General features: G+C 40.2%; 1 protein-coding gene across 1 annotated transcript; it reads left to right on the forward strand.

Moving 5' to 3' along the window:
- The first annotated feature begins 16,134 nt into the window (after positions 1-16,134).
- Positions 16,135-36,100, forward strand: GMNC (geminin coiled-coil domain containing). The gene is made up of 10 exons (XM_056807752.1): positions 16,135-16,275; positions 22,218-22,355; positions 22,659-22,728; positions 23,339-23,565; positions 23,789-23,953; positions 24,062-24,187; positions 24,455-24,764; positions 27,369-27,457; positions 28,103-28,219; positions 30,737-36,100. The coding sequence occupies exons 1-10, from the start codon at positions 16,135-16,137 to the stop codon at positions 31,388-31,390; spliced, it is 2,037 nt and encodes a 678-aa protein (XP_056663730.1). The 3' UTR covers positions 31,391-36,100.
- The last annotated feature ends 35,989 nt before the right edge of the window (positions 36,101-72,089 follow it).

Consider the following 72,089-nt stretch of genomic DNA (forward strand, 5'->3'; position numbering starts at 1 on the left):
CTCAGAATTCTCTGCATATAATTGAAACAATTGCTGTGTTGGTGAGTTTTGCCATCATGAATCATTTTTTTCTATTCGGAAAATAATTTCTATTATACAACTCGTAAATTCTGATTTCATGATTTTTAGTTCTTTCTTGAACCTCAAAGGACAATTCTTTTGTGGTTTCATGTTTTCTTCAGATTCAACAGGGTCCTCAGACTCATTAGTTGCTGATAGAATTTATTTTGTTATACTTATTTATATATGTCAGGATTCACCAACATAAAGAAAAGAACTTGTCTTAGCTGGATGCCCATCTCCTTTGCTCCAGTCCTGACAGAATCTCACATATTTTGGCATCCTGTCCCAGTTCCCTCTGTTCCTCAATTACCTTTTTGAGTAATTTTGTGCTATAGAACACTGATATGTTAAAGTTACAGGCAAAACAATCTTTTGCCTTTTGTTTTGCCATGGTACAAAATTAGAATCAAAATTGAGTTATTTCACTAGTGTAGCCTTTCCAGTGCATATTGGCCAGTGAGGAAGAGAGTGATGAGTGAGTGTGTTAGGGGTTACAAATTGGATTTCTCTGCTTTTAGTTCATCTGATTATAACTGTACAAATAATCTCAGCATCTTAAGTAGTGAAGAGAGGTGAAAGTGCTTTGTCCATTAGGAATAATTCTTATTTTGGAGATGTCTGAAATATCATGAGAATCGAAAAACACTTCTAGTTCTTGATATCATTTATTACACTGTCTCTTGGTTATCAGGCACCATTGATGGGCATTCAGACAGGGCATACCCCAAACTGTGGGGGTGATCTAAAGTTCTGTCGTGTTCCCTTGGTGATTTCATCAGTCCCGTTAGGTTCAAGTATCATCCGTGTGCAAATGACTTCCAAATCTATAAATCTCAATGTTTCTATCTAACTCTGGTTCCATATCATCAACTACCTATTGACAATTTCATACTAGATGTCCCATAGGCATACCCTGAAAAACAATTTATTTCCTCATGCCCATGGCCACCTCTTCTCAAATTTCCTATTACTTTTGAGACCATCACCACCGTCCCAGTCATCACTTAAGCCCCCCCCCCCCCCGCCTTCATTTAAAGTCTGTACTTTCCTGGGCCCACATATTCAGTCAATTATTGAGTTTCTTTTATTTGTTCTCCCAATATCATAGCCCTATCTGTTTTTCTTTCTACTTACACACCCTACCATGATTGTTTCCCCACTGCAGTCCTTCACTACAGCTGTCATTGTGATTTCCCAAAGCATTGGGCTGACCATAGCATTCACCAAATCACAAAAGTACAATTTCCAAATTCCTAACAAAATCAAATGCCAGCTTCCATCACTGTACTTAAAGATCTTCCCAAGTTGGGAATTTTCCCAATTCTATTTTTCTATCCTTCTTACAGATTATTCCTCCTTTCCAAGAATTCTTGCTCTTGACACTTTGTGCTCCAGTCTCCTTCTCTATGGTCTCCTGAATCACCTTCAAGTTAGAATAAGTCTTGGTTTTCTTTAAGATATAGCTCAAGTACTTCCTCTTGAAGTTAGTCTTTCCCAGACCAACAGATGAAGGGAAGGGATATGGGGAGAATCTCCTCTCCGCCAGTAGGGTTGGGGCACTGATGTGGGAACATCGATCATCCCTGATGGTCAGAGCTGCTGTGAGGACAGATAGTACCATCACTTCTTTGGGTCTCAGAAAGCTCATTTAAATGAAGAAGGAGAATTAGACAAAGCAGTTCAATTCCTCCCACCTCTAAAAACTATGATTCTAAATTGGAACTTTCTGTGTCTCCCCTTATTGAAACAGAGTAACATTTGGTGCGTAGACTCTAAGTTACTATACCTTCAGTGCTGACTTAAATTGCCTTGAGGACTCAAGTGCTGTTGTGGGATGTACTGGGCTTGACCTGTCTCAGGCTAGTCTTTTGGTAGTTTAGATTCTCTATTGGAATATAGTGTGAGACACTCACAGATCAATGCATAACAAAAAGCCATTTCCTGATCAAGAAGGATAGTTGTAGAGAAACTCTGGAGTCAGTTCTGTCCTCTGACCTGAGGTGTCCATAATTTCCCACCAGCCAAGCATCAGAGAACATTTGATGCACCTCATGATTATATTAACTGACTGGCCATCAGGCTACCATTCTAAATTCAAGTCTATTAAGCCATCCAGTGTGAAAGAATCAGTGCTCAATACATTGGAATTGAAGGGGAAAAAAGTAATTTGCATGGAGATGATATGGGGCCCTTATATCTAACATTAGGGCTGTCCACAGAATATGCTCACCCTATACCAAGGGGTTTCAGTTGGCCAAATGGGCTCTAGGCTTTAATGGTGAAGGTAACCACCACCAAAATGACCACCATGACAACATCCAAAAAAACAACAAACATTATAATAAACAACCACAATTACCACCAAAGCACAACCACAATAACAATGATGGGATGAAAAAATAACAACCCCCATCTCAAAAACTATAATGACTATCATTTCTATAATTTTCAAAAATCATCATATATAACCACATTTTTCATTTGTTTCTCAAGACAGCCTTATGAGTTTGGTGCCATAGTTCTCTATTTTACACAGGATGAAACTAAATTGGTTTAAAATGAACTGTTGAAGCTATGTCTGTTCATAAGGTAGAGGCTGATAAAATTTTTGTGAACTAAAGAATTGTGGAGATACAAATATAAGAGGAAATAAATATTAACATTTCTATAAGAGTCATTGTTCTCTATGTCCACATAAATTTAGGCTTCTAATAATGAAAGTTGATCTTAGTTAATTCTACTCATTTGATTTCTTACAAGTTTTCTTTATTCTATTTTTTCTTCCTTTCTCTCTTCCTCCTTCTTTCCTTTGTCATTTTCCTTCTCCTCTTCCTACCTCCTCCTCCTCCATCATCATCATTTGTTATAATTATTGTTCTTGTTGTTTTTCTTCTCCTCTCTTTGTCTCTCTAGAACTCATCTATAAATTGTGGATTGGAGGATCTTTCAGTTCTAGATGACTTTTGGCCCCATGATCTAATGACCTTAGTTTTGCTCCAGTTTACAATGGTTGTCTTCTAACCCCATAATTAGTCTTGAGAAAGGAAGAATTGCTTATCTTGGAAAAAAGAAATAATAGATTTGGGTAGTGTTTATAAATAAGTTTCCCAAAAGAATGGAAACTTAATTTTGTAACAGGCCATTCAGGGGTTTGACCTTGCCACAGAGTGGTCTAGTTCTGGATGCCTGAGCTGACATGAAGAACTTTTAGAAGGCAAGAAGCCTGTGCTCATGCCCTCCAGGTCACTTCCAAAATTCTTCAAATTTTACCTCTGTTCCTAAGAAGAGAAAGGGATTAATTCCCCATAAGATTCTAAAATTGACATTCCTCTCTCGAATGCTCATATCAATCATCCGCCACATCCTCTTTGGACTCTAATTCTCATTCACCTTCTATTACATCTTCCCTTGCATTTAGTCTTAAATCTCCTTCTATGCATGCTGTTATTTTTGATAGTGGTCTTGGACTAATGGCCATGAAATGAAAATGAGTTTATTTTATGCTTGTGAGAACTTGGGGACAGAAAGTAAATATATCTTTTTAATCCCTCTCCCTTTCAAGGTCATTTCTTTAAATAACCATTTGCAATAACTAGAACAAAGAAGAAAGTTCCCCAGACCTCTGTTCTAAGGTATCGTGGCCTTGTAAATAGTGTTGGACTTGGAGTCAGGAAGTCAGATTTAATTCCTTCTTCTAACATCGTGTCACTCTTTGGCCCTAAATAATTCCCTTCTTGAACTCTCACTAGCAAAGAATGAGTGATAAAATCTTTAGTTCTTAGTATTCACTCTTAGTTATTTTGAAGCTTGAACACATGCAGACATACATGTAGAAACATATATGTGTATATCTTTTTGCGCCTTACCTTGGAAATTGTGTGCATATTATTTGCAGGTAGAGTAAAGGATAGTTGGGGTTCTGATCTCGCTATAGAGAATGAATTATTTGGCCAGTTTAACAAATTCACTGTGTGATAGACTGAGAACTTGATCCCAAGTCTTCCTGATTGTAAGGCCATTTGCTAAGTGACACATTAGATAGAGTGCTGGACCAAAATCTTGGCTCAATCATTAACTAGTTATGTGATCCAAGACAGGTTATTTCATCTCTGACTGCTTCATTTTCCTTTCCAGTAAAATGGGAGAAATTAAAGGACCTGTATTCTAGAGTTGTTGTCAGAGTAAGGTTGAGAAAATATTTGTAAAAATTTTATAAATTTCAAAGCAAAATGTACATTTATCATTATTATTGTTCTTGATGTTAATTACTCCAGTCTGCCTCTCAAAGGGAAATATGATTTTCTATTTTCATTTAATCATTTTATTGGATGTTCCTACTGTGACATGAAATTAATGATCAGTAATATAAACACTAAAGTAAGAAACTCGTATTGGTGGTTGAAGGTAATGTCACAGCCATAGAGCATGATGGGATTTAGAGATTCCTTGATCCAATCCTTAATTTTTCTAATGAGAAACTGTCTTTCCTTTGTTCAAAGCATCCCAGGCAGGAAATATCAGAGCTGAAACTCAAATCCAAATCCTTTGACTTCAAGCCTTAGCCTCACATAGGGAGTACATGTTAGAGCTACGAGCCAGAAACCTTAGAACTTGAAGGTAGCTTAGAGATCCCATTGCCACCATCCTCTTAAATTACAGTTGATGAAATTTTCTCTGAGAACTGAAAGAGGGAGAGGGTCTAGAGTCTCCCAATTAAAACAGGTATGATTTGAACCAAAGTGAAAGCCTCACACCTTTTGATTGGGAATTCCCCATCCCCAACCTCAAAAGATTTGTGATGCCTACTATGTACCATGAAAAAAACCAGGGATAATTATATAAAAGTTAAGAAAGCCCCATTTGCACTCAGAGCTCACATTCTACAACCCTAAACAGAACCCAGAAGAGTAGAGACCAGGGAGACATGAGTGAGGCCAAAGGAACATAAACTGACATACATGCCATATCTACAGAATACTGGAAAAATAATTTGAGTGCGATTAATGGTCCTACAACTCTGGGGAAGGGCAGGTTTGTGGGGTCATGGGGAGGAGTGAGTGAATTGAACTCAGATTTTCCTTGAAATGTGGCCTGGAAGACTCAGTGACCACCCACAACAAGACAGGATCCCAAGCCAGAAAGTCAGGAGTCAAAAAAAGGATAAAACCTCCAAGGCTTGAGGTGATCCCAGCTGCTAGCCAAATGGTGGAGGAGACAGAAAAGAACAAGAGGGAGTAAAGATTCACTGGGAAATCATTGATCCCAACAATCCACTAGGGCTTGATCTACACAAAAAATGCTTTCCTTTTGTTTCTTTAATACCATGTCAGTAATAGCTTCATTGTCGGAATGTGCAAGTGTGACATCATCATCCTCATAGACCAGCTTTTCCCTATTCTTTAATGTTTGCACATCATCTCATTTGATCTTTATCACCCCCCTTGGGAAGTTAAGTGCTCTCACTGACCCCATTTACAGATAAGTAAACTGAGGCATGTAGAAGTTAAATGATTTGTCCAGTATCCCAGCCATATGTAGAGAGAATTAGATTTGACCTCCTCATGAACAGAAATGATTAATCAAATCAGTAGGTGTGAATGCCAGACAGGTCAAATAATGAGAATGAATGACTCATGCAACAAGAACTGATTGGACTTTAATGGAAGAGCAGTGCTCCTCCATCTATCTGCTTAGTAGGATTTGATTTGACAGTTAGCACTGGAGGAATTGATCCTCAAAAGGTTTCTCCTCACCCCATCTCTCAGCTAGACTCTTCAGACTTTGTTGTTAGCACTTGATTGGCATAGAACACTGGATCAAGCTGGCAATGGGACAAAGGCTTAAAGAGACAAAGAGAGAGCCTCAAGGCATGGGTGGGCACTCATGGCTGCTCTGAGGTGAAGAGAAGTGACCTCCCCATGGGGGATGAGGAGCTCACCTTCAGTCAGGCACTGGAGAAATGTGAGCTGAAATGAGGACGCCAATGAGAGGTAAAAGTCATGGAGGAGTGGGAAATGTCCTTTAGCACCAGGCAGCTGGCCTTAGCACCAGGAAGATGGCCTCAGGAAGGGAGAGATCTGTCTGTTGGCCACTTTAAAAACTCAATTCAATTGGCAAATTCTGTATACTAGTGACAAACCTGAAAGGGTTGTTTCAGCACTCCCCACCTTCATGCCCTTTGTGCAGAATGATGGGATTCTTTCATAGATCTCTGATGCTACATCTTTATCTATGGATCTCTGAGCTAAAATACTTACCTGGATCTTTGATCACAGTGATTCCAATGTTTCCTCCAGGAAAGCAGATTGCCATCCATTACTACCTCCCCTCCCAACCAGGTTTCTTGTCTAAGTTCTTCTGAAAGGTCACCACAAGGGGACACCAGAGGGCTTTCTCATTTTCTATGACACTGTCTGTGTCTATGTCTGTGTCTATGTTTGTGAATTTGCATTTGATAATCATATAAATGTATGTATTTCTATTGAGCTCAGTTTTTATAGATCTACAACTATGCCTTTGTCTATATAGTATCTATCTAGACCTTGAACAGTACTCATTTATATAGATATAGACATATAGATATAGATATAGACATATAGATATAGATATAGATATAGATATAGATCTCCATGCAAATACAAACTTGATATAATCACTGGCAGTGTATGATGCCAGACAATTCATATCTATGAAGAATGAATACATGCAGAGCTATATATGTTCTTAGCCCACACATTGGGACATAAGTACATTTTATATGCATAAGCATACTCTCTATGTGCTTATGTGCCTGTGTACTATAATACATATAATATATGTAGATAGATATGCATGGTTACATGAGAATTACATTACCTACTCATTCCCAGGGTCACAGTGGATGTAGGATAGGGCCACATAAGAAGTGTCTCTATGTCTAGTACACTACCTACCATGTGTCTTAGCTTACTGTTCCCAGACCATAGTACACCTACAGAGAATATATGGATGATTCTCTCCTTGCCAGAAGAATATAAGGCTCTGAAGACAAAACATGCCTTATTTCTGTCTTACTATTATCCACAGCATCCACACCTGGTCTGACAAATAGGGGTTTAATCTATGGCATATGAATGAATGAATGAATGAATGAATGAATGAATGAATATCTGTACTTATAATTGACCCTGACTCCAACACGATGTTTGAAGCAGCCAACTGCATTTCTTTGGCCTGTCTAGGGTCTCTCACTTCTCACATGAAGACCAGTTTTACGATTTTCAAGCTTCTCATTTTCTTGTACATCCATATGCTGCCTTTATGAACTGCTTCTCTTCAGCTTTGAGTTATTATGGTCTGGTTGTAAATCACAGCCCCCAAACCATGCATGCTTCAAGGAGCTGAATATGACCCTGTGTTTAGAATTAAGGGATGTTTAAGGGACGTGAGTAGCTCCCTCTCAATGGTATCACTGCTTCTTCATTTACCAAACTGGATCCAGCACAGGGCAGAAGAATCTGCCTTTCAGAAGTTCAACAGGGACATTTTATTCTCCCTAGACATTTTGTTTAGACAAACAAAAAAGGATGTGGGTGCAGGATTGGAACAAAAAGAAAAGAGCTGAAATTCTCTTTTATTCCCCAAATTTGATGAATCCAGAAGGCTGGAGAAGCTGGGAAGCCCAGGGAATGGAGAGTGTACCCTGGAGGCAAGAAGAATAGCATTTACATCTAGTCTTTGACATTGGACTGGCCAAGACACTTCTCCATTAGCCTCAATTTGCTCATTTGTCAAATGGGAATAATAATTGCAAATACCTCTCAGGGTTGATGCCAGGATAAAATGAGATCATCTTTGTAAAGCACTGTCTAAATGATGGCATATATCAAAGGTATTCCTATGGAGAGAGCTCCCATGTGTAACAGTAGAGGGAGTGGAGGAGGGAACATGTAAGATGGGAATAAAGGAGAACCCCTGGCATGATGTTATGTTAGTTAGTGGGTATTGTTTCATCTCCACTATAGATTAACCTCTACTCTTACAGGAACTACATATGTAGAAAGACACATGCAGATAGAACAGGTTGTTCCAATGTGTTGGGCTTGAAGGGAGGCAGAACAGATATCTGTAGCCTCTTCTTATTCCACCATTTTTCAAAAAGATTTGTATCATGCCATGAAGGGGAGCAGAAGGTTAGGGCTGGAATCCACCACTTTGATCTCTTCTGAGAGAAGGAATACCAGACTGGAGTCACATCTATCTGCTCTCTTAAATAGTGTTAGTCAAGGGGCCATGACTGAAGTCAGTCTAATTTTGATTGCTTTCCCATTTTTCAGGGAAAGTCCCAAACTCTTTATCCAGGGCTTGATGTCTTTCCCACCTAATAGCAGTTTCACAGTGAACATGAGCAGCAAATACCAATGAAAGCCTTCAATCCAAATCACAGCAAAACAGAATTTAGGGGAAACGTAGACATAGGAGGACACATACCAGACAATATATAGCAAAGGGTTTCTCCTTTTGGGAATAAGGTAACTAACCTTAACCCAGAGAGAGAATCCTGGGTCAGAACCAAGGGGAAGTTCCCCAGAGTCTGCAGAGTAGCAATGTGGGGCTAGAGACATAGGGGAGAGTACTCACTTGTCTCCGGTCTTCCCAGAGTCTTTTCCTTCAGCAACCCAAAGTGGGGTGGGCTCCTCCATTTTCTATTTCAAATATGGAAGCGAAAGCCCCCCAATAATGAGTGCCCAAGGAGGGCTGGATGAGAACTAAACTCCTAATTCTTGTAATCTCCATCCCACCCTTTCTTCAGGTCAGGCCTTCATCTTCACCCATAAAGAGGGAGACCCATCCCATTGGGCTGGTCTCCTTTGCAATACCAAACATTGTATGGTATGTATTTTCAAATATCATTCTGGGAAGAGGTAAATCGGCTTCACCAAACTGCCAAAGGGGTCCAGGGCACTAAAAAGGATGAGGATTCCCATTCCAAATCCAACTCTACCCCATTTAGAAGATGAAGAAATGGAGCCTCAGAGAATTGTACAGGCTCAGAGGTATAAAACACTGTTTCCAGTCCCATACATATAAGTAGGAAATTGCAGCTTACTAGTTGAAATTCTATCCCACACCACATGGAATTTACAGTTCTGCAAAGATAAAATCCACAGGCCTTTTGCTTGTTTGTTCCCCCACATAAATTTGTGACTCTCCAACACTGTTTTAAACTTGCAAACATGAAATAAATCTTGATTCTATTTATGTCTAGGCTCCCAGCAATGGATGGTACCTTTAAATCACATTGATTCGAATTCGGAGGCAGCTTAATCTAACTTCCCAGTGCCAGGCTGGCGACTGGACTGACTCTCAAACTCAAGAATCATATTCACCTTGTCCTTAAGAAGCCCCTGCAGGTCAGAGGAGGAGAAAATACCCCCTTGTGATAGAAGAGCCTGAGGAAAAGAAGCCTCTCCCTCCAGGGCCCACAACTGACTCAAAGTCAAACAGAGGAGACTGAGGCTTTGTCCAGGGGAAAATGGGAGTCAAGACCCCAAGGCCCCTCTTCTTCTCAGAGCTTCAATTTCTCTATCTGGAAAGTGCAAGAGTAGGACTAGAAACTGAGCTTCCTTTCTGCTCCAGATTTCTAAGAACACTCAAAAAACCTTCAGAAGCCTATTTATAAGGGGATGGAGAGGGACAAGAACTTCTGCCCTTGAATACAAGCTGTTAAATTTAAGAAAGATTTGCATTATCTGGAGAGTGTCCAGAGGACACCTTCAAATATATACTTTCACTGTTTAGTTCTGTGTCCAACACATAGTAGGCACATAAATTCTAGCTGACATACTAATTAACTGGTGAAGGGTGTAGGGTACTACATATCATGAAGATGCCTTGCAGGAACTGGGCATGCTTAGCCTGGAGGAGAGAAGGTCCTGGGGCAGGGTAGGTTAGCTATATTCCAGTATTTGTTTCCAGTCTTCTAACTAGCCATGTGTTTTTTTTTTAAACTTGGCTAAAAGGCCACTTCCTGTAGAAGGCCTTCGTATATCCTTCCCTAGAATGGGAATTCCTTCAGGTGGACCCTGTTTTTGCATTTCTTTGTATGTACCTGGTCCATAGTAGGTGCCTCATAAATGATTTTTGATAGATTTGAGGAGAGATAAGTGCCCAAGATTTTAGACTTGGTCCATTTGGCCCCAGATGCTCAGATGAAGGGTTGGAAGCTGAAAAGTGGCTGATTTCTGGGAAAAGCTTCTTAACAAATATTTAAAGCTGGGTCAGAGTGGGATGGGGCTGGTGGGGCAGCAGAGGAGAGTAGGTCATATTGGCTCTATTCATTGGTGGTTTCATGGCCGGGTATATTGCAGTGGGGGTTGCTTTCCTTTCTTTGGAGCCAATAGCTGAGATCCATTTCAGCTTTCACATCTTGGCATTTCAAGACCAGAAATGTCATCTTTTGCCTCTCAGTACTTAGATGAGATTTATAGACCTTATTTTTCCAGTTTCAATGGCAAACCTTTTATTGATTCTAAGCAAAGCAATCATTGTTCTAATATATCATTCCAGTGTATTTGTTTTATAAAGGGAGAGACGCTTCCCCGTGCTCCTGTTTTTTCAAAAATCCACAGCAAGATGACTTAAGAAAGACAGGAGTGTGAACTCACATCCTCAGGGAGAAGCTGAGGGGCTAGACTGCTCACCAATGCTTTACCATTTGGGGGACCTGGATCCTTTTGACCATCAGTCTGGCAAAAACTGTGAAATACATAAGATCACAAAGAAAATTGGTCATAACATTAATAGTGGGCTCTAGCTCTCTAAGGATCCATCTGATTTGAGTTAGTATGAGTTCTGAATATCTCACAGGAGGCACAGAAGTTTGAGGATTCCACACAATAATGCTCTGTCCACCTTCCCCCATGTCAGACTTCGGAGCAAGAGGCCACTATTTTAACGGTGATTTTCCTTTTGTGGCAGCATCAGAAATTTAGAATTCAAAGGATAAAGGGGAGTTCTAGATAAAAGAAAACATCATTCTTAGCTCAGCCGTGCCCTTTGTGGGACCTTAGCATCCTTGGATCACATTAGCCCTCTAGGGCTGGGGTTCTTGTTTCCTGCCTTTGCCTGCATCCCTGTTCAAATTGTTTTAAAAGACTTTAAACGTCATGCCTTTCACAGAGTAGGTGCTTAATACATGTTTATAAAATGGGTTGAGTTGCATGGAAATGCAAAGGGAAAGTTGTGACTGGAACCAGGAACCCCAACTTCCTGAGCTGCCTCTCACCTGTGATCTATTCTACCCTGTCCCCTTTTTTCTATGCAGAGGAATGATTCCTCGGGTCTACTTAGGGACAGAGATCCTCACATATACTAGAGAAAGAGAAATCGTCTGGGACATAAGTATAGTATGCCCCAGCACCCACTTTAATTTGTATTCCCTGGGTGCCCTTACCTATACTAGGAGCATTTTTTTCCCAATTTGTTTTTTTTGGTTGCATTAAATTTCCCAAGTGTATCCCTCCCTCCCACTAGTGAAGACATTGCTTACTAAAACCTTATATCTATATATACATACATATGTTTATATAAACTATGTCTTTTATATTTCTGTTTATCAGTTCTTTCTCTGGAGGCAGACATTCAGAAGTTATTCTTCAAACATTTATTCTGTAGCTGTATGCAATATTCACTTGGTTCTACTCCTTTTGCTTTTCATAATTTCATGCAGGTCTTTCCATAGTTTTTTAAATTAACCCGTTCATCACTTCTTATGGCATAATAGTATTCCATAACAATCATATGCCACAACCTGTCCAGCAATTTTCCAGTTGATGGACATCCCCTCAATTTCCAGTTCTTTCCCTCCGCAAAGAGAAAGGCTATAAATATTCTAGAGCATAGAGGTTCTTTTTCTTTTGCCCTGGTCTGCTTGGGAAATAGACCCAACAGGGGTGTTGCTGGGACTAAGGATATACACAGTCTTATAATTCTCTGGGCGTAAGTCCAGGTTGCCAAATTGTTGGCTCATTTCACGTGTGTCTCCATTTTTCCACATCCCCTCTTTCATTTGTCATTTTGCCCTTTTATCTTTTCTCAACCTGTGAGCTGTGAGATGATGTATCAGAATTGTTTTGATTTTCATTCCTCTATGAATAACGATTTAGAGCACTTTTCCTATGACTAAGTGTGGTTTTGTTTTCTCTATCCAAAAACGAGCTGGCCATATCTTTTGAGCAGAGAAGTACTTTACTTAACTGAAAGATGGGAATGACACCTAATCCCTGAGGTCTGCAGGGAAATAGACAACAAAAAAAGCAGAATGCTGATCATATGGTTAAGGTGAGGGATGACAATGACACAGCCAGAGGGATCTGCTGATATGCTTGTTATATCAGAAGAAAGTAAGAAGGACAGTTGGATAGTTCAGTAGATTGAGTGTCAGTCCCAGAGATAAGGGAGGTCCTGGGTTTAAATGTGACCTAAGATACTTACCAGCTGTGTGACCCTGGACAAGTCACTTAACCCCCATTGCCTAGCTCTTACCACTCTTCTATATTGGAACCAACATACAGTATAGATTCTATGATGGAAAGTAAAGGAGGAAGAAGAAAGTCAGAACATACTCCAAGTAGGAAAATTGAACTTATTAGAGAGCCATAGAGGAGGGTCAGGAGTGAATGTCAATGACCTACATCACCAAGAAGTAGCTCCAATTCACTGAAAAGACCAAACCTTCTGACCATCTGCATCTAAACAATAACCATCCTGACTTTCTCACCAACACTGCAATGACTTAGAGACCTTGTAAAGCACTCTGACCTGATGACTAGACTCATTTACCATGGGCTGTGTGATTTTCTCATTTACTCTCTGTCCTAATATGAGCAGGTAAAACAGTCCACTAATGCCCTCTCCCCCCATGGAGCCTATCACAAAGCCAGTCTGGTTCCCGGCAGAATTTTGTCCCTTCCCACATTCTGGTCTCTCTCAGTCACATAAAGTTGGGAGAATTTTGAACACAACATATAAACCGGTGAGTGAGTAGAAGATTTAACTAGCATTCTAGTCTCATGACTTCTACTAATGTCCCCATCATGACCACCCGGCCTTTATGGCATCCTCCCAAAGAGAGTGGAAAAATGATACTGGCCTTCCCAGCCCCACCCCGGAAAGTGATGATACCAGAAATCTAAAGGGCCCAAATATCTAAATATTCACATATCTCCGAGACAGGAAATGTCCCACAGGATCTTGGAGCAGAACAATCAAGTTCTTCGGGAAACTGCTTTTTGATCACAGTGGAAAGTATTCTTTTTTCTTTCTATACTTCAGAGTAGGATACACAAAAACACAGAGCTATACATATACCTATGTGTATGTATACATGTGTATTATATGTGTGTCCACACATATATATGCTACATATTTATGCTTTTGATGTATTTTCTACCATTAAGAAAAAAAGTGTAGAAAATTGAAACTTGTACAATAAATCCATACACCATTTTGTGTCTAAAATTTTCTTGTTAGAAAAAATAGAGTAAATATATTATAGTGTGCCCATCAAATTTCCCTGTTAGAGAATTTATTTTAGGAGTTCCTCACCTCCCTGAGAGGGACACTGTCTCCATTTAAGCAATTCTCCATTTCATTCAAACTCCATCATCTTTGGCCATTCTTAATCTCATCAGTCTTTTTCAATTGACACCAACTTAATATAATGAGGATTTATTAAATATTAAGATGTTTAAAGCAGGCACTGTACCAGGTGCTGTAATAGCAAAAACAAAAGGAATCAGTCCTTGATCTCTAGAAGTTGTATTCTACACTTATATGAGGGCAGGAAGCACTAGAAGGATCCTGGTAAAGTCTTCATAATGGTCTCTCCCCAAAAAGATACAAAACACACCTTTAGGTTTTATTACAAACATTTTTACATCTCTTTGTTTTAAGTATAGAAAATCACTAAAACAATAAATGAAACTTGATTTGCATTGTTTACTTATTTGGGGGCCATTAATGTTCACATGGAAAATTTAGCAATTGGCTCTCTGGAGTCAATAGCCTGGTTCCAGCACCCTCCTGGTTGAATACATCAGGAATTACCAACACATATGCTAATTTCTCCAATTCAGAAACTCATCCCAAGAAGCTTGCTTTTAAAGGGAAGATATTCTTTAAAGGAAGGAGCTAGACTTTTGTGGATCATTTCCTTTAGCAGAAAGTATCTTTGTAGTCACACAGTTGACTGAGAGGAGTATGGCAGACAAAATCCTATTACATGTACTATTCATTGATTAAAAAACAATCATTAGAGTTAAAAGGAATGTTAAGGCTCCCCTGTACATTCTCAGTCACACAAATGAGACTCTTTGCTCTTTTCAAAACAGAAATAACTGTGTTCAATAATATTTATCTCTAATAAATAACACTGTAAATTATAGTTTATTATTTCCATACTGTAAATCCATTTCTCCTCCAGATTTCCACACTGGTGCCTCATGACAGCTTTGAGGTGAATATGGATTCTTAAATGCCCAAGTCCAGTGGAATATAAACTCCAGTAGGTTCAGCGAAGTTCCAGGCCTCAGAAATGGATCTGTTAGTCTATCTGGCTTCATTTGAAAGGGAGCCTTGGTACCTTCAGAGAGGCCCATTACCAGAACAATTGCATAAATTACCTCCTGAAGCATAATTAGAAGCATTTAGTAATGTATACTGACTAGAAGAAATCCCGGATCCTTGGAGGACTGTAGCTTCCAAAGTGTTTTATGGAATCAAGTCTCAAATGTGTTTTTATTTTTGTCCACATGGATTTATAAGACACTGATCCTTTAGGATCTCTCCATTTCTTCATTTTGGTGAATTTAGAAATGGCCGATAAAAATGGCCGTCAGATTATACCTTTCATGTAGAATCAGAGATTTGGAGAAGGAAGTGACCAGAGGCCAGCAAGTTCAACCTTCTCATTTTAGAGTGGAGAAAACTGAGATTAAGTGATTTCTCCAGGGTCGCACAGGTAGTGAATGTTTGAGGTGATATTTGAACTCAAGTTTTCCTGATTTTTAAGTCCAGGGCTCCATGCGCTATGGTGTCACCCATTTTTTTTTAAAGATTTTAATATGGACAGAGAAAGACAGAGACAGAGAGACAGATAGATAGAGACAAAGAAAGACAAAGAGCCTTTGCTTTGTGGGAAGTTAAAATTTGTGCAATAAATATGTAATCAATTACAATAAATATGTTTCTCCAAGAGAAACAAATCCTCACATTAGCTACTTCCAAAAATTCAATGTCATTCTTTTCCCAGATCCTTCCCCCTCCCCAAGAAGGCAGGTGATATGATAAAGACTGTACATATAGATTATTTGATACATATTTTTCTGTTCATCACGTAAAACAAGTCACATACTGTTTACAAAGGAAAAAAAATCAGAGAGGTTACATTTTAATAAAGGAAGACAGAATGAAGAGGGGCGTGGTAACCAGGGAAGGAATTTTAAAGATGGCAGCTTAACGTATACAGCAGTCAGTTGACACAACTTTCCTGAATTAAGGACACTTTTGATTTCATTACCATGCCCAGAGTAAGAGCCAGAAAATTTGGTTGGGGCCAGGGAGTGCTGGGTAGCAGACAGGTGACAGGCTGACCTGGGGAAACAATTGGCTGCCATGTGAAGGCAAGCTTTGATGCCTTGGGCCAACCAGCTAGCAGGTATCATGGGACAAGCGTGCTGGCTTGCAATTACTTATCGCACCCGTAAGTGCTATCTGGCTATCAATTGCCTGGCCTGGAGCCTAGGGCAGGAGCTCCAATGGGGAGTGGACTAATTTCCCCAGTACTGGAGCCCAGATGCAAGAGGTCCAGACCCAGGTGATCTGCCCCAGGATAGCGGATGGCAGCAAGGTAAGGAAACAGAGAGAAGTTCCCAGAAGGTAGCAAGAAGAGCTGACAAGTGACTGGATTTGGAATGTGGCCATGAAGAAAGGCTCAGTGTTGGGGGCAGTGAGCAGCCCGCTAGCAGGCTCTGTGTTCTAGGTGCACTTGCTCCATAAAATGTAATAAAGAGAAATCGTGCCCTCGGGGTCATGCTGCACAAATACATACTGGGTGAAGAGAGCCCCAAAACATTTTCTGGAGGCAAAACAAGTGATTTTGGTGCACTAAAATCTCAGCAACAGCCAGTGACATGCTCTGGCACCTTAGAAGCTAATGGCGGATGGGTTAGGGTGAGGTTGGGGGTGGAAGGCAGGTGAGTGTAATAGCCCAGAGGTATTCTGATCTGGATGAAGTCCATGTAAACCGCTCTGGCCAGGTCTTAGAGGGCCATTTAAAGAGGAATCTTCACCTGATTTGTGTTGGGCAAATGGGACTATGGGGCAGATTTTAAGGTGCAGGGAAGGATAATGACTTTCACTTACATATATTTGCAGGTATATTTACACATCAGGGACCAGTTTCCTTTTGCCAGATAAACCCTGTCACGTCATCATTGTAAGCCTTATGAGTCCCATTTTACAGATCAGGACACCTTGGCTTAGAGCACTGAAGTCCTTTGTCCAGGTTCATCCAGGTAGATGCTGCTGCAGCTGTGCCTCAATCTCTGGTGATATGGCTGCAAGACTAGTGCCCATTCCAATGCCCAAAGGCACTTGTAGTTCTAATCACAGGTAATGAGTTCCCCATTACTTGGGAACTTCAAACAGTGCCAAAGGTGTTATAAATGGCACTTTCAGAAGGAAGGAGGCCCGAAGTCCCTTCTGACTAGAATCCTAGATGAACTGAGGAGCAGAGAAGTTCTTCTCATCCTTGTCTGAAATGAAATGCTTCATAGAATCTGCCAGTGTAGCGCAGGACCTGGGACCAGAAGCTGTGGCCCATTTGATCTCATTGGAAAGGTCCTTTCTACCGTCCTGTATATGGATATAACAGTAAGGGGGTGGGGGTCGGGCAGCATTCCTCTAGTGGGCTCAGTACTCTAGTTTGCACACACTACAGAAATGAGGGCTCTAGTCTTGTCCAAAACAGGAATAACTGTCTGGTGAACCACTCAGAGGAAGGAGAAATGCTCCCACTGTGTTCAGCCCCATCCTTTCATCTCAGATCCCAGCAATTCAAAGCAGCAGGAATCAGCTGACAACAAAATTCTTCTCATTCCTTATTATGGCCCGACAGGTCGATCATTTTGCATTCTTCCTTCTCTTCTTTAAACCAATCTTCTAATACATGAAGTTTGCTGTTTACTCCACTTCCTTTTCCCTGGCAAGGGGAAACATAGTGAAGTGCTGAGATGTCTTCACTGTTCTAGTAGCCTCAGTCAGCAAAGTGAGATTCAGAAGTGGGTTACAGGGGGCTTCATCATCTGTAGAGAGACACGTTGTTGTTCAGATCTATCTATCTCCATGTTTGGGTTTTCTTGGCAAAGATACTGAAGTGGCTTGCCATTTCCTTCTCCATCTCATTTGACAGATGGGAAAACTGAGGCAAACAGGGTTTAGAGTTTTCTTGGCAAAGATACTGGAGTGGCTTGCCATTTCCTTCTCCAGCTCATTTGACAGATGAGGAAACTGAGGCAAACAGAGTTTAAATGATTTGCGTAGGGGGACACAGCTGGTAAATGTTTGAAGCCAGATTTGAATCCATGAATTGAGTTAGCCAAAGACACTGTCAGAACTCTAGGACTCACCTCACTGCTAAGGCTGAAACCATGATTTTGTCCCTAAATGTTTGATTTGGATAAATTTGTTTCTAATATAAATCTATTTTTAAAATATGTGACTGGACTGGAAATAGAATGAAATAACCCCTTGTTCACTGGGTGACTAAACTTTCTCAGTTTCACGGCACTTACTGAGTTTACTTGTTGGGTAAGAGATGCTTTCTTGCAGCTACCTTGTTGCTAGCAAGATTACAGGATGGGGTACAAATCCAACATTCTTCTTACTAGGAAATCTCTCAGCTTGCCCTGACTGCTTTGGTCCTGAGCCTTTTCAACAAACAGGGAAATTCCGTTCAACAAGCATTTATGACAGCATCTTCTAGAAACAATTCTGGCTGCTAGTGATGGGGAATATGGCAATCCCAACAAACCCTCCCACCCTCACTGAGGGCGAACTCCTGGAGGAGGTTCACGTTGGCCAACGTTTGCATTCCACCTTGGAAATTTGAGGCTCCTGCTAGAACAACCTCTTATCTGCTAAGCTATAGCCAACAACAAGCATGGTGGGGAGTTTTGTGGGATGAAGCTAAAGAACCGATATTTTCTTTAAGGAAAAACAAGCTGATAAAATAATACATCTCTCCAGGGATAGAGTACGGTTCTGCAGCTGTGGAAGGAAGGCCAAGTAAATGGTTCCCTTCTCTGTAGCATTGGGGCGGGCTTTTAGGTAAATGAAGAAAGTGTTCTCCAGGGGAGAAATGAAATCACATTCCATATGCCAGCCTATTTAGTGCTCCAGATCACCTTTGCTCACAACTATACTTCTGCCTGTCTACAGATTGGGTCTGCATGCAGGTCAAGTTACCAGCTATTTTATCTTTGCCCTGCTGGGAGACAGGACCTCGACTCAGCAACTCCTCTGTTATTAGCCCCTTTTCATACCATACTCTTTGCCACAATACAAAAGACAGTTTTGAAATGAACCTTTTGTTCCGAGAGGGAGAGAGCGGTGAATAGCATTCTTAATCAACAAAGAAAAATGTGTCAAGCCTCTCACTATGCCTAAATCTGGATTTTTATCATGAAGCAGGTATTGTAAATGTAGGGGGAATGGGAGGGCGTCCATGGACCTTTGCCCTTTCCCTTCTCCCCATGGATGAGACCACCAAATTGGGCAGGTAACCTAGAGATGAGACACTGATGCATTAAAAGATGTGTCTATCCCTGCCGTTCCTTTAATAATAGATTCCATCTTCCCTCTCCCACCATTGGCCAAGGTGTTTTGTAGCAAATATCTTATGTAGTAGAAGCCAAATTCAGCAGCAGGAGGAGAGAGGTCATGAGGACAGCAGATAGGTTCAAGAAGCACAGCTCTTAAAAGAAGGGAAAGAAATAGTGATGGATTCCAGAGATCTAGCAAGGCTGGGAGATAGTAGGGCTTCGAAGAGGAGTCAAAGCCAAGAGCATCATTGGAGTGACCTTCCCCAAGGAGATGCTGTTATACCAATAGAGTAACAGCATTATTTCATCATTAGAAAAGGAAGGACTTCAGGGCTCTGAAGTCCCAAATCTGTGAACTTCTTTGGCCTGGTCACGTGTGTTTCCTCCAAGTGAATGTCACTCCCAGTACAGTCTGTTCATGTCCACTCTTCTCTCGTGTTACTGTGGTCATTGTTAGAGAGGACCAGCAACATTTATGGTAGGAAGAGGATGCTTGGAAACCATCTTATTCCTAGTTCTGCTATCTTGACCAAGTCACTTTCTATTGTACCAATAAGGCTGTTTCTGCCTTCAAAGTGGAGGGAGGTTCTATTTAGAGAAATGTCCTCCTTCGGGTACCAGTGTTTTCATGTGGGAAAAGGCAGAAGGGAGAACAGAGAAGGCCTTGGATTTGATCTCCTCTGAGGTCCTTTCTAGTTCTTAATTTATGATTTTACAAAATGAATTTGGTTCACTTCTGGCCACTGACAACAGATCCTTCATGCCTTATTCTTAGTTCTGACTTTCCTTTCCTCCTCACTGATCTCAAAATGCTCAGCTTTAAGAGTATGCTTTGATGCCCATCCACTGGGATTCCACACTGTCCTCCTCCAAAATCCTTTTTTAAATACTTATGTGCTAGGAGGTACTTCAGACAATAGGGATTATTAGAAGTTTATCAACAAATGACTTTGAAAGCATTTACTTGTAAATTCCTATCCAAAAGGGAAGGACCAATATATTGGATTTATAGCCCAAAGACTTGAGTTCAAAGATGACTTTAGAAATTAAAACCTGTGAGATCTTAGACAAATTGATTAACCTCTCTGTTTCTGTTTCCTCAGATCTAAAGTAAGAGGGTTGGACTAAAGACCCTCTGAAGTCCTTTTGATCTCAAAATCCATAACCCAAATGAATAATAGTCAACATTTTTATATATGGGGGAGGCAGCTGGGTGGCTCAGCGAATTGAGAGTCAGGCTGAGAGATGGGAGGTCCTGGGTTCAAATTTGACCTCAGACACTTCCTACCTATGTGACCCTGGGCAAGTCACTTAACCCCCATTGCCTAGGCCTTACCTCTCTTCTGCCTTGGAACCAATACCCAGTATTGATTCTAAGACAGAAAGTAAGGGTTTAAAAGAAATTTACATAATGGACAGGGTGATTCACTTTAACCCCCATTTTATAGCTTAGGGAATTAAGGCTTGAGGAGAAAAGGTGACTTGTTCAGGGTCCTACAATTTCTATAACTATTGTACTAATATCAGTTTTTTTCAGACTCAGAGTCTCATACTCTATCCAGTCACAAACTACAACCTCCTCTCCTTTTATTTTTCCCGGGGGTGATGCAAATCTCTGATAGTGTGCTTCCCTATGAAGCTGTTTTTCCCTCCCTTAATCAAGATGCCTTAATGAAGAGCAAAGCAGCTCACTGATCCCCATATCATCCCTTCTGGGTATGATGCACTCTTCTCTTTTACTGATTAGAGTAAAATCAACTGTTGTCTGTGATCCCCAACCCCATTCCAAAGTAGACAAATAAGATCTTCAAGATGAGCCTGGATTCCATTCCTCCCTGCCCCTCCTTAGTACCAAGCTGTGTCTGAAATTTATTTCCCATTTAGCAAAGGAGTCTACGTGTGAATGATGCCCTTAAGGCTAAGGAACCAAGATCTGTCCTTAGACAAAGATTTCTTCCTGTTACCTCTATACTGCGGTCCCCCCACTCTGCTGGGGCCAGTCACCTTTCAGAGTACTGGGAACAGGGACCTCTTCCTGACTACCTGAATACTAAGGATTAAAGGGGATCTTTTCACCCTAAAACGCAGAAGCAAACACCTCAGAAAGGCTCTGGGTTCCTACATTTTGGGAGATTTTGTTTTCAGCTGGGCAGGACCACTGCTTCCTCTCTTCTTTCCATCCCTTCATTTTACTGCCCTTCTGGGCAGTAAATCTGGGCAGACCTGGAGAAGCATCTTGAGAAACTGGGAGGAGTTTCTCCTTCCTGTGTAGTCTGGATGATGGGTATGTCGATAGCCTCTTCAGAAAACAAGGAATTTGCTCCAATGAATGAATGGATGGATGGATGGATAGATGGATGGATGGATGGATAGATGGATGGATGGATGGATGAATGAATGAATGAATGAATGAATGAATGAATGAATGAATGAATGAATGAATGAATGAATGAATGAATGAATGACAAGCTCAGAATTCATTTAAGCTCAGCTAAGTCCTAAGGTCTAAAAGCAAAGGCAATAATTGGCCTTCCAGTGAGAGGGGAGAACTCCCAAACTGGTGAGAAGGACATTTTGACTGGAACATTTTGTGGCTGAGGCCAAGCAGGAGCAGATTAATGGTCCCTTCAGGGAATTTGCTTTTGCTTGGAAGTGAGGGCAGAGGAGACTGGGCAAGCCCGGCACCTAGAGGCCAGGTGAGGCTATGGAGGTGCCTGGGGCATGAGCAGTTTTTGTCCATAGAACCCGAACAAAAGCACGAAGTTTAATGCTGTGGGAAATGGGGAAGAGGAGGGAACTCGTCCTTTCCTTCTCTTTTCAGGCTCACTGCTAATGGGCTGAGTTCCCAGGGAGGATGCTTGATCCGACCAAGGTCGGATCCCATGGCTCAACTTCTCCTTATAGCCTAGACACGAGGGAACCCTGAATGTCCCTGCATCCATCTCTATACACCTAGCAGAAATCCGGGCTGGCTGACCTACTTACTTCTAACTAATGCCGGTGCCTTGGGGCATGAGCCTTCCCCATTCGGACCTCAGTTACCTTTTTATTTCCAGGAGGGGGAGGGATTGACCTCGGACAAAGGCTCTCCAGGCTTCAGGGAGCGACACCCTCTGAGCAGTTGCTGCTCAGTCTTCTCTGCGGACTCCCTCAGGTAGCTTGGCCTCCCCCAGGCACGCGTGGCGCTTTCTCCCCCTCCCCGCTCCCCGCTGCTGCTCTAGTTCTCCATGCCTCTAGCCCCTTTCCCCCATCGCTGTTCTTGACCTTTCCGTCGCGGGTTTTTCCAGCTAGGTTCCTTCGAACCCTCGAGACAGGGGCGCTCCCTTTCCAAACTCTTTGAAAGCCCCAGTTACCGCTCAGCGCTGTGCGCTCCGTCTGTGGGAATCCAGCCGCACAGAGCGTGGCGCGCTGACGCACCGCCGTGGCGGAGTCAGTGGCCTTTTTTGCAAAGGCTCTAGGCACCCCTGTTCCGCAGCTGGGCATCCGGAGTCCCGCTGCTAGCTTTGGCCTTGGCCCTATCCCTGCGCCCGGGGCCGCTCCCTTCCCCGTCTGCGCGCGGGCCACAGTGACCCTAGAGCAGCCGGCTGCCAGGCTGTGCCCTCACGTCACAAGTCTGACAGCTTCGCACCAAATCAGATCGCGGCGTTCCCAGAAAGCCAAGAAGCGTCACTAGGAGCTCCTGGGGATTAGAACTCGCCTCCTAGGCTCGCCCCCTCCCTGCCTTTTAAAAAGCTCCTCTGTGGGGCGGGACTGGAGAAAGTGCGCTCCGGCTGCGGCTCCTGCGGCCCCAGCCAGCAAGATGGTAAGTGGGGACTGGGAGGGCAGGCGCCTTCCTCCTTTGGGCTGGACTAGAAAGTGGAGCCGCTGAGCTAGGGCTTCTGCCAGCCGGGAAGCCAGACTTCCCTGGCACCTGCGAGGCCAACAGGTTCTCTCCCAGCGCTCGCTCCGCTTCTTGATCTCTGCACCTGCCTCCGGCTAGTTTTGCCAAGCTTCCTTGGAGGCTCTCCCTGCGCGCCCGCTCTCCTGCCCAGGGCTGCCTACCTGCTGCCAGGTTTTCTTCTCAGACCTCCGGTCCCTCCTCACTCCTCTCACCTTCCCCCGTCCCCCCACTCGGATTTGCAGATCACTGGCCAGCTGAGGAAAGAGCCTGGATTCCTGTTGCGGGCTTTTCTGCTGCCTGCCAGGTATTCCTTATGTAATGGGGCGGCTGTCCCGGAGCCCAAGACCTGCTCTTGTGTGTGGGGGGGGGGGGGGGGAGGGAATCCTTTACTTGATAAACTTGGCTCGAGTTGCTGCGTCTGTGGCCTCCGAGCTGGGCTGGCTTCAGAACAGCCCCCTTTCCTGCTAGTTACAGGGCAGCCGGGCTAGGCACTTCTCCTCCAGGTCCCCGACTCTCCTCCCCGCTTTCCAAGCACCTGGGATTGCATTTTGCCCAAGAAAAGCGGACTGTGGTGATGCTCCGAAGCTCCTTCCCAACCCTGCCGCTGCGGAAGTTGGGGACTTCGGGGAGCTGAAACTTTTATCAGTGCTAAGAACGCCCACAGGCTGCGTCCCTGTTAGCCTCCTCTTGCCTGCTTCTGGCGTCACCGTTGGAAGGGGCCGGGATGGAGAGAGAGGATTCCTTGGAGGAGGAGGCCAAGTATTGAGCGGTGGCTGCGCTGGAGGACTGACACCCTGGGGGGAGAGCGCTTAGGACTGGAAGCTTCCGGGTATCTTTTGTACATCCTATTCGAATTGCGATTCAAATTCGGGTGCGGATGGGGACTTCAGAGTCGTCCTGGACGTGCAAACCGAAGCGCACTACCCAGCTTAACGACTTAACTGGCTTTTTTTTATTTTCAATGCAATATGTGTGAATGAAGGCTTGGCAGGTGCAAAATGATCGACACCTCTTGCACGAGCTAGGCTTGGAGCGGGGCTTCGAGTGTGGCACCGTTTTCCTGGCTCGGATGAGCTGTCTGTGGGGAAACAAAAAGAAAACATCCTTTGATTTTTGTTTTAGTGTGGAGGCGGGGCTTCTATCTCAGGTGAATCAGGAAGTGAAACGCTACTTAGGGTCCCTCTCCCTCCTGTGGGAGCCCCTGACCAAAGCTTGATGGTTGGCCCCTGCCCCACTTTGCTGTGAGTGATGTCAGAACAATGGCAGTAAATGCGTCTCAGACTTTGCGGACGGGGTTGGCTTCCCAGGTTTTCTTTCCTTGCCTTTTTGGTTAGCAGGGAGTGGCGTCCTGGGCCAGCTTCAGGTGCAGGTGATCGATCAGGTGCAGTCAGTTTGGGTTTGAACAATGACTCAGTGAGGATATTGGGAATGCCAAGCACTCCTCTGGGTTTCTGTCCTGTCACAATCTTATCTCCCCACTAAAGAGCAAGAAATAAACTACAACAAAGTGAAGCGACTTATGGGAGATGGTTCAAGTAACTGAAAGGATTGGCTGCTGTATTTTAGTCCCTGGTCAAAGCAAGAAGTTAATAACAATAGTAATAATAATAATAATGATATTTTGTGCACTTTACCCACTCACAAATGAAACACAGGCCAACTTCTCATACCTTCAGAATTCCTTTCAAGTGTATCTAATGTCTCCTTCCTCCTCCTACCTTTTCTGTCTTGCTTGGCATCACCCCACATCCTTGGACCCCACCCCTTTTGTTTTATTGTACAGAGCACCAGGCTCTCCTGCCAAGACCAGCACTTTGCAGGGGGCCAGGAGGATAATTGCCCCCATTCCACCTCAACGTCAGCATCCAGTGTTGACGTTTCCAGGGAAACTTGGGTCTCTTTTTGGGCTGCTGGTCTCCTGGACAACAGAGAGCAGCAACAAGAGCCACAGGCACAGGGTAAGTCTTACTCTTCTGCTTTCCCCAGCACTGCTCTGGGAGCTTTCGGGCACCCAAACATACCCATTGCATCCAATGATGAAAATGTCAGGAAGGGGGAAGGAGTTCTGACTAGAAATAAGGGGGCTGCTAGTACATTTTCCCAGAAGCCCACATCCTCATGCATCCCAGAACAGAGTGAGCTGAGGGGGCCTTGGGAGGATGCCTTCTTAAGCAACAACACTTATGTATGAACTGGGGCACCATTTATATTTCTGGGAAAAGGCTGAGGGTCTTTGTTCTGACTAGGTGATCTTTAGGTGTGTGGGCATCAGGAACTGTCCAATTTCTTTGAGCTCTTTTGAAGTCAAAATGCCATTTGAAGCTAAACCTTTTTGGATTGGGGCTGGGGTCCTGCCTTATTGGTTTGAAAGAAGGAAAGGATGTTCTTGGAGATGTTATCTCCAGAGTCTTGGAAGTGATCAGTGGTCCTTCTGTATGACTAAAAGAAGTCTCATATCTTTGGGCAGTGGGCAGGGATGGAGCAAGAGCCCCTTCCCAAATGGCCAGGGTATAAAATTTATTTCTCACACCATGACCTCTTCTTCCTTGCAGGGATTGATATTAATGGCTGGTCTAAAAGGGCCTTCACTAATAATAATGGACGCAACTTCAAGTTTGTAGAATAGCTACAGAGAGACACCTCAGTTTCTAAGAAGGGAAACTTTTAGTTGTCCCACACAGTTCTTTCTTACATGTGGTGGAGAGCAGTTAGAAGACACCACGATTTTAGGAGTGAGAGGAAGGAGGCATTGGTTCATCTCTTTACTACCACATAATTTGAAACCAGACTAAACCAAACAACTGAGGCCCAAACCCGACTCCTCTTCCCAGACTTCAAAATGATCTCATTTAACAGAGTGTGTGCTTTTGAAAGACAGAATGTCTATTGAGAAGGAAGATGGAGATGGAGATTACATGCATGCATGACCCATGGGGTCATGCCAGAGGCATTATTTGTTTTTATCTCTTGTGTTAGTTTTCTTTGCTGCTTCCAATGTAATTCACACTTCTTTGGGACACAAGAAAAGGGAAGTAGAGATGACGGAAGCCCACTCAAATGATACTTTGGGGTAGGATGGAACATCCCAGGAAAGGCACCCAGGGAAAGCAATCTGAACACTTGACAGTAAGATCTTCCATAGAGGTGACCAATGCCACATCTGCCCAGGCAGATATACCCAGAAAGGAGAGCCATTTTCCTTGAGGGCACATTCCATTATCAACACAGATTGACTCCAGAGCCATTGAGACAAAATCTCTTTATTCTTTTGTAGTCCAAAGGTGGCAAAGACAGTTATGAATAGGCAATGTTATTAAATAGCAAACACATGCACATGTATCCATATATGGTATATATATATATATGCATGTGACATCTGTGTATCATGGTACATGTAAGCATAAACATAAGCAGACTCTATAACATGCACAAATATATGTTAAAAGACACGATTATAGCTTACTTTACTATTTCTTTTGAAAATATATACTGTGCATAGCAACTATTGATAGCATTTTAAAGTTAATATGTAGACAGTGACCAAATCACCTTTCTGACCACTAAAACCCAGCTTATCTGGATGTTTTCTTTTTTCCCTCATGGACTAACCCATTTGAAAGGCAGAGATTTTTTCCTACACACTCTTTTATTGGGGTGATTCAGATGCTGCTATATTCCCTGGTACCATTCCTTCCTTCCTTCCTTCCTTCCTTCCTTCCTTCCTTCCTTCCTTCCTTCCTTCCTTCCTTCTTTCTTTTTCTTTCTCTTTCTTTCTTTCTTTCTTTCTTTCTTTCTTTCTTTCTTTCTTTCTTTCTTTCTTTTTCTCTTTCTTTCTCTTTCTTTCTTTCTTTCTTTCTTTCTTTCTTTCTTTCTTTCTTTCTTTCTTTCTTTCTTTCTTTCTTTCTTTCTTTCTTTCTTTCTTTCTTTCTTTCTTTCTTTCTTTCTTTCTTTCTTTCTTTCTTTCTTTCTTTCTTTCTTTCTTTCTTCTATCTCTGTCTCCGTCTCTCTCTCTCTCTCTCTCTCTCTCTCTCTCTCTCTCTCTCTCTCTCTCTCTCTCTCTCTCTCTCTCTCTCTCTCTCTCTCTCTCTCTCTCTTTCTTTTCTGTCATCTTGCTTGTTGATATGAGGAACCCAAAAGGACCCTTAGAACAGGACATGCCTCTCCTCACCAAAGGGTTGGGTGAAAAGGCCTCACTTGTGAGGACTCAGATAGGAGGTCTGCAGCAAAAATGGCTGTCCTTCTCTCACATCAAAGATAACAAACATACACCATGTTGTCTGACCATGGTGAAGCCAATGGACTTTTTTGATTGTGTTTTTCCTTCAGGACCCAATTCATTCAGAACTCACTTCATAGAGTGGTGGCTCTCATTGTATAACTCCCCAGCCTGCACTGTTTGCAAGGATAAAGAAGAGGTCCAAGAGCTTTGTTAGTATAGCCAGATAGGTGTGGCAAGTGTTCCCCCCTCCCATGTCCATCCAAGGCCCTCAAAGAAATTCTCTCCCCTAGACAGGGCCAACCAAATGTATCTTCCTGCTTGTCCTCTTTATATCTTTCCACAGAACAATGCAACGATTTGGACTTCTTGGTCCATGAGGACTATGCTGGGACAGGGAATCAACTCTCCTCTCAACTCTACAGAAACAAGCAGGTAATTCTTGGTGGCTGGGACAAAGAGCCACGTGAGTTCTGAGAGAAAGCGCCCTTTCTCATGGCTACTCTTCCTTCACTTAAAAATAGCTCCCTGTTCTTGTTCCTGATAGGGCCTTTGGAATGGGATTACACAATCAGAAAAACTGAGGCAATCTCATCTATCTGGCATTTCCCTTCCCAACTCAGAGATTTTCTTCTTTGATTGTTCGCAGAGACCTTTCCACCCAAGTCCATAAGACAGATCCCAAAGAGCCCAAGCACATTCCTGAAGTGCAGGGAGAAAGGCTGCAGGAGAGCGCTCTGTCTGCACCCCATCTCTGCTGGGCCAGTGGGAGGTGCTCTCTGTTTCCCTGCATTCATTCATGTCTGCATTATTGTCCCAGAGCTGCCATTTTGGAAGTGCTGCAGTCTTGTCAGATATTTCGCAAAGAACAGGCAAAGGTGAAGGTTGAAAACCGAAAACTGAACAGTCAGGTGGGGGCTGGGCAGGACAGCTCGAAGGCAGGCCCAGAGTATCCTGAGACTGTCTTCAGAAAGGAAACAAAGCCAGACTCGAGTTGAAGCAGGCCCAGGAGCCAATTGGTAAAGTTACAAAGTCAATACTGGAGAGCGACTTTCACCATTGTGGGCTTCTCCTCCCTAGCTCCAAGACACCCTGCTGCAGAAGGAGGAAGAACTGGCTAGGTTACATGAAGAGAACAACAGCCTCAGACAATACCTGAATTCGGCCCTGGTGAAATGTCTTGAGGAGAGAGCCAAGGTAGGAGCTGCTTTCCTGTTGAAGGGGGTCAGGGCAGGGGTGGGGGCGAGGCTGAGTTCCTGGAAAAAACTGCAGGAAGGTGCAGAGGTTCTTTGAGAGATACTTTGAATGCAGGTCCTGAAACCTGGCTTCCTTGGCCAACAGCAAGTATTAAGGACCTCCTGAATGCCAGGCACTATCCATGGGGCTGGAGCCTCAAAGACAAAAGGGAAACTATCCAAGCTTTCCAAGAGCTTACTTTCTAAGTGAGGAGACAAGCTGTCCACTCACACACCCACATAAACACACATGAACACATATGCTCACATATGTTAATTACATGTACATATATACGTGCCTGTATAAACACAACAAACATGGAATTGGGGGAAGGAGAGCACCAGCATTTGGAAAGGTTCAAGGTAAGTAGGTATTCTTGAGCTGAGTTTGGAAGGAGAAAGTTCATTGAAGAGGCACAGCTGAGTCACGAGTCCTTTCTGGGCAGAAAAAGGTATAGATTTTGTTCCTCAATAGTCAGTGAGCCTTACACAGAGGAAGGCCATTTTTCAAGGGTTTAGACAGAGTCCCAGCCTTAGTCATTTCTCCCAAAATATGGCCTGTTAGCCACAAAAAACAATCAGGCCAGAATGTGTGTCTAGAATATGCATGTGCAAAACACGGGTGCTCTGTTAGGGTCAATATCATCTTTGCCTACAGAGTTGTGTGTGTGTGTGTGTGTGTGTGTGTGTGTGTGTGTGTTTGTGTGTGTGTGTGTGTGTCTGTGTGTCTAACAAATGCCATGATGTGATAAGTTGTGCTCGCGTTGTTATTTTGGTTTGTCAAGCCGGAAAGGATTTGTTTGTAGAACTGGAAGACACCATTGGGACCATGTCAACAGGTCGTCCCTGGGGGTCCATGGCACTCTGTTAGGTCACATCTTAGCCTGAATAGATATCCGGAGTTGAGGTGGGAAGGCAGCTTCCGATGAGAAGGGCAAGCTCAGAAGCAGAGGGTGATGGCAGCCCGGAGTAAGAAGTCTCTGAAGAGATGGGAACAAAATTCACTGAAATTCTGGGGCAGGAATTCTTCTCCTTCCCTCGTATCGCCATCTTTGTCAGTCCTGTGAATGTACCCCTTCTCAGAATCATGCTTTAAATGCAGAAATCACTATATACAGAATTACAAGAGAACCAATTCTGCTGAAAGCCAGTTATCAAAATATAGGCTGGAACATCCCCCAGTGCCAGATTAAGGATCTCTGGTCTAGATGGAGCTGAAGGAAAGCAGCGTCCAGGCCGCCATATATTGCAGCGTATACCTCAGGCCTTATAGACATGAGCCAAACACAGCAAAGACTCCCTTTTGGCCCCCTCCCATTGTCCTGCTCCTTTTAATAGGCTTCCTAAGTGCAGAGGGATGTTGATGTGCCGGCCGCCATGATTCTCACCTCATTTCGTGGTATGTGGCCACTTTCTTTCTCAGCTTTCAGCCCTGGCTTTTTGCCAAAGGTAGGATTTATCTGGGATTTAATGTATGATGCTTAATAGGGCGTGTCATCCCACTAGGCTTAGGGTTTATTGAAGAATAAAACAAATAACATTTTTGAGCTTTGGGAAGGAAATTCCAAGATGCACTTTGGGAGTCATCACCCACCTCCCCTGCCCCAAGTCTCTCTTTTTTATTTTTTTAACAGCTCTAGTGGGTGGTTTTCTTTTCTTCTTTTAATTGCCTTATTGAGAACCTCTGAATAGAAAGTTGTATCAAATGGTTCAGTTCAAAGAGCCCAATACCTGAAAGCTCTGCTGTCCCATGTTAAATAGCTTCCCTAGCGGTCATTACAGTAGCTCAGAGGGCATGAGATACAAAGCTGGAAAGCATTTTAGAGGTCATCTGTTTCATGCCAGATGAGGAAAAGAAAGGAAACCCAAATATATCTGTTGACTAGTCCAAAGTCACACAAACACCAAAAGACAAGACTGGGATTTTTGAACCCAGGACTTCCAACTCCAAATTCAGTGAACTTTTCAGTTTTACCTTCTGTCTCCTCCAACTTCCATGAGGGGTGTCATCCAGAAAATAGCCAGGTAGAACCTTTTCCCATTAGCTGTAAGATTGAATGGCCCACAGACTACAATGAGTATATATGAAAACAAGTCAAGGACACAGATTCTACATTCAGCGTGGAAGAAGGTATCCAGGAATATCAGGCCCCTCCAATGTTTAAAAGCTCAAGCTAGGTGGCTCTGTAGGTATGGAGCCAGGCCTGGAGATGGGAGGTCCTAGTACAAATCGGGGCCTAGACACTTAGATATAGTTGTGTGACCCTGGACAAGTCACTTAATCCCCATTGCCTAGCACTTACCACTCTTCTTTATTGGAACTGATACTTAGCATTGATTTCAAGGCAGAAGGTCAGAGCTGTTGAAAAACACAATAAAAGCTTTTGCTTTATTGGTTGAAGGTGCCCAATAAGTCCTTTTTGGAGGATTCCTTATTTTCTTCTCCCTTCTTAGTGGTATCTGATTTTGTCTCCTCTAGAAACTGCTGATGCAAAGTGTTCCTACCAAAGTCTACGGATGCATGGAGAGTGGAAAGAGGAAACCAAGGGAGAGAAGGTACTCTGCCACGGATACCCCCCATCCTAAGAATGCCAAGAGAAAGCTTTTAAGTGAGTTTGCTGCCTGTGAGGGGCTGCCAAATCCAGCTGTGGACTCCTGGGTCCTGAAAACTCTCGGATTGAAAGACCTTGACACCATCGATGACAGTGTGCCAGCTAACTACAGTGCCTTGATCTCTCCACCTGAACGACACACATTCCCACAGTTTCCAGCTGAGGAGGCCAGCTATGAACACAGTGGCATTGTGGGTCTGCCCATTCCTTATGAGAATGGTCAGGCGACACCCTTGCACAACACAGGCAGACCGCAGGCAGAAGACTTGGCCTTTTTCTCTGGGGTACCCCACCAAGCAGGTGCTTTACAAACCCTGCCTAGCCTTTCCCCTACCCCTTTCCCTTCTTTTAACTCGCCCGCTTATAGCCCTGATGTCTCACCCAACAAGACTGATGTGGTCTTTTCCACATCCCTGACTCCCCACTGCCACGTGAAAACCCATTCCTTCCAGCAGGGACAAGCCTTTGTGCGGCGAGATGAAGAAGGCTGGAAGTTTACCTGGGTCCCCAAACAGTCTTAGGAAACCCCAGCCCCCAGCGTCACTGCTGACCACTGCCACAAAGCTGCTGCGTGTTTACAAGGAGCCTTCTCACACTGGACCCTCACCTTTGGGGCCTGGAAGGAATCCTGAACATTCTCCCCTCCTCCCCCCAACTTCTCCCCTTTGGTCCTTCCCCTCGGGGTCTCTAGGCAATAGCAAAGTGCTGTCAGACCCACACTGAAGCCTCCCCATGCCTCTTCCACGTGCTCCTTGGCTTGTTGACACAGAGACACGTATGGGCCACTTCTTCCCTTGGACCCTGACCTTGCGAAGGTATTTTCTTCCCAGTTGTCTACAGGTCGACAACACAAGCACACTGCTCCCATTCTAACCAGTCTGACTACTCCTCGCCTTTAGTTAAGCAGTTTGCACATTTGTGGTTTTGCCTTTTGTTCTGAGCTTATTTCTCCCCAAGTTGAATGGTCGAAAGTGTTCAAGTATGTGGACTCTGTTGGGAGGCCATTTGTCTCCCACCATCATCTATCTACTGAGGCCCAACAGGGCCACCAAAGAGCCCCAGACAAAGGGTAGGCAGCATGCATGAAGGGTGTGCTCCAGTTTACTGCTAGGAATGGGGAAGGCCTGTGTGTCTTAATAACCAAGGCCAATATCTCATCCAGCATCCACACCATGGACAGCAGCCACCCCAGACTCTCGCCCAGGGATGCTGATTAGATCTGCAAGCATGCCTTCGTTGGCTTCTAAGAGGATCCCAGGATTTTGCCTCCAAAGAGGGTTTGCATAAGCCACTGGACATCCCTCTTCTATCTTAGCTAGTACAAAAGAAAACTGAACTCTCTTGCTCCTTTCTGAGTCGCTACATTGAATAAAAAAACAGTCTTTGTATATAGTGAACCATAGATTCTTACCTTTTAGTCAGATAAATTATAAGCTTACGAAAAAAGTAATCTGGAGAATAATACTTAGTATCTCCATCCCAATACAGACCCACTTTCCAAGCTAGGTCAGCCTCTAATTTCACTCTGGACTGAAGAGAGAATTCTTTTTTCTTTTTTCTTTTTAATTTTCTTTAGTCAATTTAGAACATTATCCCTTGGTTACAAGAGTCATATTCTTTCACTGCCCCCCCTTCCCGTAGCCAACACGCAATTCCACTGGGTTTTACATGTGTCCTTGATCAGAACCTATTTCCATGTTGTTGATGTTTGTACTAGGATGTTCATTTAGAGTCTACATCCCCAGCCATATCCCCCTCGTCCCATGTGATCAAGCAATTGTTTTTCTTCTGTGTTTCTACTCCCACAGTTCTTCCTCTGAATGTGGAGAGTGTTCTTTCTCATAGATTCCCTCCAGGTTTTTCATGATCACTGCATTGCCACTAATGGAGAAGTCCATTACATTCGATTGTGCCACAGTGTATCAGTCTCTGTATACATTGTTCTCCTGGTTCTGCTTCTCTCCCTCTGCATCAATTCCTGGAGGTTGTTCCAGTTCACGCGGAATTCCTGCAGTTCATTATTGCTTTGAGCACAGTAGTATTCCATCTCTGTCAGATGCCACAATGTGTTCAGCCATTCCCCGATTGAAGGGCATCCCCTCATTTTCCATTTTTTTGCCACCACAAAGAGCACAGCTATGAATGTTCTTGTAAAAGTCTTTTTCCTTATTATCTCTTTATGTACAAACCAAGCAGTGACTGGATCAAAGGGCAAGCAGTCTTTTAGCATGAATGGAGAATGATTAAACATTCAAAAAAGACAGTCCTTTAGGATGATGCTAGGGAAGTATGCACTGATTATCTTTAAATTAAAATTTTGTGGCCTGATAACTTCCCTCTCCCTTTACTTATTCATTTGCAATGACTTTCAGGTTTTTTCCCTATTCTTACTTTATTTGTACTTTTCAGAAAATACCAGATTTGTAGAGGAAAAGGTATTTGTTGTCTTGAAGGTAAATCTTTAAGGCTTATTTAATAATTTGGCTTGATGGTGGCCATTAATTTTCTCTCTCATGAAATATGTCAGCCAATAAATGAACTTCCAGAATAGAAGCTATAAGAGCCTCTGAACTTTTCAGAGTTGAAGCATGTTTATTGAAGAAGCTAAACTTCATTCACTTTTCAATATCTATTTCTATCTGATTGAGAATTCTCAGAAAATTCAAGATATCATGAGCAATATAAGTCTTTATATAGAATTGGGGAACTCCCCAGCATCCTTGCATTTTTATGAATAATTTTGTTAGGGAAAAAGAAAGAAAGGAGAATTCCTTAATAAGTAACTTTCTAAAGATAAATTAATGAGGATGAAAGCAGAAATCAAGAATAAAACAAGGTTAAGAGAGAGGGTAATTCTTGGAAGTGGTTGTGGAGTTTCTTGAAAATCTTAACAAAAGTCAAGTATTGATTTCACACTGATAAATGATTATTTAGCACATGTCCACTGCATTGATGTAGAAAGAAGGAAACTGAGTTACAATCCATGAAGTAGCTTTTTTAGAAAATATCATGTATAGCTTTTGAAATTATTTAAGATGATATCAGAAACAATTTTCCCCTCATGGAAGAAATTATGAACAAAAAAAAAGAACAATCATGGTAAAGTATTCTAAGTTGACACCTATAGAGTAAGGTCTGAATAACACAATATCTTTGTTTTGGTTTCAAGAGTCAACTGGTAGGGAATAATATATTCTGAATTTCATGCATGAAAATGATTGAGAAATTAATTTATTTTTAACTCAAAACAGTAGAAATAAATTGATAAATGACAAGATATTCAAACTTTATCTGAGAAAAACTTTAGCCTGCAGATTTCAAATGATCTGAGATCTTGATAAAGTGATCATATAAAGATATATCTTGTGACCCTATCACCCTCATGTGTGGCTTATAGCTATATCCTTTTACAACAATGATGGCAAAACTTTTAGAGATCAAGTGCCAGAATTGGAACATTCACAAGGCCTGTGAGCCCCTTCCCCCACTTAACCCCACACAGGGGAGGGAGGAAGTATTCTCATTGAGCTGTTGGGCAGAAAGATGAGGAGCACTGTGGTCCCATGTCCCCCTGTCTATGGTGAACTATGTTCTGGGGTGGGGACAACAGAGTGCATACCTACAGAGAGGGCTCTGAGTGCTCCACTCTGGCATGTGTGCCTTAGGTTCATGACCAGGGTTCCCAAAGTTCTCCAAGATGAGTCACCAAAAGATGTAGGTGGCCTTCTTCCAGATCCATTATTACTGGCTAGACATTAAGAAAGAACAAAGACTACCCATTGCCTCTTCTCATGTTTGCCATCCCTCCCAGGGACTAATTTTATGATCTTTATTTCTAGTCCCATCGAACTACAATAGTGAAGTGGTCATTTGAGATGGTCTGAGATGGTTATTTTTACATGGTTTGTCATATTTTGTAAGCACATTTTTTTCTTTAGATTTGAATATCTATTAAATTATTTATATTTCTCATATGTGAAATATGGGCTCATTTTTTTAGATTATTACCTTAAGCATATGGCATATTTATACATATGTTTACATATGCCTACATGTGTAAAAATATACATATGTATTTTTTCCTTTATCATTCATTATTAATTTATTTGGATTTCAAATTATAATTCCTCTAAAGGTCTGAGAGTTACATTTAGGTGGAAAGCAATGCTCTCTAATTTCTGCAATAAAAGGTCCAGTCTAATCCCTTAACTATGGAATCATTTCTTTGTCATCTGTCCTATTTGAAATATGATTTTTCACCCTCTCTCCATTATCATTTGGTGCATTTGTAGTCAGTTGGAAGGAAAAACAAATTGTGAAAAGAGCCTTCAGCAAACCCTCTGCTTTTCATGTGTAAAGGGAGGGGTAGAGGTATATCCTAGATTCCTAAAAGCGTTTCCTGGCGTAAAGCCTATGAGAATGATACTACAATTGGGTGGGTGAGAATTCATCCTTAGATAAAGACTGAAGGGCTGCATACTTTTAAATATGCCAAGAAATCTAGGGCAGGTAACCTAGGGCTGAGGATTTTTTAACAGACATATTTTTAAAAGTTTGTAATCCAATGTGTTATGAAATGAGTAAGATCATTGCCTTATATCTTAGATACAAATATGGCTTTAAGGTAAATGCTTACTTTCCTTAGAATTTACATCTAAAAGAGACCTTAAGAAACATCTACTCCAATCTCCTCATTTTACCCCTAAAGAAAAAAGAGAGAGAGACAGACTGAGTTTATGTGAAGTGAAGTGGTTTTTCCAAAGTCACCCAGGTCTTCACACTTGTAAAATCGGTGGTCCTTCCATACACCAAGGTTCTGATCAGGACCTTGAGGCCTCTGATTTTTGATCACTATTATATTCCTGTAAAATTGAGACATGCATATTTTTGTTTCATCTATCAGGAGACTCAGAGGTCATGAGTCACCTTTTTCTTCCCCAATTCTAATAAAATATAACCAACCCATAACACCAGCTGCTGTAAATGTTGTAAATAGCTCTCTTAACATATTTGATTCATTTTGAGGCTAATGGAATTTTTTTTTTCCTTATGTGGCCATAACAGTCAATACAACTGTAATTTCTTGTGTTTAGTGTCCTTAAAATGTGAAATACAAATTTAATTTAATACTGTTTTGTATAGTTATGATTTGTGCGTAATATTAAAAGTCTCTGATTATATGGAGTCAATTTTGTAATATGTTACAGCTAATAAAAACAGAAATTACACAACTGCTATGTAAGAGAAAGTTGATTTCTTTTTACATAACAACCATTTCCAGATGACTTTTGTCTGTGAGAGGTCTCTTGTAATACCAATAAAATTAACAATATGTTTTCTAAAAGTGTGTGCAATGTCCCCATACATGTAGTGCCCACTTCTATTTTTATAGAAAATGGAAATCTATTTTTTCTTCCTTCTTCTCCTACTCTAGTAGGAGAAAAATAAAGAAAAGAATATGCTTAGATAAGCCAGAGAAGTTTCCTTTATGGCTCTTTATACAAACATATAAGCCTTATTCTAAACAACAAATACTACCTCTCTCTGTCAGCAGCTAAGTAGTATGTTTCATCATCGGTCCTCTGGAATCACAAATGGTTAAGGCATTGATCAGTCTTTCCAGCTTTGTCATCTGTCATTTAAAACACAAGACCTTGTTATTGTATAACTTATTCTCCTGGTTCTGTTCATTTCATTCATCAGCTTTTACAAGTCATTGAAATTCTCCATTATTTCCATTATTAGTGTCCTTGTATACATTGTCCTTCTGGTTCTACTCTCTTTCTACTGCATACAAGGCTTTCACTTTGAAATTGTCTATTACTTATTTTTTTAACCCCTTACCTTCCATCTTGGAATCAATTCTGTGTATTGGTTCCAAGGCAGAAGAGTGGTGAGGGCTAGGTAATGGGGGTTAAATGATTTGCCCAGGGTCACACAGCTGGGAAGTGTCTGAGGGCAGATTTGAACCTAGGAACTCCCGTCTCTAGGCCTGGCTCTCCATCCACTGAGCTACCCAGCTGCTCCAAAAATTGTCTATTAATTTATGTAACATAGAGCCTTAAACAAAGAAATATGTGCTTGAGAAGACCTAGTCACAAACATAGAAATTTATTTCTCCCAAATGTGAGAGGCATAATTCTCTCCTACACTACCTCCGTCTCTTGCTCTCAAAGGGGCTAGGTTTTCAGGTTAGTTTAATTCCGTTAGAAGAAAGTCCCAGGTACAAGTCAATCTGTTGTGGCTTTGAGATCCCAATACCATGACCTCTCAGGGCTTCCATGACACTTTGTCTCCTTATATAATTCAAATTGCAATCCTGGCTGCAAGGTCACCATGACTTGAACTCCCATCTGTGGGTCTCATGTCAGTCTCCAGAAACAGAACAAATGGGGATGAATACCTAAGAAGAGAAACAAAATGTTCAGGCCTGTTTCTCTGCCAGAAACAAAATGAAGTAAGCAGGGAAGGATTTTCCTTTCTTTCTCATTTTAAAAATCAGAATGTCGTTCAGGTCAAGATGGTGGATTAGAGAAAGCTAAAATTCAGATTTCCGGAAACCCTTCCATACCGAACTCAAACTACATGCTCCTAAGGCACCAAAATTCAAAACGAACAACAGCATAGACCCCGAGAATCCTCCTCCTGGACCTGGACCTGGATCAAAAGGTACGGCCCCCTCAAAAGCCAGAACCCGAGACCACTCGTGCCTAAGGGGTAGGCAGAAGAAAGGTCCCAGGACCCATCCCCCCAACCCAGAGCTCTGAGTCCGAGGCAGGAGAGGAAACCTCAGAGCCTCAGGGCTGGCTATCCTGAAGGCCTCTTCCTGAAAACAACCTGACCCAGTCACGGGGGCACCCAGACAGTAGGGAAACAGAGAGAGATGGGGGAGCCTGCAGCCCCCTGGCTGGATCCTTCCATCCAAGTCTCACAGAAGGTCCCTGCCTCAAAGCATACTCAGATCAACACAGAGAAAGTTAATCTTATCAGGAGCCCTTGGAGCTCCGGGAAGCCGCGGCCCCTCCCCCCTCAGAGTGCTGGCTCTCCTGGCTGGCTAAGGCACAGAAACAAACACCCCAAGGAAAGGGCCAAGCCAGGCTCAGAGTGTGGAAGTAAGGCAAAGGAGAAGCATTGGGAGGGAACTGAGGAAGGCAGTAACACAGAAACACCAGCAATTCCTGGCTTCCCCAGGAAGACAGAATAACAACTGCATAGAACAGACAATCTGCCTAGGGCTAAAACCTCTGAACATCAGACAGAGATAAGAAAAGCTAATCCTCCCCACTCAGATAGAGATGGCAAACTCCACAGAAGCACAAAAGCCCCAAAATTCCAAGAAAAAAAAGAAGGGGGCAACTTTGGACACATTTTATGGAGCAAAAATACAAAATACAGAGGATATAGAAGAGGAAACACAAGCAAATGCTCCGAAACCTTCCAAAGGAAATGGAAACTCTCCACAAACCCATGAAGAATTTGAATCGGAAACGATCAAAAAGATGGAAGCCCTCAGGAAGGAAAAGTGGGAAATAATGCAAAAGAAATTCACGCACCTACAAAACCAGTTTGACCAAAGTGAAAAGGAAAACCAGGCTCTAAAAGTCAGAATCAGGCAACTTGAAGACAACGAGTAAGAATTAATAAAGCAAAGCCAAAAGACCAAGAAATTAGAAGAGAACATAAAATATCTCACTGACAAGGTGACAGACTTGGAAAATAGAGGAAGAAGAGATAATTTAAGAATAATTGGACTTCCAGAAAAGTCAGAAATAAACAGCAAACTCAACATCATGATACAAGATATAATCAAAGAAAATTGCCCAGAGATTCTAGAACAAGGGGGCAATACAGCCACTGACAGAGCTCACAGAACACTCTCTACACTAAATCTCCAAAAGACAACTCCCAGGAATGTAATTGCCAAATTCCAAAGCTCTCAAACAAAAGAAAAAACCCTACAGGAAGCCAGAAAAAGACAATTTAGATATAAAGGAATGCCAATCAGGGTCACACAGGACCTTGCAAGTTCCACTCTGAATGACCATAAGGCATGGAACATGATTTTCAGAAAGGCAAGAGAGCTGGGTCTTCAACCAAGAATCAGCTATCCAGCAAAACTGACTATATACTTCCAAGGGAAAGTATGGGCATTCAACAAAATAGAAGATTTCCAAGTTTTTGCAAAGAAAAGAGCAGAGCTCTGTGGAAAATTCGATATCGAAAATCAAAGAGCAAGGAATACCTGAAAAGGTAAATATGAAGGAAAGGGAAAAGGAGAAAATGTTATCTTTTTCTTTTACTCAAACTCTCTTCTATAAGGACTACATTTATATCAATCTATGTATACTAACATGTGGGGAAAATGTAATGTGTAAATAGGGGTAAAGAAAGACCAAATAGAATAATCTTTATCACACAAAGATTCACATGGGAAGGGGAGGGGAAGGAAGCTCCTATAAGAAGGAGAGGAAGAGAGTTTTTACTTAAACCTTACTCTCAGGGAAATCAACTCTGAGAGGGAAGAACATCCAGATCCATTGGGATCTTGAATTCTATCTTACCCAACAAGGGAAGGGAGAAGGGAAAACCAAGGGGGACAGGGGGAGAGGGAACACAAAAAAGGGAGGGAAGAAGAGGGGGGAGGGGGAGGGAACAAAAAGGGAGGGACTAGAAAGGGAAACATATCAAGGGAGGGGACAAGGGGGACGGATTCAAAGTAAATCACTGGATTAAAAGGTAGAGCTGAAGAAGAAAGGTTAGAATTAGGGAAGGCTATCAAAATGCCAGAGAATTCACAAGTCACAATCATAACTTTGAACGTGAATGGGATGAACTCACCCATAAAACGTAGATGAATAGCAGAATGGATTAGAATCCAAAACCCTACCATATGTTGTCTTCAAGAAACACACATGAGGTGGGTAGACACTCACAAGGTCAGAATTAAAGGATGGAGTAAGACCTTCTGGGCCTCAACTGACAGAAAGAAGTCAGGAGTGGTAATCATGATATCTGATAAAGCCAAAGCAAAAATAGGCCTGATCAAAAGGGATAGGGAAGGTAATTATATTCTGTTAAAAGGGACTTTAGATAATGTGGAAATATCATTAATCAACATGTATGCACCAAATAATATAGCACCCAAATTTCTAATGGAGAAACTAGGAGAATTGAAGGAAGAAGTAGACAGTAAAACCATATTAGTGGGAGACTTAAACCAACCATTATCAAATTTAGATAAATCAAATAAAAAAATAAATAAGAAAGAGGTAAAAGAAATGAATGAAATCTTAGAAAAATTAGAATTAATAGACATATGTAGAAAAATAAATAGGGATAAAAAGGAATACACCTTCTTTTCAGCACCACATAGCACATTCACAAAGATTGACCATACATTAGGTCACAGAAACATGGCACACAAATGCAGAAAAGCAGAAACAATAAATGCAGCCTTTTCAGATATGATACTCCAAAATCATTTAGTTAGAGGAGAAATCATAGAAACAATTAATAATTTCATTAAGGAAAATGACAATGGTGAGACATCCTTTCAAACCTTTTGGGATGCAGCCAAAGCAGTAATCAGAGGTAAATTCATATCCTTGAGTGCATATGTTAACAAACAAGGGAGAGAAGAGATCAATGAATTGGAAATGCAAATAAAAAAACTCAAAAGCGATCAAATTAAAAACTCCCAGCAGAAAACCAAACTAGAAATCCTAAAAATTAAGGGAAAATTTAATAAAATCAAAAGTGATAGAAATATCAATTTAATAAATAAGACTAGAAGCTGGTACTTTGAAAAAACAAACAAAATAGACAAAGTACTGGTCAATCTAATTAAAAAAGGAAAGAAGAAAAGCAAATTAACAGTATCAAAGACAAAAAGAGGGACATCGCCTCCAATGAAGAGGAAATCAAGGCAATCATTAAAAATTACTTTGCCCAATTATATGGCAATAAATACAGCAATCTAAGCAATATGGATGAATATATACGAAAATACAAACTGCCTAGACTAAAAGAAGAAGAAATAGAATTCTTAAATAATCCCATATCAGAAAATGAAATCCAACAAGCCATCAAAGAACTTCCTAAGAAAAAATCCCCAGGGCCTGATGGATTCACCAGTGAATTCTATCAAACATTCAGAGAACAGTTAACCCCAATACTATACAAACTATTTCACATAATAAGCAAAGAGGGAGTTCTACCAAAATCCTTTTGTGACACAAACATGGTACTGATTCCAAAACCAGGCAGGTCAAAAACAGAGAAAGAAAACTATAGACCAATCTCCCTAATGAATATAGATGCAAAAATCTTTAATAGAATACTAGCAAAAAGACTCCAGCAAGTAATCAGAAGGGTCATCCACCATGATCAAGTAGGATTTATACCAGGGATTCAGTCCTGGCTCAATATTAGGAAAACCATCTACATAACTGACCACACAACAAGCAAACCAACAAGAACCACATGATTATCTCAATAGACGCAGAAAAAGCCTTTGATAAAATACAATACCCATTCATATTAAAAACACTAGAAAGTATAGGAATAGAATGGTCGTTCCTAAAAATAGTAAACAGTATATATCTAAAACCATCAGCTAATATCATCTGCAATGGGGATATAAACTAGATGCATTCCCAATAAGATCTGGAGTGAAACAAGGATGCCCATTATACCTCTACTATTTCACCTTGTACTAGAAACACTAGCAGTAGCAATTAGAGAAGAAAAAGAAATTGAAGGCATCAAAATAGGCAAGGAGGAGACCAAGTTATCACTCTTTGCAGATGACATGATGGTCTACTTAAAGAATCCTAGAGATTCAACCAAAAAGCTAATTGAAATAATCAACAACTTTAGCAAAGTTGCAGGATACAAAATAAACCCACATAAATCATCAGCTTTTCTATCTATCTCCAACAAATCTCAGCAGCAAAAACTAGAAAGAGAAATCCCATTCAAAATCACCTTAGACAAAATAAAATACCTACGAATCTATCTCCCGAGACAAACACAGGAACTATATGAACACAACTACAAAACACTCTCCACACAACTAAAACTAGACTTGAGCAATTGGAAAAACATTAACTGCTCATGGGTAGGACGAGCCAATATAATAAAAATGACCATCCTACCCAAACTTATTTATCTATTTAGTGCCATACCCATTGAACTACCAAAAAATTTCTTTACAGATTTAGAAAAAAAAACATAACACAGTTCATTTGGAATAACAAAAGATCAAGGATATCCAGGGAAATAATGAAAAAAAAAACACAAATGAGGGGGTCCTTGCAGTCCCAGACCTTAAACTATATTACAAAGCAGCAGGCATCAAAACAATTTGGTACTGGCTAAGAAACAGAAAGGAGGATCAGTGGAATAGACTTGGGACAAGCGACCTCAGCAAGACAGTATACGATAAACCCAAAGATCCCAGCTTTTGGGACAAAAATCCACTATTCAATAAAAACTGCTGGGAAAATTGGAAGACAGTGTGGGAGAGACTAGGAATAGATCAACACCTCACACCCTACACCAAGATAAATTCAAAATGGGTGAGTGACTTAAACATAAAGAAGGAAACCATAAGTAAATTGGATAAACACAGAATAGTATACATGTCAGATCTTTGGGAGGAGAAAGACTTTAAAACCAAGCAAGACATAGAAAGAGTCACAAAATGTAAAATAAATAATTTCGACTACATCAAATTAAAAAGCTTTTGTATAAACAAAACCAATGTAACTAAAATCAGAAGGAAAACAACAAATTGGGAAAAAATCTTCATAGAAACCTCTGACAAAGGTTTAATTACTTAAATTTATAAAGAGCTAAATCAATTGTACAAAAAATCAAGCCATTCTCCAATTGATAAATGGGCAAGGGACATGGATAGGCAGTTTCCAGTTAAAAAAATCAAAACTATTAATAAGCACATGAAGAAGTGTTCTAAATCTCTTATAATCAGAGAGATACAAATCAAAACAACTCTGAGGTATCACCTCACAGCCAGCAGATTGGCTAACATGGTAGCAAAGGAAAGTAATGAATGCTGGAGGGGATGTGGCAAAGTAGGGACATTAATTCATTGCTGGTGGAGATGTGAACTGATCCAACCATTCTGGAGGGCAATTTGGAATTATGCCCAAAGGGCGACAAAAGAATATCTACCCTTTGACCCAGCCATAGCACTGCTGGGTCTGTACCCCAAAGAGATAATGGACAAAAAGACCTATACAAAAATATTCATAGCTGCGCTCTTTGTGGTGGCCCAAAACTGGAAAACGAGGGGATGCCCATCAATTGGGGAATGGCTGAGCAAATTGCGGTATATGTTGGTGATGGAATACTATTGTGCTAAAAGGAATAATAAAGTGGAGAAGTTCCATGGAGACTGGAACAACCTCCAGGAAGTGATGCAGAGCGAGAGGAGCAGAACCAGGAGAACATTGTACACAGAGACTAATACACTGTGGTATAATCGAACGTAATGGACTTCTCCATTAGTGGCGGTGTAATGTCCCTGAACAATCTGCAGGGATCTAGGAGAAAAAACACTGTCCACAAGCAAAGGACAAACTGTGGGATTAGGAAAAGCAACTGCTTGACTACAGCGGTTGAGGGGACATGACAGAGGTGAGACTCTAAATGAACACTCTATTGCAAATATTAACAACATGACAATGGGTTCGAATCAAGATCACATGTGATACCCAGTCGAATCACGCGTCGGCTATGGGGGTGTGGGGGGGAAGAAAATGATCTTTGTCTTTAATGAATTTTGCTTGGAAATGATCAAATAAAATATTATAAAAAATCATAATGTCTATGTTTCCAAACGAAAAAAGGGGGGAGGAAGGAAGAGGGGGGGAGGGGAGAGAGAGAGAGATTCACTTGTCCTCAACAGTGTTAAAACCACAAACAGCCAAACAAAAAGGCTACAGAACCCATACAATAAGTGATATAGCAAGCTCTACCTGCTCAAAAGTAGTTATGTTCAAAAGGTCAGCCTGGGGTTATATTTTTTTTCATAATTTTCCCATCCATTTCAGAAGAATTTCTAGGAGACAAAACATTACTTAGAAAAGTCTATTAAATTCTTGAACCTCCACTGGCCTCACATTTGATAAAGCAAACAAGTCTATTATAGCTTGGCATTTCCATTTGTAGGCTTGGAGACAAAAAGGAGAGTGGGTTAAGAATCACCACTATTTCAGTATAATTTATCGCTGAGTTAGTGCCCTATTCAGCCTCATCCTCATAGGTCTGCTATTAGAGAATGCTCTAGGGCAGTAATAGTGAACATTTTAGAGACCGAGTGCCCAAGCTACAACTTTGCAAGTCATGTGAACCACTCCCTTACCCCAGGCAGAGGATGGAGCAAGCCCTCCCATTGGGATTCTGGGAAGAGGGGTGAGTGATATGAAAAATGACCTCATTAGCAGTAGAAAGAGGGAGGAGAGCAGACCCTTCTGTCATGTGTGCCATAGGTGTTCCAACATGGCTCTAGGCTCATATGATACATCTGATATTGTCACATGATTACTTCTTTCCTGTTGAAAGTAATATAAGCTCCTTTGTTTAGCATTTATTCCCTGGAACAATTTCTCACCACTTTCTCATTGCTTTTCCAGCCTGATTTTAGATTATCCCTTTCCCAGCACTCCAAATTGGAATCCATGCCATCTCCAATCTTTTGAGTCCATTCAGACAATCCCAATGCTTCCTTCCTTACCTTTCCTGAATCTTCTCCCCTCACCACTCCCATCCTCCACCTCACACTTATAATATCATCAGTGGAATGATATTTCCAGTATAGAAGCTCACTTTACTAATGCCGTTTTATAACTACTCTGTCCTTTAGTCTTCAAGAGTTGCATGGAGGTGAAGAGGTTGATTATTTAATGAAGCTACATTAGTTAGTTAAATGAAGTTGGCTTCTCTTCAAAGCAGGTCTAGAATTTGAACCATCTCTCCTTTAAAAGATAGTTCTTCATCCACTCCGTCATGTGCCTTTTAAAATAAAAATCCTTTCCATCTTTCAATATACCGCGTTAATGTGTTCTCTTCTCTATCTGCTTTTCTTTCCATCTTTCACCACTTACCTGTGCAGGCTCTTTTATTTCTTATACATATGATGTTTGATCTAAGAAAGTTCACCACAGGTCTCTATTGGCCCCCACTTTACCTTGCAGCACACAAAGTATTCTATATAACAGATGTGATCCTTCTTTCAGAGAATTTTAAACTCACTCAGGGTAAGGATTATTCCTTTCTTAAAGCATTTTTCCTTGATCTTGGAGTTCTAGAATTTGAGAATTCTATCTAATCTAGTTACAATGCCATCAATTTGCATTTTGTGGTTTCTTTTGATGAGGACACTTTTTTTTTTTAAACCCTTACCTTCCCTCTTGGAGTCAATACTGTATATTAGCTCCAAGGCAGAAGAGTGGTAAGGGCTAGGCAATGGGGGTCAAGTGACTTGCCCAGGGTCACACAGCTGGGAAGTGTCTGAGGCCAGATTTGAACCCAGGACCTCCCATTTCTAGGCCTGGCTCTCAATCCACTGAGCTACCCAGATATCCCCGAGGACACCTTTTATGGTCAGGTTCTTTTTTATTATTATTTGCTTATTTTTCAATCTGTTTCTTGACTCTGGAGCTCATATTTGATTTGGGCTCTGTGCAAAGAAAAATCTAGCCCGACCTTCTGACTTTTATGTCCAGTGGCTTTTATGGCTCACTTTGGGAGACTGTAAGATCAGTATTTCCAAGGTGTTTGGAACTGTGAGAATTCCTATCACTGACATCCTGTCTGTATTCTAATATTTGCTCAAGTAGGGTTCAGCTTCCTTTCAACCACAGCTGTTCTAAAGCACCATGAAGATGTTATCTAGAACGAGAAAAAAAGGTAATGGCGTTGTTGAAAGGGACCAAGATACCTAGCTGCTCCCAGGAGCATACTTTCTTAATAAACATTTCTTACAATGAACTGCAGTCCATAAAATAATCAAAATATATTTCCCCACACGGCCCTCGAGGCAGATTCCAAGAATCTCATTTTGGGAGAGAGAGAGTCTCATTTCCAGGATCGAGTTTATATTGTTTGAATTATATTTATTTCTACGTGACAAGCCCAGCTAGCTACAAAGTTATGATTGCTTTTTCCCCAACACCTCCAGGAGGTCTGATATTTCTCAATGTACGTACTCTCCCTCTCTCAGAACTCTAGCTCTTTTTCATCTGCCCCACAATTCCTTTCATCTGCTACCAGACACCGCTGCTGTCCATATCCCTTTTATACATGGCCCTCTCGCATTATAATGGAAGCTTCATGAAGGCAGGGATTGTCTTTCTTCTATTTACGTCCCCAGCACTTATGAAACGCTTGGCATGAAATACTTCTTCACCAAGTTGTGTCCTGCCTATCTACATAACTATGTACGTAGATTTACACATCCATGGTTGTGTGTATGTATTTATCTATCTAGTATTGACCTGTTTTCATCTATCTATTGATCTGGCTGGGCATCGAGGTGCCACAGTAAATAAAAATGCTGGACCTAGAGGCACAGGGATGACCTTTGTGCGTTCAAATTTGGCCTCAGACACTTCTTAGCTGGGTCCCTTTGGGAAAGTCACTTAACTTTGTTCGTCTCAGTTTCTCCTCTGTAGAATGATCTAGAGAAGAAAATGGAAAACCACTCTGGTACCTTTGCCCAGAAAGCTCCAATAGAATCACAAAGAGCTGGACGCGCCTGATATGTCCGAACAATAACAGGCTTTATCAAGTTCTCGTTTTCACACAATCCATTTGTCTATCTGGGGTCTTCCTGTCTTCCTGGGCAGCTGGGGGCACGGCGGATAGAGTGCCAGGCCTGGAATCAGGAAGACACACTTCCTGAAGTCTATCTGGCCTCCCATACTCGCTAGCTGTGTGACTCTGTAAAAGGAGCTGGAGAAGGAAATGGCCAAGCACTCCAGCATTTTTGTCAAGAACACTCCCATTGGGGGCTCAAAGATTTGAATGAGAATGAAAAGTAACTGGACAAATTTGGCCGGCCCTGGGGATGCAAAGAAACACTGTCCTTGGCCACAAGGAGCTCACATTCTAGCAGTGGGGACATCCTATAAGCAACTGGGCACATCCACGATCTCTCCAAAACACAAAAGAAATTGGGACTAGACAAGATCATTCTTGCAGCAGACTGGAGATTCGGATAGTAAAGGAAAGTAGGTATTCTGAGCCAGAGACGAGCATGGAGCACACTCCAGGCATAAAGGGGATCCACGGCAAGAGCCCAGAGAGGGGAAGAGGTGAAGACTCAAGTATGAGGAACAAAAAGTAGGACCGTGTGGCTAGGTCATAGAGTACATAGAGAAGAATGAAATGGAATGTTGAGAAGGTGCAGACAGGTTTGTAATGTAAAAAGGAGAGGACTTTATAATTGAGCCTGAGGTAATAGGGAGCCATTGCAATTCATTGAGCAGTGGTCATTGACATGATCAGAAATACCATTTAGAATGAATAAACTTAGCCACTGATTGGGGAATGGTCTGGAGTGAGGAGAAATTGGAGGCAGAAAGGCTAATTCAGAGGCTCAGGCAATAATCTAAAGAGGAGATCTGAGTGTGAATTGTCAGTAGTTCTGTGGATAAAAAACAAAGACATACAGTCCAAAGAAGATGGGATGGGAGAAATGAAAGATGCTGGCAAATGATTGCATGTGGGGTGAATAAGTGGGCAGACTCAAGGATGACAGAAAAGTCTGAGTCCCTTGAGAGTGGGGAGCAGACTTCCTCTTTGTCCCCAGTACTAAATGCAGAACCTTGTACCCCCCGGGCACCTAAGAAGTGTTGGTGGCATGAATATCCTTAGGCTGTGGTCCTCGGTTCCGCTATTCAGGCTCACTGCTGCCATGTTGACTCGAGTCAGGACTTTATTTCAGTCCTTAGGAATTTGAGGACTAGATGCCAATGTCAGATGGATAAAACAGCCCCAGAGAGGTGGAGAGGACCAAAGTCTCTCTTTCCCACTCCAGTACCAGCTGCTGGAACAGTGAGAGGGGCAAAAGGCCTTCCAGCAAATGATTCATGGCTTGGCCCTCGCTTCTCCCCTGCAAGCAGGTGAATGGTTATGCTTTGCCAACGTGAAAGAAAAGGACAGAAATGAAGAAGCGTTCGAGGCCATTCTCCAGTAGCTGTCACCAGTGGAGGAAGGGCAGAAGACAGTTGGTGGTCAGTTATCAATAGAAAAGAATATTTTTTTTGCTTTTGAAAACACCCCTAGAATTAGTAGCTTTGATTTCTCAGAGGACATCCTTGCCCTATGCGTCATTTAAAACCCCTCACCTTCTGCCTTAGAGTGACTATGGTGTATTGGCTCCAAGGCAGAAGAGTGGTAAGGGCTAGGCAATGGGGGTCAAGTGACTTGCCCAGGGTCACACAGCTAGGAAGTGCCTGGGGCCAGATTTACAGATTTGAACCCAGGACCTGTCATCTCTGGAGCTGACTGTCAATCCACCGAGCCACCCTGTTGCACCCCCAGTTGCCCTATGAATTCTTTTAAGCCCTTCCCTTCCATCTTGGAATCAGTACTATGGATTGGTTCCAAGGCAGAAGAGTGGTAAGGGCTGGGCAATGGGGTTCAAGTGACTTGCCCAGGGTCACACAGCTAGGAAGTGGCTGAGGCTAAATTTGAACCTAAGACCTCCTGTCTCTAGGCCTGGCTCTCAATCCCCTGAGCCACCCAGCTGCCCCTTGTTGCCCTATGCATTTTAAAAGGAAGGATTTGCAAATAGAACATAAAAGTCTAATAGGAGATGTAGATGGTAACCACAGCCCTCTCCCGCTGGGAACTGGGGTCCATTCCCTGATCCCCGAACCAGCTCACGGAATAAGCAGTCTTTCAGGGGAGCCACTATTTTCCTTTTCCTCTGACCCAAGTTTGTGATCCTAAGAAGGGAAGAAGAGCCCGTGTTTGCAAGCGATTCCTTGTTCCTGGGAGCCCCGTCCTTGCCTCACTCCTGCATTTTCTACCCTCCAGGGGCCCTGGGGACCTCTGGGCCACAGCGGCGCAGCCTGGACTCGACGCTGGGTAAGGGGAGAGCACAATGAACCGGCCTCTGAAGGAGCCGGCCCGGAGCCAGCACACCCCCTTTCCCACTGGCCTGCATGACTCAACATCTCACAGGAGCTCCAGGCCTATTCTTTGGCCGTCTCGGGCCCCCAACGGGCCATTATGAGACCGAACACGGGAGTGACGTCTGTACAATGCTGATGACTGTCACACACTCCAGCCGGCCCGTTTGTCGCCCCGCCGGTTTGCGGCCTTCTCTTGGACGGGGGCCTGCTCAGCTGGCCGGCGCTCAGCATTTTCTGCCCTGGGCTTTGTGGGCTTGGAACAGCCAAAGCTCCCTCCCACCTTCCTTGCATAATTTCCAATTAACATGCTGTGGCTAAAGTGTATTAGCCTGTCAACATGATGTTGGATTAATTGGGACTCCTGCAATCCCCCCCCCCCAGTGAGGATGCAAGTCAGGATGGCTGGGAGCCTGGAACGCTGGCCTGACAGCTCTGGTGAGGCCACGGCCGTGGCATCGAAGGAAGAGAAAGGCAGCCGGCGATTGCTTTCTTTGCCTCATCTTTGGGCACATGAGCGTGCAGGCGGAGTCCGGCCATCTCTGTTCAGCTCCGAATACCTTCAGGCTAAGCTGAGGCAGCTACGTGGCATCCTGGGTAGAGCAGGAGCCCAGACTCAGGAAAAGGAGTTAAAAGCGAGTGTGAGACACTCAGTGCGATCCCAGACGTTTCACCTTGGCTCTACTCAGTTTTCTCAACTGTAAAATGGGCATAATAAGAGTGCCAGTTTCCTGGGACTGTGTTAATAAACAGCTAAGATATCATTATAAAGCATAAGTATAATAAAGTAGAAACATTAGTTGTTGTTTCTATTATTCTCATCCGTAGACTTTAAATTCAGGTAGGCAGGGCCTGTTTCCATTTCATTCTAAAATTGCTGAAGGCTTTCCAGTGCTTTTTAACTGTTGAAAAGTTTTCTGAGTCAACAGGCTTCTTATTAGAAAAGCAGAGAGTCCTCCAGGGTCAGCATTTCCTTTTTCGCTAGGCTGCCCCCCCCCCAAGAGCATCCCTTTCCCATTTTTGACTCCAGTAAAACTTGTATTTCCGCCACTAAAATAATCAACTTCCTGAGTCACAACGATGCATGTCTTGCTCTTGCCCAAGATTCCTCAATCATTCTCCCTTGCTTCTTGATTGAACTACAAGATGCTTCAGATGCAAGAACATAGCAGCTGACAGAAAAGGAAAATGACAAATGTTGGAAGGGATGTGGGAGAAGGGAATACTAATACACTGTTGGTGGAGTTATGACCTAATCCAACCATGCTGGAGAACAATTAAGAATTTTGCCCAAAGGGCTAGAAATCCTTGAATATGTGAAGGAAAATCAAACTCTTTTCGTCAATCAATCAGCATTTTTTTAAGTTAATCAATCAAAAACTTAAGTATTCCTACTTAGTACCTTACCAGTCACTAAGTATGAGAGCTCGCAAGTCACTTGCAAGAGTGGGTGACAACTCCAGAGGCCACTGATCATTCCCTGGACAGTGCTGGATGAATTGAAAGACTGCAATTGGTTCCCTTAAAGTGGGTAAGGGACAGGAAGTGATGTCAAGAAAACTGCTTTTAAAAGGCCAGCTGGAGGATTCAGTCATTCACTCTATGTCAAGCCAGACTGGAAGAGGAGACTTTTCCCCTGGATCCTGCATCAGCTTGCTGGATGAGTAGCTGGCCTTCCTTTCCTGGCTTTTGGAAAGATTGGTTCCAAAGATTCCTGCTTTGGATTTGTAGGAGGCTGAAGGCACCACCAGGACTCCTGGCATAAGAGACTACCACAACTCCACATTGGAGATCAGGACTTGAGGGAGCCCTTGCCAGGTGGCGAGCTGGACTTCTTTGGACAGAAATTATAGGGTATCTAGCTAGGCAATACTTTCTACTTCTTTCCTACACTTCTCTTTACTATACCTCTATTAAACTAAATTATTAAGAGAGGCTAACTGACTCATGATATAAGGGTTAATTTTTAAAATTGATGACCATAATATTACTTTAGGACTCTCATATTAGCATAAAAACCTAAACTGAAATTCTTACACATACATATTTTGATCCAACAATACTATTACTAGGCCCATATCCCAAAGAGATGAAAAGTGAAGATCAAGAAAAGGATCTCTCTACAGAAATACTTGTAGCAGTTTGTTGTTTTTTTTTTACTGGCAAAGAATGGAAATTTAGAGGATACTCCTCAATTGGGGAATGGGTGAATAAGTTATTGTGCATCATAGTGATGGCATACTATTGAGGTATGGAAATGATGAGCATGATGGTTTCAGAAAAAGTCTGGGAAGCTTTAAAATGAACTGATATAAAGTGAAGTGAGAAGAACCAGGAAAGTATTATACACATTAAAAACAATATTACATGAGAATCAACTGTGAATGGCTTAGCTATTCTCAGCAAGGCAATGATCCAAGGTAATTCTTAAGGCCTTATGATAAAAAAAAATCTTCTACCATATCCAGAGAAATAAATTATGGAGACCGAATGTAGATTGAAGCATGCTCTTTCTTTCTTTTTTTGGGGGGGTCTCTTTTTCCTTTAGCAACTTAGCTAACACAAAAATATTTTTGCACTTATATAATCTATTTAAAATTATTTGTCTTTTCAAGGACAGAGGAAAATAGAGATGGGCAGAGAAAGAGAAAGAGACTTTGAAATTCAAAATAAAAAGTTATAATTGATTTTTACACATAATTAGAAAAATAATATATAATATTAAAGAATATCATAGTAACTTTGAATCCTTGTACTCAGGATTGTGATTGCTCATACCTTTCCCTATGTCTTCCATGGAAGTTCATTCATTGTACTGAAAAAGGTTCTTTTTTTGAGCTTTTAAGAGCCAATAGGTACTAATGAAACCATTGGTCCCTCCTCTATGGTGCCTCTTTCATAGATATCTGGTATAATCATTCTTTTTTTTACACTAAACTTCATCCTGTATACCACCTTTGGCACATAAACCATATTGCAATTTGTTTTTGTTCAGGCTGAGACTTTCAATTGTCCTTTTAAGCTATGATATCACTTTCCCCTCTATTTGTCCTCATTTCCCATGAAGGGACACAGTCATTTTTATAATGTGGGAACATTATCAAAGAAATAAGATCAAGGAGGTGAATAAGTGAGCAGTTTGAGAATATTCAAAAAAGGTCTTAATATATGATGGATTCTTGATCTTATGCATGGGGTTACTCTTGTCAACAGTCTAGATCAGAACCCATCCTTTAAGGAAAGGAACTAGAATGAGAAGATAAGCTGGCTGAACTTCTTTCCGTTCTTTTAAAATTATTTGTATTAATTTCATTGAATATTTCCCAATTATATGTAAAAATACTAATTTCATTCTGAGTCCCAATTACTCTCCTGCCCTGCCATCCCTCTCCCATCCTTGACAAGAGAAGCAATTTGACACTAATTATGTGTGTGTGAAATCATGCAAAAAGTATTTTCATGTTGTTCATATTGCAAAATAAAATACAAAATGAAGCAATAAAGGTAAAGAAGGTATTTTTAAAAATAATCCTTTAGAAGATGGCGGCTTAGAGAAAGCTGAAGTCCAGATCTCCGGAAAACCCTTCCCGACCGATCTCAAACTAGAAGCTCCTAAGGCGCCGAAATTCAAAACGATCAACAGCACAGACCCTGGGAACCCTCCTCCTGGACCTGGACCCGGTTCAAAAGGTACGGCTCCCCTTAAAAGCCAGAACCCGAGATCCCTGGGACCTCAGGGGTAGGAGCGCAGAGTCCAAGGCTCCCGAAAGCCGCAGCCCGGCCGGCTCAGAGAGCAGGGTCCTCGGAAACAACAACCCTCAGGGCCTTCTACAGTCCCGGTGAAAGTTACTGCCTGGGGCTTCCGCTGCAGAGAGCTGGTCAAAACAACAGCAACCCTCAGGGCGGGCAAGACAGCCTCACGGGCTGGATCCTGCTATCCAAGTCTCAGTGAAAGTCTGTGCTCTCGGAGCTTGGGGAAGCGGCAGCCCATCCCCCCGCAGGCCGACGAAACAGCCTCACGGCCAGCGATTCTGAAGGCAACTTCCGGAAAGCGAGCCGGGGGGAGAGTGTGGCCTCGTGGTCCGACCCTTCCATTCCAGTTCCAGTGAGGCATATTCAGTTTAACCCAGGGAACGCTCATAGAACCAACATCTGCCCAGGACTAAAGCCACTGATCACCAGACAAAGACAAGAAAAGCCAATCCTCCACGTTCAGAGATGACAAATTCCACAGAAGCACAGAAGCCCCAAAATACCAAGAAAAATAAGAAGAAAGGGGCGACTCTGGACACATTCTATGGAGCCAAAATACAAAATACAGAGCAGATAGAAGAAGATATACAAGAAAATTCTCCAAAATCTTCCAAAGGAAATAGAAACTCTCCACAAACCCATGAAGAATTTGAATCAGAAAGGACCAAAAAGATGGAAGCCCTCTGGGAGGAAAAGTGGGAAATGATGCAAAAGAAATTCACGCATCTACAAAACCAGTTTGACCAAACTGTAAAAGAAAACCAGGCTTTAAAGCAAGAACTAATAAAGCAAAGCCAAAACACCAAGAAATTAGAAGAGAACATAAAATATCTCACCGACAAGGTGATAGATCTGGAAAACAGGGGGAGAAGAGAAAATTTAAGAATAATTGGACTCCCAGAAAAGCCAGAAATAAACACCAAACTGGACATGGTGATACAAGATATAATCAAAGAAAATTGCCCAGAGATTCTAGAACAAGGGGGCAATACATCCACTGACAGAGCTCACAGAACACCTTCTACACTAAACCCCCAAAAGACAACTCCCAGGAATGTAATTGCCAAATTCCAAAGCTATCAAACAAAAGAAAAAATCCTACAGGAAGCCAGAAAAAGACAATTTAGATATAAAGGAATGCCAATCAGGATCACACAAGACCTTGCAAGTTCTACGCTGAATGATCGTAAGGCATGGAACATGATCTTCAGAAAGGCAAGAGAGCTGGGTCTCCAACCAAGAATCAGCTACCCAGCAAAACTGACTATATACTTCCAAGGGAGAGTATGGGCATTCAACAAAATAGAAGACTTCCAACTTTTTGCAAAGAAAAGACCAGAGCTCTGTGGAAAGTTTGATACCGAAAATCAAAGAGCAAGGAATACCTGAAAAGGTAAATATTAAGGAAAGGGGAAAAATGTTATCTTCTTTTACTCAAACTCTCTTCTATAAGGACTACATTTATATCAACCTATGTATACTAATATGTGGGGAAAATGTAATGTATAAATAGGGGGTAAAGAAAGACCAAATAGAATAATGGTTCTCACACAAAGATTCACAGGGGAAGGGGAGGGGAAGAAAACTCCTATAAGAAGGAGAGGAAGAGAGGGGGGGGGGTTACTTAAACCTCAATCTCAGGGAAATCAACTCTGAGAGGGAAAAACATCCAGATCCATTGGGATCTTGAATTCTATCTTACCCAACAAGGGTAAGGAGAAGGGAAAACCAAGGGGGGGAGGGGGAGAGGGAGAACAAAAAGGGAGGGAAAGAGAGGGGGGAGGGGGAGGGAACAAAAAGGGAGGGACTAAAAAGGGAAACATCAAGGGAGGGGACAAGGGGGACTGATTCAAAGTAAATCACTGGACTAAAAGGTAGAGCCGAAGAAGAAAAGGTTAGAATTAGGGAAGGCAATCAAAATGCCAGGGAGTCCACAAATGACAATCATAACTTTGAACGTGAATGGGATGAACTCACCCATAAAACGTAGACGAATAGCTGAATGGATTAGAATCCAAAACCCTACCATATGTTGTCTTCAAGAAACACACATGAGGCGGGTTGACACCCACAAGGTCAGAATTAAAGGATGGAGTAAGACCTTCTGGGCCTCAACTGATAGAAAGAAGGCAGGAGTGGTAATCATGATATCTGATAAAGCCAATGCAAAAATAGACCTGATCAAAAGGGATAGGGAAGGTAATTATATTTTGTTAAAAGGGACTCTAGACAATGAGGAAATATCATTAATCAACATGTATGCACCAAATAATATAGCACCCAAATTTCTAATGGAGAAACTAGGAGAATTGAAGGAAGAAATAGACAATAAAACCATACTAGTGGGAGACTTAAACCAACCATTATCAAATTTAGATAAATCAAATCAAAAAATAAATAAGAAAGAGGTAAAAGAAGTGAATGAAATCTTAGAAAAATTAGAATTAATAGACATATGGAGAAAAATAAATAGGGATAAAAAGGAATACACCTTCTTCTCAGCACCACATGGCACATTCACAAAAATTGACCATACATTAGGTCACAGAAACATAGCACACAAATGCAAAAAAGCAGAAATAATGAATGCAGCCTTCTCAGATCACAAGGCAATAAAAATAATGATTAGTAATGGTACATGGAAAACCAAATCTAAAACCAATTGGAAATTAAACAATAGGATACTCCAAAACCGTTTAGCTAAAGAAGAAATCATAGAAACAATTAATAATTTCATCAAGGAAAATGACAATGGCGAAACATCCTTTCAAACCTTTTGGGATGCAGCCAAAGCAGTAATCAGAGGCAAATTCATATCCCTGAAAGCTCATATTAACAAACAAGGGAGAGCAGAGATCAATCAATTGGAAATGCAATTGAAAAAACTCGAAAGCGATCAAATTAAAAACCCCCAGCAGAAAACCAAATTAGAAATCCTAAAAATTAAGGGAGAAATTAATAAAATCGAAAGTGATAGAACTATTGATTTAATAAATAAGACAAGAAGCTGGTACTTTGAAAAAACAAACAAAATAGACAAAGTACTGGTCAATCTAATTAAAAAAAGGAAGGAAGAAAAGCAAATTCACAGCATTAAAGATGAAAAGGGGGACAGCACCTCCAATGAGGAGGAAATTAAGGCAATCATTAGAAATTACTTTGCCCAATTATATGGCAATAAATACACCAATTTAGGAGAAATGGATGAATATATACAAAAATACAAACTGCCTAGACTAACAGAAGAGGAAATAGAATTCTTAAATAATCCCATATCAGAAATTGAAATCCATCAAGCCATCAAAGAACTTCCTAAGAAAAAATCCCCAGAGCCTGATGGATTCACCTGTGAATTCTATCAAACATTCAGAGAACAATTAACCCCAATACTATACAAACTATTTGACATAATAAGCAAAGAGGGAGTTCTACCAAACTCCTTTTACGACACAAACATGGTACTGATTCCAAAACCAGGCAGGTCAAAAACAGAGAAAGAAAACTATAGACCAATCTCCCTAATGAATATAGATGCAAAAATTTTAAATAGGATACTAGCAAAAAGACTCCAGCAAGTGATCAGAAGGATCATTCACCATGATCAAGTAGGATTCATACCAGGGATGCAGGGCTGGTTCAACATTAGGAAAACCATCCACATAATTGACCACATCAACAAGCAAACTAGCAAGAACCACATGATTATCTCAATAGATGCAGAAAAAGCCTTTGATAAAATACAACACCCATTCCTATTAAAAACACTAGAAAGCATAGGAATAGAAGGGTCATTCCTAAAAATAATAAACAGTATATATCTAAAACCAACAGCTAATATCATCTGCAATGGGGATAAACTAGATGCATTCCCAATAAGATCAGGAGTGAAACAAGGATGCCCATTATCACCTCTACTATTTGACATTGTACTAGAAACACTAGCAGTAGCAATTAGAGAAGATAAAGAAATTGAAGGCATCAGAATAGGCAAGGAGGAGACCAAGTTATCACTCTTTGCGGATGACATGATGGTCTACTTAAAGAATCCTAGAGATTCAACCAAAAAGCTAATTGAAATAATCAACAACTTTAGCAAAGTTGCAGGATACAAAATAAACCCACATAAATCATCAGCTTTTCTATATATCTCCAACACAGCTCAGCAGCAAGAACTAGAAAGAGAAATCCCATTCAAAATCACCTTAGACAAAATAAAATACCTAGGAATCTATCTCCCAAGACAAACACAGGAACTATATGAACACAACTACAAAACACTCGCCACACAACTAAAACTAGGCTTGAACAATTGGAAAAACATTAACTGCTCATGGATAGGACGAGCCAATATAATAAAAATGACCATCCTACCCAAACTTATTTATCTATTTAGTGCCATACCCATTGAACTACCAAAATACTTCTTCACTGATTTAGAAAAAACCATAACAAAGTTCATTTGGAAGAACAAAAGATCAAGGATATCCAGGGAAATAATGAAAAAAAACACATATGATGGGGGCCTTGCAGTCCCAGACCTCAAACTATATTACAAAGCAGCAGTCATCAAAACAATTTGGTACTGGCTAAGAAACAGAAAGGAAGATCAGTGGAATAGACTGGGGGAAAACGACCTCAGCAAGACAGTATACGATAAACCCAAAGATCCCAGCTTTTGGGACAAAAATCCACTATTCGATAAAAACTGCTGGGAAAATTGGAAGACAGTGTGGGAGAGACTAGGAATAGATCAACACCTCACACCCTACACCAAGATAAATTCAAAATGGGTGAGTGACTTAAACATAAAGAAGGAAACCATAAGTAAATTGGGTAAACACAGAATAGTATACATGTCAGACCTTTGGGAGGGGAAAGGCTTTAAAACCAAACAAGATATAGAAAGAATCACAAAATGTAAAATAAATAATTTTGACTACATCAAACTAAAAAGCTTTTGTACAAACAAAACCAATATAACTAAAATCAGAAGGGAAACAACAAATTGGGAAAAAATCTTCATAGAAACCTCTGACAAAGGTTTAATTACTCATATTTATAATGAGCTAAATCAATTGTACAAAAAATCAAGCCATTCTCCAATTGATAAATGGGCAAGGGAAATGGATAGGCAGTTCTCAGATAAAGAAATCAAAACTATTAACAAGCACATGAAGAAGTGTTCCACATCTCTTATAATCAGAGAGATGCAAATCAAAACAACTCTGAGGTATCACCTCACACCTAGCAGATTGGCTAACATAACAGCAGAGGAAAGTAATGAATGCTGGAGGGGATGTGGCAAAGTAGGGACATTAATTCATTGCTGGTGGAGTTGTGAACTGATCCAACCATTCTGGAGGGCAATTTGGAACTATGCCCAAAGGGCGACAAAAGAATATCTACCCTTTGACCCAGCCATAGCACTGCTGGGTCTGTATCCCAAAGAGATAATGGACACAAAGACTTGTACAAAAATATTCATAGCTGCGCTCTTTGTGGTGGCCCAAAACTGGAAAATGAGGGGATGCCCATCAATTGGGGAATGGCTGAACAAACTGTGGTATATGTTGGTGATGGAATACTATTGTGCTCAAAGGAATAATAAAGTGGAGAAGTTCCATGGAGACTGGAACAACCTCCAGGAAGTGATGCAGAGCGAGAGGAGCAGAACCAGGAGAACATTGTACACAGAGACTAATACACTGTGGTATAATCGAACGTAATGGACTTCTCCATTAGGGGCGGTGTAATGTCCCTGAACAACTTTCAGGGATCCAGGAGAAAAAAAAAACACCATTCATAAGCAAAGGATAAACTATGGGAGTGGAAACACCGAGAAAAAGCAACTGCCTGAATACAGAGGTTGAGGGGACATGACAGAGGATAGACTCTAAATGAACACTCTAATGCAAATACTATCAACAAAGCAATGGGTTCAAATCAAGAAAACATCTAATGCCCAGTGGACTTACGCGTCGGCTATGGGGGGTGGGGGGGAGGAAAAGAAAATGATCTATGTCTTTAACGAATAATGCTTGGAAATGATCAAATAAAATATATTAAAAAAAAATAATCCTTTAATCTCCACTTAGAGTTCCTTATTTCTCTCTCTCTAGCAGGGGAAAGCATTTTCCATCATGGCTCCTTTGGAATTGTCTTGGATTACTGCCTTGATTGGAGTGGTCAAATCTTTCAGATGATCATCTTTATAATGTTGCTGTTACTGGATACAATGTTCAGAGCATTTCACACCAATACATCTTTCCAGTCCTGCTTTATAAAGAATCTATCCTATATTAATCAGTGATGCATAGCAGATATTCCCTCATATGATCAAATCAATTCTTCAATATTCAGGGGGTAAGGACTGTATTGTGTCTCTCCAACTGTTACGTCTCACCCTTGTCATTCATAACTTCTACTTATCATATAATTCCTAGAGTAGTAGCCCTTATTCTTAAAGATTTCATGAAACAGTGAATAGAGGGCCAACCTTGAAGTAAGGAAGATCTGTGTTCAAATTTTGACTGTCATACATATTCTCTGACAGATTATGTATAAATTACTTAATTGCTCAATTAGCTTGGTATATTTCACAAGTTACAAATTTCCAAGGCCAATCTCTTTACATTAACCTCAATGCCATCCTGTCTTATCTTTTCCGATAGATTTTTTCTTCAATTATACTACTCTCCCATGAAATGTTCAGGAACATAAAATGTTCCATCCCTTTCTATTGTATACATTCCTGTTGCCCCCACAACCAAACATACTTTCCTCATATTTTTGCTTTCTTTGTGTGGCCACCCTTTAATGTATTACCTGACACTCTTGAATGCATGACTGGTTATCGATCAGCACATAGCCTAGGGATTCCCTGTGTCTGTGAAGACTCCTACCCATTTAACAAGGGATGCATCCCTTGGGGACTATCTTGAAGTAGTTGAGTTGAGTAATGGGTAAAGTACACGGTTCAGAGATAGGAACATCTTAGTACTGCTAATAATACTGCTAAAGACATTTAATTTCTATGTGACCCTGAATGAGTCACCTAAACTCAGAATCCTTGGTTTCTTCATTCGTATAGTGAGAAAGAAATCATAAACCTCATAAGTATGTTGTTCAGATCACATGAGATGTTACAACATGTTCCCACAACTTAATGGCACTTTAAGCCCTTGAGATACTATGGTTTTTGGTTCACCCTGTATAGGTGTAAACCCTGTAAACCTTCAATGTTAGCTATGAGGAAGAGGATGATGGTGGAGATGACAATAATAGTTATTCAGAATTCTTATTTGATAATATGCTAAAAGTATGTCTTTTTTTTATAACCCTTACCTTCTGTCTTGGAACTGAGGGTGTGGACACCTCAGAGTAAGTATGCTCCGGGCCATAAGGACAGGAACTCAAGCCTCATTACTAACAAATGTGGGACTGTTCAGGGTCCCAAATTGCAGACTGGACACTTGCTCTATCTAGGGTTGTGCAACAGCAGAGGAGGAATGGGGAAAGAATATGCATAGTTGAATATGTTTGCCAAGGGCCTGAGGGCCCCTCTCCTGTGGTCACTCTCAGCAAGGTAGGGTTCCTGGTTGTTGCCACGGCAGAAACTAGTCTGGCTGCTTGTAGTTGCAGTAGGACAAACACCTGGGGTCTGGTTGAAGCACATGAGGTTAATTTGACTCTGGCCTATAAAAATGGCAATAACTAACTACGATCCAAGAAAAAAATGAATGAACACATACACATTTAACACAATGGGAACCTTAGGTCTCCATAAAAAAGCCAATAATCAAGTATATTGGCATAACTGCTAATTTAAAAAAAAATCAAAAATGAATAAATCAAAATGAGTAAACAAAGGAGAAAGACTCCAACTCATTATAGCTATTATGGGGACAGAGAAGACTCAGCTCAAATTTCAAGGGACAGTGAAATAAAAACATGTATATCAGAAACACCCCAAAATACAATAAATAGCTGTAAGCTCAAAAAGAGCTGTTGGGAGAGCTCTAAAAAGACTTCAAAACCCAAATGAAAAAGGATAAGGAAAAATTAGAAAAAAAATAAGAGCAATGAAGGAAAATCAAGAAAGTAATGAAAGAAATATCATTCGAATGGAAAAAGAAATACAGAAAGTTACACAAGAAAACCATGTATTAATAACTAGAATTGGAGGAGAATCCAATGATTTCCTAAGATAATAATAAATTATAAAGCAAAATCAAAGAATAAAATAAAGGAAGAAAATATGAGTCATCTTATCAAAAAAACAACTGACTTGGAAAATAGATCAAGACACACAATATAAAAATAGTTTGTCTCCTGAAAAGTTATAAATAAAAAAAAAGAAACTTTTATTTCATTGTCTAAGGAATAAACAAGAAAAATTGTCCAGAAGTTTGGGAAATACAGAGTAAAATAAAAATTTAAACCACCTACTAATAATCCCTTCAAAGAAACTCAAAGATGAAAATACCTAGGAACAGCATTGCTAAGTTCCATAGCCCCTACATTAAGGAGAAAATACTACAAGTAATAAGAAAAGATGAAAAAAGGGGGAAAAAGCTAGATCTTAGTTAAATTGTTTCCATAGAAGTCTTGTGACAGTGAATAAAATGTTCTTGCCTACGCTTTCTTATTACAGAGATTGTTTGATTTTGGTTTTTGCTCCAAAAAGAAAGTTTAGTTCAAATGCCAACATCTTTTGTAATAGATAAGTGAGCAGGTACAAAACTGCATGTCTCTTCAGGCATTTTCTGTTCATCATTTCTCCTTAAGGAGGAGGTACTTTTGAGAAATGGTTGATTATTTGATTAATGAGCTCTTCAAATTTCTCTGAAGTTTTGTGCCTTAATCCTATTGCTATTCTAATAGCTTTTGATATATTGAATGTGATCCTTTCTCTTTGTGTCGATTCACACTTTTCAGAATTCTTTGAAATCATCTATTTATTCATTTTTACAGCACAATATGCTCCACCAGCTAAGAATAAATATATATGGAGAGATTAGATAGATAGATAGATAGATAGATAGATAGATAGATAGATAGATAGATATGTGAATTCTAGATCTTTAATTTTGTTTTTCTCCCATTCTAATCCTTTAATAATCAGGTAATTTGTATTATTGCAATGATCAATTGATTGATATTACTCTACCTATACCTTCCCCGTTCTTTCTTGTTTCTTGTTAAGTTTTATGTATTTAAAAACCATTCTGTGTATGTGTGTTTCCTTGTACATATTTGAAAATTCCTTTGTCCACTTCAAATGACAGTAAAATTCATCTGATACATAAGCCACTCATTCCTTGGTTTGTATTTATATTCTCACATGCTTAGATTTGGATAAAAAAAAACAAATTCATATTCCCTTTCCCCAAAATGATTAGACTCCCCCCTACACTCCCCAGTTTTTTAGTATATTAATTTTAATCTCTCTTCTCTTTCCCCTCTTAAAAACTTCCAAATAGAAACAAACAGTATGCAAGCTGTATGTTGTTCTTATGTAAGTCCTGCAAAATCCTTTGAAGATATGAATGTTCTAAAGGTGAATTGCTTCTCCCCATCCTAGAATACTACCTCAACATATACTTTCTTCCAATTTTTCAAGTGCATTTACTCTTCTAGCTTTCTCTGATATTTTATCTTTGTTTCTCATTCATCCTCCTCATCTCTTGTCTTTTCATCTGAAATGCCTGAAAATGTCATTCTTTTAAATATACCTTTTTTTTCTTCATCAAGCTTTATAAGCAAATTTGTGGGGTAAATTATTTATGTTTGTATTTCTATGCCATTTGTCTTTTGGAATGATGTATTCCAAGACCTACTCTTATTTCTGGATTGACATTAACAAGTCTTATATGATATTAGCTAGTTGATAGCTTCTCAGCTTGATTCATTTTTGATGCTGGAAGAGTTTTCTTCTTCCTCTTTTTCTTTCTGTAATGTAGGAGTCTGAGATTTGGGCTATGCCTTTTGGACACTTTCTCCAAGAGTGTCACGAGTCTTTTCTTGTAGGTAGATTTTTGGTCATTATTAATTCTTTACTAGGTCATTCATTATTTTCTAGACTAGGTTGGAATATTCAACTTCCTATTTCAGATAACAATCTTGGGAAAGTAATATTTAATATTAAACTCTGAGGCTACTAGTAGCTTTATTACATCAAAATAGTGATAGTAAAGAGAGGAAAATGTAAGAAAGACGTAGAGAGTTGCCTAGCCTACCACCTTATGTGTTGTCCTGATGGAATGAAGTATATTGCTGACAGGGGCTCCTTCAGGTTACAAATTCCAGCTAGAAGACATGCGAGAGAATCCCAGTGAGATCCTTAGTCTTGCCTTAAAAGCAATTTTCTCCACCCAGTAGCTCTACCAATTCACATCTCAGGAACCAATTATAGTTCCTTAATTCACCTGCACCACTCAGGTGGGAATCACCTGTGGGATCAATTTCCTATATTGGTTTCAACTTCTTTCTCTGAAGGCCTACATATCCCTGCATATCTCAGTGGTAAATGACCTCCAGGTCCCTGATTGATTACATCAAAACAAAGGGATACCCACAGGAGGTATATGATTGTAATGGAATACTATCCCACTATGAGAAAGGATAAACAGGATGAGTTAAGAAAAACATGAAATGATTTATATGAACTAATACAAAATGAAATGATCAAAACCAGGAAAATAATGTATACTGTAACAGAAATATTATATGATTATCGGGGTGTATGGGGTGCTCAGGGAGGGTTAGTATCTCTGGTATGGAGGGCTTGTCATGCCCTCCTAGGGCAGCTCTCCAGCCTCTGACCCCCACCTGACACCCAGCTCTCACTTGTGGCTTCCAGTAGCTGCTAGCATGCGGCAGCGGAATATTTAAGTATTTTATTTCCTCTTTTGTTAATCTAGGCAACTTACATTTTTGTAAATATTCATGTATTTCTTCTAAATTATCAGATTTATTATCATAAAATCATGCAAAATAGATCCTAATGATTGCCTTAATTTCCTCTTCATTAGAGGTGAAATCATCCTTTTCATTTTTTTGATACTGGTGATTTGATTTTCTTCTTTCTTTTTTTAACCAAGTTAATCAATACTGTTTTCATAGAATCAGCTCCTAGTTTTATGTATTTGTTCAGTAGTTCTTTTACTTTCAATTTTATTGATTTTTGCTTTGATTTTTAGAATTTCTAATTTAGTTTTTAACTGGAAAGTTTTAATTTGTTCTTTTTCTAGGTTTTTTTTTAGTTGCATGCCCAAATCATTGATCTAACTTTTCTCTCTTTTGTTGAGATAAGTACTCAGGGATATCAATTTTCCCCTAAATACTGCTTTGACTGTATTCTATGCATTTTGATATATTGTCTCCTGATTGTAATTCTTTTTAGTGAAATCAGTAATTATTTCTATGATTTGTTATTTGACCCACCAGTTTTGGAGAATAAAATAATTTAGTTTCTGAATAATTCTTAATTTGCTTTTTCATGACCCCTAGTTGATTTTATTTTTAATCCCACTATGATCTGACAATATTGCATTTATTATTTCTGCTTTTCTGCATTTGGGTGTGATGTTTTATGCCCCAGTATGTGGTCAATATTTGTATATGTACCATATTGCTGCTTAAAAGAAGGTATATTCTTTTTTATCCCTATTGAATTTTCTCCAGATAACTCTAATTTAACTCTAAATTTTCTAAAATTTAATTCATTTCCCTTACTTCTTTCTTATTTATTTTTTTGGTTAGATTTATCTAGTTCTGATAGGAGAAGTTTGAGTTCCCCCACTAGTATAGTTTTAATATCTATATCCTTAAGCTCCTTTAGTTGCTCCTTTACAAATCTGGATGGTATTTGTGCATATATGTTGAGTACTGATTTTTCTTCATTGCTATACTGCCTTTTATCAAGATATAATTATCTTCATTATCTTTTTAATTAAATCAATTTTCTTTTAGCTTTGTGTAAGATCATTCTTATTACTCCTGTTTTCTTTATCTCATTTGAAGCCCAATAATTTCTGCTCCAGCCTTTTACCATTTCCCCTATGTGTCTACCTCCCTCAAATGTGTTTCTTGTAAACAACATATGGTAGGATTTGGAGTTTTAATCCATTCTGCTATTTGCTTCTGTTTTATGTGTGAGTTCATCCTATTTTCATTCACAGTCATGATTACCATGTGTTTATCCCTTTCCATTTTGATTTCCTCTTCTAATCCTGAACTTTCTCCTTTCACTCTTTCCCTCCACTCCAGTGTTTTATTTTTGATCAGAAATTGTCATTTAAAAATATCCCATTGCTTATCGCAATACCTGGCATTTGGTAGGTGCTTTAACAATGTTTACTAGAATTGGTTTATTGGATTATGGTGTATAACTATTTTATTTTCTATTTTGTCTCTTAGAATTTTACTTTTTTTTAATATTCTTTTGGAGCTTTCCATCAGTTCATTTTGTGTCTGACATTCTTTCTCATTGGCATTTTAGAAGGTCACACATTTCCATGTTGGAATTGCTGTCTTCTTCTGAACTTGTAGTTTAGCCTTCACTTTTGCTGAAATACTTGTCCAGGGTCAGGCTTTTTATTTTATTTTTTATCTATTCATGAGATAAAAGTGGAATTTTTATGATCTTGCCTATATATTGATGCTTAGCCCCACTTCTATGGTGGATGGGTTACTGTCCCTGAAATCTCCTTGGTCCTACATTCAGAAAACTTAGCTGGTTTCTACCTCTCAGCTACAAGCTCCCCTTGATGTTATGAGTACCAAGGCTATTCCTTCTGCTGAGGGTTTCCTTGGGCTGTACTTGCACTAGGTCACTAATCAATGTGTGTTTGCATTAGTATCTCTTTAAAGAAATTTGAAATGGGAGAATTCAGAGAAATGTGAAGATTTGCATAAAGTGCTAAAAGGAAGTAATGAGTAGAACGAGAAAAATATTCATGATGAATTTCTAAAATAGAGTACTGTAACAGAAAATTTAAAAGATATTTAATTCTATATAATTGCAACCAGTAATTGTACAAGAGACATCAAGCATTCATTAGGCTCTCATCATGTTTTAGGCACTCTGCTGTCTTGCAATAAAATGAAAGACAAAAAAGAAAAACACATTTTAACATAGGAGAAAGCTATATACATAGTAGAAATGCAAGGTCATATCAGAGGAAAACACTATCAGTGTCTGAGTAGGAAAATTCCTCTGCAGAAAGTAGCATTTGAGATTAATCATGGAACCTTGGAAATCTTGGATATTCCTAAATCATAGAGCATATGGTGGAGGGTAGTTGAAAAATGCTGGAAATCTAGAATGGTGCCAGGAAGTAAAAGAATCTAAAATCAAATGAAAGAATTTGATATTTCACATTAGAGATAATAGAGCGCCATTGCATTGAATTGATTAGGCATGGTGTCATAGATAGATAGAATATATAATGAAACCTCTCTACCCATATTATAGAAGTAAGAGCATGAGGATGAAGAATATTCTTTTTTTCTTTTGTCTTTATCTTACATTAATAACAAATTTACCTATAAGTTCTCCAAAGTTGTGATTCATATTGTCTTCTTCCTTTCTTCACTTCCCATTCCTGGAGTTGACATGTAATTCAGTCTGGGTTGTACATGTATTATCACACAAAACATTTCCATATTATTTATTTTTGTAAGTAAATAATCTTATAAAATCAAAACCCCAAATGGATGCAGAATATTTTGCAAGCCATGATCATTAAATGCATTTTTTTTTCTTATTTATATTTCCTTGTTCCAAGGGGAGTTCAGTTCTGGGGTGGGAACCACATGTCTTGAAATGAAAATTAAAATATGTTATTAAAATTCATTTATTCAAAAAAGGGGGGAACCCAGAAATTTTAAGTATAGTGTATCTAGATAGAATATTTTTGTTCTAAGTGATTTTCATGACTATGGTCTGAGAACAATATCTGTCCAAATCTTTATCCAAGGTCATACAGGTCATAAATATCATACAGGGTTGGACTTCAGTTCTTGTAACTTATAAAACAACAACCTTTCCAGCTAAGTCATGTCACCCACAAACCACACACTTCTTTTTTAGAATAAATAAGATTTCTTATTTTTGTTATATCCTTGTATTAGCTAGTTGTAAAATATTTAGTTCTAAATGTAATCACTTAAGCTTCTTCCTAAGCTTATGATTAAATGAAAAATATGCTTTCAAAGGCCCTTATTAAGAGTGACATTTTTTGAGAATTCTAGGAGAGGACAGGAATGTGAATACAGTCTTCTTGATCTCTAAACTTGAAATCATTATATTACTATAAATATTTCAGCCATTATTCAAAATAATTATATATATATATGCATATACACTTAATATGTAGTCTTGATGATTGAAAAAATTCTACAAATGAAGATAAGGTCTATGGCTCTAGCCAAAGTACTGAAACCATAACATGAGTTTTTGAACTCTGAAGTAATAAACATTTCTTACTCTTTCAAAGCAATAAAACTAAAAAATTTTCCCTCTCAAATATTTTCTCACTCTTCAGATATTAATAGATGGTTGTAATGAATTTTACCTCTAAATATAATATTTTTAATGTCAAAAGGGAAACCATATATAATATTTTTAAAAGAAAAGATTTAAGAATTTCTATAAAACAAAACAAAATGCTTTGCCATCTATTAATATAACTATGATTATAATGTATCACCATCTGTAAGATAGAATGTTCTAAAGCAGTATCTATACAATTATAGTGGAATAATGATAATACAATTCTGACAGCTACAAATGAGCTTAACTTTCCATATATCAATTGCCTGATTTGAGGTTAGAATTATGCAGAAGGCAAGTTGCTAAATGAATTTCCATTTTGTTTTAATTCCATTCATGCAATGTAGCATTAATCAGTTGATAATAAGGTTCTCAGCTTAGTTATCAACTGATTTGGAAGTAATATCCATAATTCCATTGCAGAAACTTTGGTGTTGCCTTCTTATTACCTCTCTTTTAATACTCAACCCAAATTCAAGGAGAAAATTTAGTGAACAAAATAAAATTACTTGGAAAATTGCATTACAAGCCAATAAAATTATATTCTATTTACTCCCAATAGACTTTCATGTGCTGTGAGATCAGATTAATCTATAGTTTCATCAACTAATACATTTCTACGGCCTGGTGATGATTAGCTTACTTTTAGTCATGGATTTTTCTGTCTGTACATTCAGCCACTATTAAAGATAAGTCTCATGGAAGTAGAAGAATACATCAGATAGTTTTGTGAGCTATGCAGTCCTCAAATTAACTATCTTCCAACAGTAAATACATTTTTAATCTTTAAAATTATACATGGAAGTTATAAGGAAGAAGGCCTGGGGTCAAATTTCTGTGTTGTTACACATATACATATGCATATATATATTTGTGTATGCTAATTCCTATGCCATTAAACTAGAATGGTGACTTCATATTTGTCAAAGGTATAGGTGAAATTGTCTTTCTTCATTTAAGTTGCCTAATGTGGGACCAGAATTATGTGGAGGGAAAGATTCCATGTTTATGTGTATATATACACTTATAACAAATGATACCTACATTTCTATTTCACATACACTTTAATCTATTAACAGTAGTTGCAGTAGAAACTCTTCACTCCTACAATGTAACAAACACACAAAATCTATCTATCTATCTATCCATCCATCCATCTATCTATCTATCTATCTATCTATCTATCTATCTATCTGTATTTTTCTCTGTGTGTGTATGTGTATGTATGCAATGGAAATCCATTTGGCATCTTGCCTCCTGCACAATTCTGATTACACATCAAGCAACTGAAATAAGGAAAGTTAATCCCACTCATATATGTTGCAAATATATGGCCAACTTTCCACTAAAATGTTATGGGAATTAGTGTATGTATACATATATACATACATACATGTGCATATACATGTGTGCACATGTATATTGTAGCAATATTGGGATTTGATCCTAAGTGGTCTAATCCCAAATACTTATTTGATGTTTCCTAGTTTTACCAATCATCTCTTTTATCAAGCAAGAATATAAAAAAGAATTTGATTATTTCCATATTCAAGATTCCCCATTATTGAAGATATTCTAAAGAAAACTGAATGATGAAGGCATTTCCAATGGAAATACTTCAGCAAGGTTTGGGACCTGAATCACATGATGGAGAAAGAGCTTAGATCTGATACAAAGGAATCCCTCATAGATATTAAGACTGCACTGAATAAGCATTTCTTTATTCATCATCTTTATTCATAATGCAAGGTACCATCAAGAAAATTATTAAAGATAATTAAAATTACAGAATATCATAGTCAGAAGGAACCTCTATAGTCATATAGTATAACCTTTTGGGGGGCTCAAGGGCTAGAGTTTAAATTTAACCTCAGATACATCCTACCCATAGGCCTCCAAGTAAGTCATTTAATCTCTGCTTTCCTTAGTTTCCGCATCTGTAGAGATAACAATAGCACCTACTTCCCAGGTAAGTTTCAAATGAGACAGTTGGTGTTATATAAATGTAAGCTCTTAGCATTATTATTGTTGTTAATATTTTTTCCATTAATCAGAATGCCTACTATTACATACTTGTGACTCTGACTCTGTACTCACTCACCTAAGTGCCACTTGCATTGATATATTGGGTCCCCAGATAATAGGTCTACTCTGTGTTTTTTCCCCCTTTATGATTCTGGGCATAACCATCATGGGCTGTTAGTCACTCATAACCTCCCATTAGTATTTCCCATTGATTATCACAGGAATTGGTACAAAATATTTTGCTTCAAAAAGCTGGAACACATTTTACCATAAATAGACACATAGTCTATAGGAAGACTGTGGTTGAATTTAGAGTAGGAGGCCCTCATTAGAGAACACGTATTGCTGATGAATAAATATAAATATTAGATACTTAGAAGACATTCTTTTCATGTTCATTATTATTTTACAGTAAAAGGAGTCAAAATCCTTGAAGCTGCTTTACCCTTTGGTCATTACTGTTTTGAATCCATTTTCATCCTCAGCAAGTCTATTTCTAGTCGATCAGAGATCAATCCCATGTGTACCTCTCTATTTTCATCTGGTGACCCAAAGAGAACCTATTCCTTATTCAAATAGATGGAAGATTTACTCATTTCATTTGGTTTATTCATTCAGTCAGTTGACTTTTAGGCCTTCTGTCATTTGCATTAATAAGGGTTGTAGTGGAAACTTTTCCCTCCAGTAGCCATTTAGGCTATAAATGAAGAATTCCAAAGGTGGAAAAATCTATACACTTCTGAGGCCACTATTTTAACTTTGAACAGTTCTAATTTTTAGGGAGCTTTCCCTTACCTCAAATCTAGACTTTTCTTTGAAAATGGTTTTCAATATGGAATTCTGTAGTCAAACACAAAATCCCAAACCTATTTTCATACCATAACAATCTAAATTCAGGATTATAACCTTTCAATTAGGTAATATGCATGATGTTTAGAGGTGCTGTCAAGGAGAAAAAGAGAAAAACAAAAGAGAAAGAAAAACTTAAGAAAAAGAAATATATTTGAGTGGTATGTATCATCAAAACTTCATACCCCAAGGGGTGAACTCCATTCCATCAGATGATGACAGGATTATAAAATCAAATTAGACGGTAGCAGAACAGCAGCAAAAGCTGAAACCATTTTTATGATCCTTCTAAATCAATATTTAAAGGCACCTCAAAACAACAGGAATAAAAAAAAACAATAGTGAGATACAGTGAGAGGGTTCTCCTATGGAACATAACTTGAAAGGTAGAGAGAGAGTTGATTTTCACAGGATAAGGGGGAACTGGAATCAAAACTATATACAGAGGAATGCTGGCTGACCCCCCCCCCCAATTACATCCCCCAACTACTCTTCCAGGTTTCAAATCTGGGCAAAGACCAAATTCAGGATGCTAAGACATGCCTACATAAACAAAAGAGTACCTCACCTCCCACATCCATCCTTCTAGTCCTAGGCTCTGGCACTAGCCCACAATGAGGCCTGGAAGTCCATAGCACTTGGCCCTTTCAAACCTGCACTGTTAGCCCCAGGGCAAAATAGCTTTGAGTGCTGAAGCCTCTGCTGGGAGCCATCAGGCCACAACACCTTGACAAAGCCACTCATGGTAACAAAAAGGTCACAAAGTGGCTCACTTGAAGGATGGATTTGCCCACACAGTCCCCTCTGCATGACTTCTCTCATTAACATCCCTAATTAATGGAATTCATATGATTCTTGTTCTCTCCTTAACCTTAGAAGGAATAATATCAGAGCAATATATTTGCATTCTTCCCCAAAACATCACCAAAATACCATCATGGGTTAACTTATACTTAGGTATATAATTCCCAGTAGGCCCAGAATTTCCCCTACTACCCCCTGTAAAGAAACATATTCTTCTAAAGCCAACATATAAATCAATCATGAAGGCCCATTCAAAATGTACAAGTACACCAAGCTTCACCATGTCTCAGTCTTAATTTCACTAACCAGTAACTCCCCTTGGTAGAAACTCCCTGCTAACTCTGAAGAATGATCAGCCTAATAATTAATCTGAATTGTGTTATTAATTATTAATGTCTCTCTGATCTCTCAACCCCAATGTTATGATTATTGAATTGTCTTTATGAATTTCTGATTGATTATTTCTTTTTATTAAAAGTAATAAGTAAATTTCCTTGATTGTTTGTAAGCTCAAGCTCCTCACAGGTTAATGAGAAAATTAAATCATCTGTGATGAAATCATTTATTCCTGTCAGAATCTGTAATCACATACAAGAATATAGAATGATCTCAGAATGTTAATCAAGTGATTTGTTAAAAGAAGGTATCATTTTACAAATTATCTTTACTCAAATATGTGTGTTGAAAGATGTATCTGTGTGTGAAGAAACTGGGTATAAAAATAAAGACTACACCTAGGCATGGCAGAGCAGTAATCAGATGCAAAGCTTGCCCTTGTCTGATTTATATTCACAGCTGTCTTCTGGTTTGTTTGTTTTTTGTTGTTGTTTTGTTTTGTTTTACCTAACCATTCATTCACCTTCTGAGAACCCCTGGAGCCACCAGTGGGACTGGACCTCGCTCATGGAAATACTGCAAGCCATCAGCAGAGGAGATAAGAGTTATCAGCTTTCATAACTCCCAGTCTAAAGGCAAGAAAAGGCTGAGAAAATGAACAAACAGCAAAAGAAACATCTAACCATAGTCAATTTATATTGAGACAGAGAACAAGGCACAGAGTCAATAGGG

The sequence above is a fragment of the Monodelphis domestica genome, chromosome 8 (genome assembly GCF_027887165.1).
Source record: "Monodelphis domestica isolate mMonDom1 chromosome 8, mMonDom1.pri, whole genome shotgun sequence".
Classification (NCBI taxonomy): Eukaryota; Metazoa; Chordata; class Mammalia; order Didelphimorphia; family Didelphidae; genus Monodelphis; species Monodelphis domestica.

Excerpts from the sequence above, each read along its gene's own strand:
- GMNC (XM_056807752.1), top strand. The coding sequence starts at position 16,135 with ATGCTGCACAAATACATACTGGGTGAAGAGAGCCCCAAAACATTTTCT. Across the intron at positions 23,954-24,061 it reads AGGCGGGGCTTCTATCTCAG|AACAATGGCAGTAAATGCGT; the intron begins GTGAATCAGGAA and ends GAGTGATGTCAG. Across the intron at positions 24,188-24,454 it reads AGGTGCAGGTGATCGATCAG|AACACAGGCCAACTTCTCAT; the intron begins GTGCAGTCAGTT and ends ACTCACAAATGA.